The sequence below is a fragment of the Bubalus bubalis genome, chromosome 20, assembly GCF_019923935.1.
Source record: "Bubalus bubalis isolate 160015118507 breed Murrah chromosome 20, NDDB_SH_1, whole genome shotgun sequence".
NCBI classification, from domain to species: Eukaryota; Metazoa; Chordata; class Mammalia; order Artiodactyla; family Bovidae; genus Bubalus; species Bubalus bubalis.
In genome coordinates this window covers 56,837,360-56,909,448 of record NC_059176.1, presented here as the reverse complement: position 1 = coordinate 56,909,448, position 72,089 = coordinate 56,837,360, and the positions used below count along the sequence as shown (strand labels likewise).

Here is a 72,089-nt window from a genome sequence, read left to right as displayed (position 1 = left end):
ACCTCTTTTTTAGAGTCCACATCTAAGTTGTATCATATGATATTTTTCTTTTTTGGTCTGACTTGCTTCATTCGGTATGACAATCTCTGGGTCCATCCATGTTGCAAAATTCATCATTTTAAATGTACAATTCTATCATTTTAATATATTTCTGCTCTAGTTTTAGAATGTTTCCATCACCCCCAAACTATCCTTCATGCCCAACTGTAGTTGATCAACCCCTGTTCCCACCTCCAGCACCAGGTAACCACTAAAGCATTTCGTGCATCTATATACTTTATAAAGTTTGGACATTTCATATAAATGGAATCATGTTAGGGAGGAAGGCAACTAACGTGTATACAGTATGGCAGGTGAAGAAAAATCAAACTTATGAAAGAATTCTCCTCTCTTTTCTCCTAGAATTGCAACTGATTCTATTTTTTCATTTTTAAATATTTACCCATTAAAATTTTATCTAAATTTTCCACTTCTTTTTTTTTTTTTTGGTTGTGACTTGACAGCTTCAATACTTCCATTTTTTACACAGCTTGTATTTTTTTTTCCTGTGGTTTGAGATGCTACTGGAGTTGGACAGTAGATTCCTATGAGTCTTTTGCTTTCTGGTTTGTATTCTATTCTATTTTATTCTAGTCCATCTATCACTTCATGTGCCATCATGCAGTGCTCAGTCGCTCAGTCATGTCTGATTCTTTGCGAGTCCATGGACCTGCCAGGTTCCTCTATCCATGGGGATTCTCCTGGCAAGAATACTGAAGCAGGTTGCCATTTCCCACTCCAGGGGGTCTTCCCGACCCAGGGATCAAGCCCTTGTCTCTTGGGTCTCCTGCATTGGCAGGCAGATTCTTTACCACTGTACTACTTGGAAAGCCCTCATATACCATTGCCACTTCTTTAAAGTGTTTTTCACATCTAACAGTGCTCATCTCCACTGTTGACTCTTCTTTAAAAAAAGAAGACATTTTTATTTGCCTATTTTTCCCAACAAACTTTATGTTTCTCTTTCATGGGAAAGAAATTTGTCTTTCCAACTCAAAATGCAATAACTATTAAAAGATTGATATGTATATCTATATAATAGTACAGTCTTTTGAAAGACAAACTAAAAGAAACAAAAGTCTATAAAAGGAGTCAAAATATAAATGATAAACTGGGCAATAATATTTGTAACTCATTATAGATAATGGACTAATTTTCCCTAAAGTATAAAAGTTTCTAGAAATAAGAAGACCAACAGCTCAAGAGAAATGGGGAAGATATATGACCAACTCATAGAAAAGGATGCCTAATAACCCACTGTTGAATAGCCTCACACTCAGTCTTGCTCTGTTTTTTCTTTCTTATCTGAAAATGGACATAACAGTGAGAATAATAAGCAGATTTGACTCACTTTGGGGGAACACTTCTTTTCCTGAAAGTGAAACTGAGCCTGGAAGAATGATACTACAAAAGGGAAGGAAAAGAGGGCAATTTCTGCACTGGAGGGGCTCTTGGCAGTTTTTGCAGCCCACAGACAAAGACCACTAAAGAAACCCACTGATCATATAAAGTGTCGTAGTGGCTCACAATGGGGAATTAAGGAAAAGGAGTTACATACTGATTTGGGGACAGCCATTAATCAAGACCTGGGCAATGCCTGATCAAAATATATAAATAGGTGAATTGCTGAAACAGTCCAGTGGTCTTCTCTTTGGGACACGTGGGTCCAGGCAGAGTTACCAGTAAAGCAGTATTTTTATGGTCTAATCTCAGAACATGTTCATCTGGGAGAGCCGGGATTTGAACAATTTGAGTTTTGATAGTTTTGTTGCATTTCATTGTACATTTTACAGGTTGTAGAACAGGATTGCAAGTTGTGATTTTTCTGTTTTCATTTCTCATGGTTGATGTGGCATTTCAATATCCACCATAACTAATCCATTAGATGTGTACTATAATATTCATTTTATAGATGGGAAAATCGATGCACTATGACTTTAAGTATTTTGTCTAAATTCCCACAGTTATTAAGTGGCAGACTGAGTTTCAAAATCATGTCTGTCTAGCTCCCAAGCCTGGGCTTTGAGCATCCACTCCATATGTCTCTGAAGAAGGGATTCTTTACCTGGTGCACGTGAACTATCAGGAGGATTCACAACCCCTGCATGCTGCTAAGTCGCTTCAGTCGTGTCCGACTCTGTGTGACCCCATAGACGGCAGCCCACCAGGCTCCCCCGTCCCTGGGATTCTCCAGGCAAGAACACTGGAGTGGGTTGCCATTTCCTTCTCCAATGCATGAAAGTGAAAAGTGAAAGTGAAGTCGCTCAGTCATGTCTGACTCCCAGCGACTCCATGGACTGCAGCCCACCAGGCTCTTTCATGCATGGGATTTTCCAGGGAAGAGTACTGGAGTGGGGTGCCATTGCCTTCTCCACATCATTTGCTAAATATGTATTTTGGAGGCAGAGGGATGAGAATGCATACACTGATTCTCATTGGGTAGGTAAACCAACAAAAGAAGCTAAAAGTCTTTGCCCTACAGAAATTCTCTCCCTAAACCTAGGACAACTTAATCCCACAGTAGAATGGGGAAAGGACATCTATTTATTTTAAAAGCAAAATGGCCATTGTGACCGTTTTCAGAGACATTGCAAGGATTGGGTTTCTCATTTGTAGTTCCTCTGGAGTTAAAGAGCTAAAAGAGCTTAAAGAGCTAAAAGCAGACAAGCAATGATTTTGGGCTTGGAACCCATAAAAGAAGGAATCCATGGGCTCTATCTAGCCAATGCAATTGTCTTGGGAAAGTCATGCAGTGCATCTGAAAGTCATCCAGTGTCCTTGGCTCTCTATATCAAGTCCATTTATCCCAGACAGATCCAAGTGGAAAGTGATTTCAAAAGGAAATTCAAAAAAGGGGGGGATATACGTAAATGTATGGGCTTCCTGGGTGGAGCTGGTGATAAAGAATCTGCCTGCCAAAGCAGGATATATAAGAGATGCGGGTTCAATCCCTGGATTGAGAAGATCCCCTGGAAGAGGCCATGGCAACCCACTCCAGTATTTTTGCCTGGAGAATCCCATGAACAGAGGAGGCTGGTGGGCTACAGTCCATAGGGTCACAAAGAGTTGGACACAACTGAAGCGACTTAGCATATACATGCACATGTATGTATATAGTTGATTCACCTTGCTGTACAGCAGAAACTAACACAAATTGTAAAACAACTATATTCCAGTTACAAAAAGAGGATAACTCTATTCTCTATGTGGTTCATGTAAATTTGGAATAAGAATTAGAACAGCAACTTCTTCCCAACAAGGTCTCAACTCAGAAGCTTACCTTTAGAAATTGAAAAGATATATATATAATGCATAGCATAGTAGGTAAATTTGTTTTTCCAAGAACAAGAAAACATGCTTTAACTCATCTGCTCATATGACTGGTTTTTCAAGTACAAATAGTGAAGACGTTTGGAAATTAACAAAAGAAAAGATTATAGCTCATGGAGAAAAAAGTGCGTTTCTCCCTTACAGCTTGTTGCAAACTATATTCTCCAAAACAGAGTGAATCCAGTGTCCTGAGGAGGAAGATTATTGTAAGCTAACAGTAACAGGAAAAATCTCCCTATAGACATGAGGATTTAGCAACAGATTCTGAAAAGGCAAGGAGACAAAACAACCAGGCAGCTCACAAGACACAGCCAGAGTGAATTGTCTCCAGTTCACGGAGTCCGACAACTCCCTCTGCTTTGAACGCTTCACATTAGGCTGGTTTTTTACTTTTTATTTTTTTTGGTATGCTTATCACTATTGCAGCCAACCCGCAGCTGTTATGCACATTTCAGAATAAACGTTAATTTATAATAATGTATTGTTTGTCACAGAAGACAAGGGGGTAACTGAACTCTTTCCATCCATTTGGATTTGGTGAGCAGCTGGTTAAAATCAGGATTTTGACATATTTTGCTTTCTAAATATCTCACCACCCTAACCCACCAGCCCAGCCATAGCTGTTTCCCCAGAATGCATGTTGGTGTCTATCATCTAACCTCCTCTGTTATTATTCTTCAGCCATCTGGCTGGAGGTTTGTCCTTACTCTCGGAAGTTTTGTGAAACAAGTGTCTGAGAATTCATGAGAAGAGACTCTATGCAACAAAAGGGCAGAGAGTCTTCACTAATCAGACTCTGAAATTAACCATAACCAGACTGCATGCATGCCTGGAGTCAAATTATTCATATTACAGGAGAAACACAACAGCAATTTCGTGGCTCAAAAAGATTGTCTAGATCAGGCCTGTGGCAACCCATTAAAACTTACAGGAAACAAACAAAATGGCAAATACAAATGTACTTTATATCCCTCTGGATATCCGGCTGGTAAAGGATAACATCGAGATTATACGCCCCTGAGAAACACTGAATAGGACCTTCATTAGAAGCTCTCTCTGAGAATCAAAAATGACCCAGTAACTTCAGAAAAGTGCTGCTGTGAATCAAATGAGAACCTCCTAAATTTGTCAGAGGAAAATTCAATCAGACATCCATGTTGCCCCAAAACTTTGTCATATACAATTATTTATTTCATTGTAATGTCACACTCAGCTGCTTAATGAACATTTCCACTAGCCAAAAAGGAAAAAAAATAGTGAATCTGAGTATAAGAAGTAATGTCAGGTTGGTTCCTTACCATCAAAATTATTACACTGTTAATGCATATTCATGGTCATTATGGACTTCCAATGTTGTCTTGTTTGTTTGTTTGTTTGTATATGGCCCACAAAGTTAGAGAAATCTATAAATAATTATGAACCATAGACTCAGAGACCACAATCAACACAAGTAAAACCAGATTTTGTATTTCTAAGGAGAATTAGTAAACAATCTTTCTAATACTAGCTTATCAACTTCCACCAAGTCTGAAACAAAGTAAAAATGAAATCTCAGTGCATCACCCAAGACTTAAGGTCAAACCCGAAATAGACCAGGTCAAACAAGGCCTGAAGCTCAGCTTCAATTAGTTTATAATGGTCTAGTACTCGGACTGCCCCAAAAAAAGATATTAAATCCTCTATATAGAAAGATAACATCATCCGAGGCCTCTAAAATAGTTCATAAGCATTGGCCAACATTCAATCAAAAATTACTAAGCATGAACATGAACAAATGACCAAAACTAAACAACAGAAATAAACTCGCAAGTGATGTAGCTATTATAATATCAGACAAGCATATTTTTAAAAAATTTAATGAAAAAATAGAGAAATAGATGCATCTCTTACCAGAAAACTGGAATCTATTAAAAAGAATCAAAAGAAATTTCAGAATTGAGAAAATAATTTACTGAAATTAAGAGCTCAGAAGAAGGATTTAGCGGGAGAATAGAGAAATAATGAATTGGGAGATTTGTCAGTAGATAAATTATATTGGGACACAGAGAGAGAAAAGTTGGAAAATTCACAAAAGAATATTTTAAAATATATGGGACGCAGTGAAAAGTTCTAATGTGCATGGAAGTAAAGAATCAGAAGGATGAAAGATAATGAAACAGTATTTGAATAGATAACAGGCATGCTGTGATTCATGGGGTTGCAAAGAGTCGGACACAACTGAGCAACTGAACTGAACTGATATCAAGCCATAGGTTCATGAAATTGTAAAAAGCAAAGCAAGATGAATTCAAAGACAATCAAAGCTAAGAATCTATAGTAAAACCCCTTAAAACAGAGAAAAAAATAAAATTTCAAAAGCAGTTAAATTATGCATTCCTATCAAAAAAACCTACAGATATCATCAAACTCAAAGAGCAAGCTTTAGAATTATCTTTAATTCTGAGGAGCAAGAATAGGATATCCTCTTTTTTTTTCAAGTGTTCAATAATTTCTAGAGGCCTATTAAGGCCTTTAAGTTTGGGGTATTTTGTCTTTTCACATTTGGTACAAGATCCAGGAAATGAAAATATCTGAGTCTAAACTCAGAATCCATCATGAATACAAGTACAAACAGATATTTGTACTAGTTAATACAGTAAAATAAAACTTTACGAAGACTGATATTTACTCTCCTTATTTAGAGCTTATTGATTTTTTTATATATCTAATGGCAAAATAATAGAACCAATTCTAGTGAATAAAATTAATACAGAAAACTTGATAACCTTATTAAACACCACTAATCAAATAGCAAGAAAACTGCTATGAACTTGACAAGCTGACCCTAAAATTGACATGAAACAGCAAAGGCTAAATATAACTAAGATAATTTTATAGGAGAGATACAAAGTATTGGAATCAGATAAACTGATATTAATTCATACCACAAAGTATGATGGTTAAATATAAGGGATGGATAAATTAAATCAGGAAAAAATAGATATTATTAAAGTGAATTCATATATATATTAAAATTTGACATATGACTCAAAGTAAGACATGATCTTCCTGACAGAATGATAGCTTAGTCTAAAAAAAAACAAAAATTCATGATGGAAAAATAACCAAAAATGTGGAGACATACAAGTATATGTATATATTGTTGCTGTTGTTCAATCACTAAGTCATATCTGACTCCTTAGACCCCTTGGACTGTAGCCCGTCAGATTCCTCTGTACATGGAGTTTCCCAGATAAGAATACTGGAATTGGTTGCCATTTCCTTCTTCAGGGGATCTTCCCAACCCAGGGACTGAATCCGTTTCCTTCATTGGCAGGCAGATTTTTTTTACTGCAGAACCACCAGGGAAGCCATATATATATATATATATATATATATATATATATATATATGCCTAGTTGATGCTTTTGAACTGTGGTGTTGGAGAAGACTCTTGAGAGTCCCTTGGATTGCAAGGAGATCCAACCAGTCCATCCTAAAGGAGATCAGTCCTGGGTGTTCATTGGAAGGACTGATGTTGAGGCTGAAACTCCAACACTTTGGCCACCTGATGCGAATAGCTGACTCATTTGAAAAGACTCTGATGTTGGGAAAGATTGAGGGCAGGAGGAGAAGGGGATGACAGAAGATGAGATGGTTGGATGGCATCACCAACTCAATGGACATGGGTTTGGGTAGACTCCAGGAGTTGGTGAAGGACAGGGCGGCCTGGCGTGCTGCGGTTCATGGGGTCGCAAAGAGTCGGATGTGACTGAGCGACTGAACTGAAGGGAACTGAACTGAAGTGGCAGGCAGATTCTTTATCATCTAAGCCACCAGGAAAGTCCAGTTAGTGAAAGCAGGAATCTAAAAAGGCAAGGAATCTCTGAATTTAGTTTTTATCCTGCATTCATTCATCTTGATGAACCATAGTTTTTACTTCCATATTTATATGCAATATGGAGAACAGGGAAAGAAACCCAAGTTTATCCAAAAATTAACAATCAACTAAAAAGTGTCTGCCTAAAATTAGAACCCCAAAGGCCTGTTCTCTCAGTGTTTAGGTGAAGGAGAGAAAAAAGTCACAATGCAAAAAGGCAGAGCAAGAAATTTGCCAAACTCTGTTGGGCAGAGAGGGGATGAGTTCCCCTGTAAGCTGGGCTTTATGAGAATTTGAGAGCAGAGTCGCATCATATGTGTCCAGAACACCTCCAGCCAAGAGTATATATTAAAACTGTCTTGGCAGTTATTGTTTCACATATCTGCAAGAAAGAAAACACACTTCTCTAAAAAAAAAAAAAGAATGCCTTCTGAAAAATAAATAAGAGTACATAAAGGACAAAAATAACAGCATAAAGAATGACCTAAGGTATTATAATTATCATACACAGAAGATAAAATTTCTATACTTAATGTGTTTTAAGAAATAAAGAATTGAAAATATTTTTAGAAAATAAAAATAAACATGAGACTATAAAATATGACTCAGATGGTTTCTAAAAAGTTTAAACAAATCATGTAAGAAAGACAACATTAACTTAGCCTCAAATATAGAAAACCAAAATCAATGGATCTGCACAGAGAACTGATACATTCGTCAGCATACTAGAAAAATATAATCAAAACCGCCATAAGGGACTTGCCCTTGTGACCCAGTGGTTAAAACTCTGCTCTTTCACTGTAGGAGGTGTGGATTCAATCCCTGGTTGACAAATTAAGATCCTGGATGCTGTCCAGAGAGGCCAAATAAATAAATAGTCTTTAAAAAAAAAAACCCACAATGACATAACCTAATACTTGTCATGATGGCTATTATCAAAAGACAAAAACAAAAACACAATAATTACTGATGAGGATGTGGAGAAATTGGAACATTTGTATAATGTTTCTCTGTGCAGATCCATTGATTTTGGTTTTCTATATTTGAGGCTAAGTTAATGTTGTCTTTCTTAGATGATTTGTTTAAACTTTTTAGAAACCATCTGAGACATATTTTATAGTCTCATGTTTATTTTTATTTTCTAACTGTTGTTGAGAATGAAAAATGGTGTAGCCACTAGAGAAAATGGTCCGGAGATACCTCAAAAGTTGAAAATAAAGCTACCATATGATTCAGCAATCCTACTTCTGAGTATCTATCCAAAAGAAATCAGCACTCCCAGGATCATTGCAGCACTATCCACAATAAATGCAGAAGGAAATGGCAACCCACTCCAGAATTCTTGCCTGGGAAATCCCATGGACAGAGGAGTCCATCACAGGAGTCAGACGCAACTTAACAACTTAAACCACCACCGCCCCACAGGTGCGGACACAACCCAGCTATGCATGGACAGATGAGTGGATCACACACACACACACACACACACACACACACAGTGCGATACTGTTTACCTTTACAAAAGAAGGAAATTATGTAATATGTATAAACATGGACAAACTTTGAGGATACTTTGTTAAGTGAAATAAGCCAATCACAAAAGCACAAATACTGCATGATTCCATTGATATGAGGTTTCTAAAATGGTGAAGCTCATACAGACTGGAATGGGGTTTGTCCAGGCCTGGGAGTGAGGGGGGAAGAGAATGGGGAGATACTTATCAATGGGCACAAAGTTTCAGTTAAGCAAAAAGAATAAGCTCTAAAGACCAGGTTACAAAATTGTAACTTTAGTCAATAATGCTGTATTGTACGCTTAAAAATTTGTTAAAAGTGTATATTTCAAGTTAAGAATCCTCATTACACTATCACATATAAAATAGATAGCTAGTGGAAAGCTGCTATATAGCACAGGGAGCTCAGTTTGGTGCTCTGTGATGACCTAGTGGGGTGGGATGGGGGGAGGGTGGGATGAGGGGAGGGTGGGAGGGAGGGGATATATGTATACATACTGTTGATTCACTCTGTTGTATCACAGAAACTAACACAACATTGTAAAGCAATTATACTCCAATTAAAAATAAATAAAAGTGTATAAACAGTAAACTATTTGACTATTAAAAAAGTATTCTCATTACAATAAAATAAAATTTTAAAAAGAAGAATAGCATACATACATAAATAATCACTTGATTTATCAGACCCCAAAAATCAGTGAAGATGAAAGCAGCACAACTGATAGAAATATAAAGCACAAGGCGCCCAACCGTTGAAGAATAAATATTGTATTAAAGTATAAATTGATGGTTAATAAGAAATGACCATGTTTCAAACTATACCTCTCAAAAGATTTTCCTAAGATGCCATATAGACAAAATTCTCTAACTACAATTCAAGTAAGTTAAAATCAACAAAAAGAAGGTAACTAGACAAATACATCCATAAAAAATAAGGAATACAATTTCAAATAATTCATGGGTTAAGGAAGAAATGACAATGCAATGGGGAATATTTGATTAAATAGTAACAGAAAAACTACATTTCAAAACATAATATATAACTCAGGCAGTATAAAATAAGGAATCTATAGTCATTACTTCTTGAACAAGAATGAAAAGCAGATTGGAAATTAATGAACTAAGCATCCAACATAATAAATTCATCATTACAAAACCAAGGCAAAGAACTCATGTTTCATGTCTTTTGCCCAATTATCAGAAAAATGCATGTTTTAAGCATATAATTTGATGAATTTTCACAAACTGAATGCACACACAGCATTATCTAGCTCTAGAAGTAGAGTATTACCAGCATCCCATAATTCATTTTAATTAAAAAAAATTTATAGATCAGGGAAACATTTTGTTTATGCTTTTGGTGCCATTCAAATGTTTTCTGTAACCAGATTTATCAGTGATTACTTTATTGCTTTTGAACTTTGAGATCTGTTTAAAAATGCTCTCCTCACATCTCAGTTATAATATTTTTGTATGCAGTTCTCAGGTTCACTTGGGGTTTGGGGTCAAATTTTATCTTTTTCCTTAGCTTCTAGGTTGCCCAATGCCATTTATTGAAAAGTCAATGCTCTCCAGAGACCTGAGGTGCCACATTTACCAAATGCCAACTTTTCATATGTACTTGGACTATTTCTGGACTTCCTATAACATCTTATTCGTCTATCCATTTTGATGTCAAACCCACACAACATAATTAAAGAAGCTTTTTACTAAATGATAATATTTTATCAGGCTAACATCTCCCCAGCATTAGGCTGCTCTCTTAGTTTTTTTTTTCTGGCTATTTTTCCTTAATAATTTTCCCCTGTGAACTTTGTTATCATCTTTACCAACAACAACAGCAAAAAAGACATCTTGGCATTTTTATTAATTTTATATTAAATTTGCATATTAACATAGGGAGAAGTGTCATCTGTATGACATCTTTCTGTTTGTTCAAGTCAAATGTTATTACAAAATATTACCTGATGCCAATATTTTTCTTTTTCCTTCATAAGAAGCAGTTTTTATTTTGGTGCTCAGTCACTTCAGTCATGTCCAACTCTTTGTGACCCATGGACTGTGGCCCGCCAGGCTCCTCTGTGCATGGGATTCTCTAGGCAAGAATACTGGAGTGGGTTGCCATGCCCTCCTCCAAGGGATCTTCCCAGCCCAGGGATCAAACCCACATATCTTATGTCTCCTTTATTGGCAGATGGGCTCTTTACCAAATGATTTTATTGTGTCTCAAAACAGTAACTTTTTTTTACTAGGCTATGTCCTAGAATTGATCATTCTTGGCCAATTTCCCGTATATGATGCACAGTTTTTCTTTTATTTTTTAACAAGAAGATTCTATGGCAAAAAAATCTGGAATCAAACTCAGCTACAAGAATTAAAGTGAATTTACAAATGTCTGCAATCTCGCCTACCTTCATTTTGCTTTTCATTTCTCTATTTTAATGGAGATAGAACTTACCTTATATGAAATGTACAGACCAGAAGTGTGTAGCCTGAAAAATACATACATCCCAGTAACCTACAGACATATTAAGAAATAGGATATTTCTTTCACCCCAGAAAGTTTCCTTGTGCTTGTCTCAAACTCCCATAAGCAATTTCTGCTCTGATTTCTATGACAACAGACTACTATTGGTATTTCTAGTATTTATAAATGGAATCATACAGTATACATTCTTTTGTATCTTTCTTCTCTCATTCAGCATTATAGTTTCAGATTCATCCATGCTGTTGTATCATTAACTTGTTAAAGTGCTAAGAAGTACTCCAGGGAATATCTGACAATTATTTATCCATTATACTGTTGAAAATGATTTTATTTTTTTCCCATGTAAGAATATTATGAATAAAACTTCTATAATTACTCTAGCACATAGTCTTTGGAAATTATATATGGTTTTATTTCCCTTAGATAAGTACCTGGTGATGGAATTATTAGCTCATAAGTTTTAACTTTGTGGGAAACTATATTTCCCATAAAATTATATTAATATTAATATGAGATCAAAAATATTCAAAGTAATAGTACAAGTTTTTATGCTCTCCAGCACTATGTGAAAGTTATCTCTAAAACCTCATCAATAGTTCATATTTGAGTCATTATTCATTCTAGTGGTTCTATAAGAGTATGTTATTGTGGTTTAATTTGCATCTCCCTGATTACTATAGACATTAAGCGCTTTTTCACAAGCTTTTCAGTCTTTCATCATGTCCTCTTTTCAAGCCTTTTGTCCATTTTAAATTAGGTTATTTATATTTATTATTGAGTTGTAAGTTTATTTGCAAATAAGAGACAAACCCTTTGTCAATTATGCACTGTGAATAAGCTCTTCGAAACTGTGGCTCGCCAGTTCACTTTCTTGTGATGTCTTTTGATAAGCAAAAGGCTTTAATGTTGATAAAGTCCAATTTGTCAATTAAAATGATTATTGTTGGTGCTTTTGGTTTTGGACTTCCCTGGTGGCTCAGATGGTAAAGCATCTGCCTACAATGAGGGAGACCCGGGTTCAATCCCTGGGTCGGGAAGATCTCCTGGAGAAGGAAATGGCGACCCACTCCAGTATTCCAGCCTGGAAAATCCCATGGACAGAAGAGCCTGGTGGGCTGTAGTCCATGGGGTTGCAAAGAGTTGGACACGACTGAGCGACTTCACTTTCACTTCCTTTGGTTTCTCAGAAGATTTTGCTCGCTTGGAGGTGGTAAAGATGTTGTACTGTGTTTTCTCCCAGAAACTTTGTAGCATTAAATTTTAATCTTTCAGTCTATGATTCATCCCATATTAATATTTATCTATGCTATAAGAAAGGCTTCGCAGGTGGTTCAGTAGTAAAGAATCCATCTGCCAAGCAAGAGGCACAAGTTCAGTCTCTGGGTGGGGGAGATGCCCTGGAGGAGGGCTTGGCAACCCACTCCAGTATGCGTGCTTGGAGAATCCCATGGACAGAGGAGCCTGGTGGGCTACAGTCCATGGGGTTGCAAAGAGTCAGACATGACCAAAGCAACTTAGTGTACCCTCCTGTATCTAGTTGTTACAGCACCATTTGTTGAAAGGGTTTTCTTTTGCTGATTTTCATTAGCCACATTGCCATTATTGTCAAAAAAATTTTTGATTGTATGAATATATCTCTATTTCTGTTCCATTGATCTATTTGTCTATCCTTTTGTCAATACTACATAGCTTGATTAATATACATTTTTAAAGTTTTAAAAATTGATAGTGTAAACCCTCAACTTTCTTCTTTTGGAGATTATTTTGACTATTTGAGTCTCTTTTTATGTTCATAAATTTTTAAATTAACTTATCAATTCTACATAAAACTGGCTGAGATTTTGATTTGGATTGTGTGGAATCCATAGACACACGACTGGGGAAAGATGATTAAAATAGGTATGCAAAATGATGGGTTTGTCTGTTCCTCCCTTCAACGCTGTCACATTGCTTCTGGTATGTGAGGCTCTGTGACTGAATGTCTGTATGAATCAATTCCACCTCTTCTATTTGCTTTCAGCTTTGTTTTCATTTGTTTGTTTGGTGGTCACTCGGAGATTACAGTTGCATCGTTAACCTATCATGTTTTACCTTGGATTCATACTATCTCACTTCATGTAAAATCAAGACTCTTACACTTTATTTATCGCCTCTTGTTCTCTGTGCTGCTTTTGTCCTCAGTGTTTCTTGTCCATATGTTGTAAACACCATAACATATGGTGATTATTCTTATTTAAAATGGGAAATGCCTTAAGATAGTAAGAAACCAACAAAAATATTTTGAACATTTACCTACGTATTAGCTATCACATGGTTTTAGAAAGGGTGAGGGAGAGGGTATGTAGTTTGATAGTTGAGAAGTCACAACTGCCGTATTCTATTGTTACAGTTCCCTCTCAGTTAACCACCATATAGACAGGGTCCCCATGTAATAACTGTATTACGTCTATAAGAACTGCAAGCATGCATAGAAAAACCCCAAATCAAGGGGCTAACCAAAGCAAAAACACTAGAGAAATTTGAATGTATGGTACCTAAACCAAGAAGCAACATGAAACTCAACCCAACTCTAGTTAGATAAATATTAATATTAATTAGATTATAGTAGATTAATATAAACAAAGGCTTATATATATTTATATATAAATATATATATTTACTTATATATAAATATATATATTTACAGGCCTATATATATTTACAAAGGCTTATATATTTATATATATATATATTTATATAAGGCTTTATATATGTTATGACAAAGGCTTATATCCTCTTTTTTACTACCTGATACAAGAAAGAAAAAAAAAAGAGACGCCAGAGAAAGAAAAGAGATAATCTGAAGAGACAAAGCAAGCATCGGAACAAGATATATATATAACGGATACTGGAATTATCAGATAACTTAAAATAGCTATTATTAACATGTTAAGGGCACTAATGAAAAAAGTTATCTAAGCAGAGAAATTTAAACTTGGAAAAAACTTAAAGGAAATGCTATAAACGGTTGTCATTTTCAATTGCCATGGACGCATCATGGGCAAAAATATGTGTGAAATTGAACCATTCCAGCACAAGAAGATAGATTATAGACATATCCCAAGAGGAAAAAAAGGAGAAAAGTAGTTACTGCTGGCTGCTAGATAAGGAGCCATCAACACCACCCTCCCTGAAATCTGGTCAATTGCTTATAATTAGATAGAAAATAATTTTTTTTTATTTACATTTTCCCTTACTCTGAGCATGATCAATTCTGTAATTGATGAAATGACAATCTTGATTTAAATGTAATTACATAAAGAAAAGTCTTCTCAGGTGGCGCTAGTGGTGAAGAACCCGCCTGCCAATGCAGGTAGACATAAGAGACGCAGGTTCGATCCCTGGATTGGGAAGATTCCCTGGAGAAGGGAATGGCAACTCACTCCAGTATTCTTGCCTGGAGCCCATGGACAGAGGAGCCTGGTGGGCAACAGGCCATAGGGTTACAAAGGGTTGGACATGACTGAAGTGACTTACCACGCATTCACGCACTATAAATAAAAATGCCATTTAGAGGGGTTCTTTTATTTTTGAAAAATTATACAAATATAGTATGGCTTCATTTTCAGCTTCTATTGCCATTTTTGACATTTGAAGATATAAATGTTAAATAAAGCATGATGTATCATGATTCTCTCAGGTCTCCTTAATAACTGGAATCACACTAATAACAAGGGCTGGTGGACTCTGAAATGAGGCTCACCAGAACAGGAAAAGGGATCCCTGATTTGATTCCTCTGGAAACATTAGGCAGTACATCTTTGGTACCAATTAGAAGTGCCTTTACTGTTTGGGCTCGGACTGGGGCTATTCTCAGAGTGACATAACTCATATTGGAGCCCTTGTTGTAACAACCAGCAGGCAATGTTAATGTGAAAGGCAGTTAGCCTCTGTGCACCTATAGTAATTAAACTGCAAAATCAGAATAATAATTCAGACTTCACAAAGTTGTCATGAATGTTAAATGAGTATTTACACCAAAATGCTTGGTTGGATAACCATCAATCAGCTTATAAAATTAAAGCAACATTATTATTTTGCACAGGTTAATTTTATTACTTGGCATAAAGAGAATAGTATGCAAAGAAGCCCAATGCCCTACCTTCATTTCAATTTCCAGTTCAGAGGCTCATTTTATTGTTGATTGCAGAGACAGCTACACATATCTTATTAGAACTTTCTGGAAGTGAGTTCAGTGAATTTCACTTGAGTTTCAAATCTAGGTGGTGATATTGAGGATGTCACTTAAATCATTTAATTTATTCAAATGAAAAGGTGAGAACTGGGCCAGGTAAATTTGGGAGTCCTTCCCAGGACTGATTCTTACAGTCGCATGATCCCATAAAGCACCTTGACTGTAAAATGTCATCTCTCCATTTGCTTTATTTCAGTTCTGACCTTAGATAGCCCCATGCCAGCTGTTTCTATAAGCTCGAGGAAGGGAAGGAGAGGATCATGGGAAGAACAAGCCTTTCAGAGGAGGAGAATCCCACTGCTTCCAAGCTTTATTCCTTGTTGCTACCCTCAATCAGCTAAACTGGTCTCTCCTTTGTCTTGAACCTGAGAGAGTAAAGAATTTTAGTAACAATGTAAAAAGACAGTAGTGAGTTGGCAGGATTGTTCAGAAAGGGGCATCTGTTGAAAAGCAGGGAAGATATATGTCAAGGTATATTAATAGAAATAAAATGTAGACAAATGTGCAGGGCAAAGAAACAGAGGGTGCCTGCAACACAGTGGTACTTTGATCAAGAAGCCTTAAGGTTTCTCTGTGCCTCAGACATCATGACCTTCACCTTCTGACAAAATAATACAAAGGGAGACCTGCATGAGAATAAGAGAACCGGCCCTGAATAGCAGAGCCTCTTGTTATATGGCTGATCCAACATCGGAGGAGTCTGAAAATCATGTCAAAGGATGAGGTCACAAAGCAAAAAAAAAAATGTTTTTTATAGAATTTTATTTTCGATAATATAAAATTATTAACTTGAGCTTACACGTGGCCAGGGCTTCCCAGGTGGCGTGAGTAGTAAAGAACTCGTCTGCCAATGCAAGAGACTCAGCAGACGCTGGTTCAATCCCTGGGTATGGAAAATCCCCTGGAGAAAGAAATGGCAATCCACTCCAGTATTCTTGTCTGGGAAATCCCCTGGACAGAGGAGCTTGGCGGGCTACAGTCCGTGGCGTCGCAAAGAGTCAGGAAAAACTGAGCGACTTCACACATACACACGTGGCCGCGAGGAGACCTGCTCTTTCCTGCTCTAGCTTCACGGCCACAAATGTGCAGCGAATCACATCTCTGCAATCCCCGTGATCCTGCCCGCTGTGACCAGCAGCCTCCACCGGAGGAACCCTGGGCTGAGAATGTGAGAAGGCTCAGCGTCATGGTGAGCCAGTGTACGGTCTGGAAGGACCGAAGTGGTCCTGACATAGATTTCTTCCTAGCATTGCAGTCAGCCCTGGACAGGAGGTGCTGAGCATGCCGAAATATAACTTTATTTTTCTAAAACTAAACTCAACTAGCCCTAGAGCCCAAGTTTTGCAAAGGGCCAAACCCAAACCAAAATAAAAGTCTCCTTACTTGACAATTAATGTTAACTCAGCCCCTTTCCAATTTAAAACAATCTCTTTTCATCCTTAACAATTAGTTCTAATGACTAAGTCAAATTCAAGGTTGTAACTTGATTGGTTACAGATTTTCTCAGTTCCATCTTATAAAGTTGAACTCTTGGTATGGAAACTATATTATTATTATATATTATATATATTATAATATATATGAGTGAAGTCACTCAGTCGTGTCCGACTCTTTGCAACCCCATGGGCTGTAGCCTACCAGGCTCCTCTGTCCATGGGATTTTCCAGGCAATAGTCCTGGACTGGATTGCCATTTCCTTCTCCAACAATATATATATATTATTCTTGGGGAATTCAATCACTGCACCTGTATAATTACCCTGCCTTGGCTTTTACTAGTGATGGCCATTCCCTCAACCCGGTTCCCAGCTTAAAGCCTTTACATGCATAAATTAAAAATAAATTTGATTATATTTTTTAAATTGTTGATATTTACATACACAATGCTTATTGACCTATATTAGAATAAAGTCATACTTTTTCATGAGTATCCCAGGGATTAAGAGAGGAAGCATAAGGTAGAAAGAAATGAGAGAGAGCCTGAAGTGAAAAGAGGCAGGAAACCTCTTTCTGTCATTTCTATATGCACCTTAATGTATTACACCGTCATCCTACTCCTAACATTTTTCTTGGTACAAATTTTCCACCTCAGTGAGTAACCTTATACATATGTCTGTTCATACATGCAAGTATTTCTGTAGGATAAATTACTAGCAGGGAATCACTGGGGAAAAGGGCAAATACATTTAGCATCTAATAGACAAAGCCGACTTTCCATCCAAATAGGCTATACCAATTCAGATTCCCACAGCAGCACAAGAACACCCATCCTTCCCAGTGCTATATATCGTTTTAAAATATTATGCAAATAAAATGAGCTTTTATGCTAAGTTCCATTTGTTTCTTATCAAGGTTGAACATTTTTTCAGCCATTTATTGGCACTTTGTAGTCCATTAGCTGTGAATTGTCTGCCCGTGATATTCACATTTTTTATTCAGCTATTTGTCTTTTTCTTATTAATCTATAAAAATTCTTTATTCTGAGTATTAATATTTGTCTATGCTTTTTGTTGCTGGTAAAAAAAAAAAAATCCCGGTAATTTGCCTTTTATTTATGAGGTTTTTGTCATCTAAAAGTTTTGAGTTTCTGTGTGATAAAATCTTTCTGTCTTTTCTTTATGAAATTTGGTTTTTAAATTTTTCTTAAGAAGGCCTTTCTTAGTACTTAAAGCAAAAATATTCCTTCTAGAATTGTTAAAGCAAAAATATTCCTTCTAAAAGAATATTAGTTTCTAGAATTGCTATTGTTGTTTGCTTACTTATTTTTCAAAGGAATATCATGAAATCAATCTAGATTATTTTTGCCTGTGGTACAGGTAATTTTTTCAGGTAGATAACCAATTGTTCCCAAAATATTTATATCAATCCATTATTTTTCTTCTAAGACAAAATGCTATTCTTGACAACAAAATCCCAGAGACATATAGGTTTGTTTCAGGGTATCATTCAAGGAATTTTAGCAATTTGAAAGGGTCCAGAAATTCAGCGGAATAAAACTAAAGACATACATCAATTACATTATTTTATTTTTTATTGAAGTATAGTAGACCCTGACGTTGGGAAAAATTGAGGGCAAGAGCTAAAGGGGACAACAGATGAGATGGTTGGATGGCATCACCAACTCAACAGACAAGAGTTTGAACAAATTCCAGGAGATAGTTAAAGACAGGGAAACTTGGAATGCTGAAGTTCATAGGGTCTCAAAGAGTGAGACACGACTTAGCAACAGAAAAACAACAAGTTAATTTGCAATATTATACTGGTTTCAAGTGTACAACATTGTGAGTCACCTTTTTTTATAGAATCTCTTTTATTTAAAGTTATTACAAAATAATGGTGATACTTCCCTGTGCTATACAGTATATCCTTATCGCTTATTTAAGCAATTACTTTATTCCACAACAGTACTAAAAACCAAACATAAGTGCTTCATCTCCTGTAACTGTTTGTTTTTTATTTCCCTCTGACTAAATAAATTAAACATCTCTTGGATAACTTAGACCAGCCATAGAAGAGGCAGATTTCCTACAGACAATTCAGCTGAGGTGTCCCAGTGACATAAGATTCCCAGATTGAACCCGCAACAGAGGAACATGTAAACACATACTTGAAAGGCTGTTGAAATATTTGCATTGAGTTTAGTAGGATCAGAAAGCCTTTTCTCACTCAGGCAGGCTGGAGACCACATTTCATTGGCTGAAGAGGCATGCATGCATGCTCAGTCGCTCAGGTGTGTCTGACTCTTTGCGACCCCACGGGCTGTAGCCCACCAGGTACCTTTGCCATGAGATAATCCAGGCAAGAATACTGGAGAGTGTTGCCATTCCCTTCTCCAAGGGATCTTCCCAACCCCAGAATCAAACCCATGTCTCTTATTTTCCTGCATTGGAAGGCAGGTTCTTTATTACTAGTGCCACCTGGGAAGCCCCAAAGAAGCATATTTGAGAGTTTAATTTTCACCTCCTAGGTCTGCAGGCATGTGCTGAGACTGTCCTGCTGACACCACTTTTCAAAATGGAAACTTTCTAAGCCAATGTTTTCAGATACAGCTCCTCTAAACAGAGAACTGCGTTGACTGGGCTGGGACCTCCTGTGTCATCCAAGGCAAGGGGTTCTTTGACAAACACAAATCAACATACCATTGGAAATATACCCTTTGGAAAAGCAAAAGCCAACCTCCAGTCAAGACATGTGCAGTCAGCATGCGTTACTGGAAAAGAGAGGGTAAAATTCACTTCTTTATTTACCACCTACTGAGTCAGGCTTAAAGAGAGTCCTGGATTAACAAGCACTCAATGGCCAACAGAGGGTTTTTATGTTGCAAGATAAACATGCTCTTTTTCAGGTTATAGCATGTTCAGGATATCCGCTCAGTTCAAGGAACTTGCCCAGGGAGGATTTGCAGCTTCCTGGTGACTCAGGGGACCACACCAATACGTTTGGACGGGTGATGGCCTCCTTGCACCCGGAGGAAGGGAGGGCCAAGTGCAAGGGTGAATCGGGGATGAGCCGGGATGAGTAAACCCTGCTCAACTGCAGTAGGGTTTCAGTGCATGCCAGGGAGACATATGAGCCAATCTGGGAGCCTTCAAACCTCCTCTTCCTGCATCGGGCCAGCCCATCCAGTGGAGCACACAGGTGTGTGACTGTGTGTGGGTGCGTGTATATGTTGAGTGTGAGAAATGCAAAAACCTTACCTGTGATGACTTTGACTCGCTCTGCTTTACTCCCACATGCTTTCTTTTGATGTTGGTCTATCACACGCCCAACAGCCTCGTTCACAGTCAGTGGTGTCTGAGGTGGAAGCCACACAGGGTTCTCTAAACTTAAATGCAAGTGAATTCGAATTAAATGAAAATTTTTTCAATTTTTTTTTATTTTGGAACATAGTTGATTTATACCCTTGTGTTACTTTCAAGTGTGCAGCAAAGTTATTTAGTTATACATATTCTTATCCCCGGTGGCTCAGATGGCGAAGAATCGGCGTGCAATGGAAGAGACCTGGGTTTGATCCCTGGGTCAGGAAGATCCCCTGGAGAAGGGAATGGCTACCCATTCCAGTATTCTTGCCTGGAGAATCTCATGGACCGAGGAGCCTGGTGATCTACAGTCCATGGGGTCACAAAGAGTCGGACACAACTGAGCCACTAACACTTCAGCTCTTTCTTATACCTATTCTTTTACAGATTCTTTTTCCATTTAGGTAATTACAGAGTATTGAGTAGAGTTCCTTGGGCTATACAGTAGGTCCTTGTTGATTATCTATTTTATTTATAGTCATGTGTATATGCTAATCCCATAAAACTCTGTTCTTCAGTCACACTGGCCACATTCTCATTACACAATAGATGGCTGGTGGCTACCATAGTGAACAAGGCAGATACAGAACATTTTTATCATCACATAAGGCTCTCTGGGATAGAGCCTTAAGATTGCTGGGAGAAATATCAAGATTGCCGGGAGAAATATCAATAACCTCAGATATGCAGATGACACCACCCTTATGGCAGAAAGTGAAGAGGAACTAAAAAGCCTCTTGATGAAAGTGAAAGAGGAGAGTGAAAAAGTTGGCTTAAAGCTCAACATTCAGAAAATGAAGATCATGGCATCCGGTCCCATCACTTCATGGGAAATAGATGGGGAAACAGTGGAAACAGTGTCAGACTTTATTTTTCTGGGCTCCAAAATCACTGCAGATGGTGACTGCAGCCATGAAATTAAAAGACACTTACTCCTTGGAAGGAAAGCTATGACCAACTTATACAGCATATTCAAAAGCAGAGACATTACTTTGCCAACAAAGGTTCGTCTAGTCAAGGCTATGGTTTTTCCTGTGGTAATGTATGGATGTGAGAGTTGGACTGTGAAGAAGGCTGAGCACCGAAGCATTGATGCTTTTGAACTGTGGTGTTGGAGAAGACTCTTGAGAGTCCCTTGGACTGTAAGGAGATCCAACCAGTCCATTCTGAAGGAGATCAGCCCTGGGATTTCTTTGGAAGGAATGATGCTGAAGCTGAAACTCCAGTACTTTGGCCACCTCATGTGAAGAGTTGACTCATTGGAAAAGACTCTCATGCTGGGAAGGATTGAGGGCAAGAGGAGAAGGGGATGACAGAGGATGAGATGGCTGGATGGCATCACCGACTCGATGGACGTGAGTCTGAGTGAACTCCAGGAGTTGGTGATGGACAGGGAGGCCTGGCGTGCTGCGATTCATGGGGTCGCAAAGAGTCGGACACGACTGAGCGACTGAACTGAACTGAAGGCTTTCTGGTTCAGCACTGTCCTTACATGAGTCCTTATATGTTTTGTCCTGCGTGGTAGGTCCTGCCTTCAGAGGGCATCTAGCCCAGTTGCAAGACAGGCAGTAAGTATTCTCTTAAGTGAAAGAGCAGGAATAATTTGTGATAGCGCTTACAAAGGAAAGGTGCTAGGTGCTTGGAGAGGGTGCAGTGTGAGGTCTGACTTGTCTAGAACTTCCCAGATAGCTACTTTGGTGAAGTCTAGCAGGAGGCCTGAAGAAATATGTGGAAGAAAGATTTCCCACTAGAACACTTGCGTCTGTGGGATGATGCTGATTGGAGGGGTCAGGGTGACAAATGTACAGAAGGAAGAGGTGGGAGCAGCAGCGGGATAAGATTTCAAGATGTCTCCAGGAAGGAGTTCCCTGGTGGTCCCTTGGCTAAGAATCTGCCTGCCAACGCAAGGAACATAGGTTCAGTCCCTGGGCTGGGAAACGTCCACATGCCATGGGACAATGAGGCCCACCTGCCACAACTACTGGGCCTGCACCCTAGAGCCCATGCTCTGCAAGAAGAGAAGCCACTGCGATGAGAAACCTGCGTGCTGTAACCAGAGAGTAGCCCCCACTCACCGCAACTGGAGAAAGCTCGTGTGCAGCAGTGAAGACCCAGAGCAGCCAAAAAAAAGTCTCCAGGCTTCCCCACCTCCACTCTACGTTTTCAAGCCCACGTGAAATCTGCCTTCTGATTTATCTTGCTCCCTGCTCCACCCCCAGGTTCCCTTCAAAATCAGGTTTTACCTAAGATAATTCAGACTAGGAAAAATAAAGACTTCTAACTCCTAAAATTTGAATGAAATGAAAACTACCGTCCTTTGCGCAACTAATGGAAAAAGTCAGGCTCACTTTGCTAATTTTCCCCTGGCTGAAGAAGAAAGGCAAGGGCAGGGGGTACTTGGGCAAGGGGTACTTGAGCAGGTAAATCTTGGAGAATGCACATGGGGATCCATGGAGTCTGCATAGATACGGAGGAAGAAGGAAGAGTTAGGAAGGGTCTGGGAAGAGGAAAGTGACGGGAGAAAAGAAACCAAATGCAAGTGAAATTAATTAAACAGAATATTTATAATGTGGCCCTAAAGTTAGGCTGAGCAGGCAGAGTTTTCATCAGAACATTATTTATGAAATTATTTTATGACTCACATGCTTCCTCCCTAAACAGGTGTTTCAAGAGGAAAGTTGGAAGGGAAAGCCAGCATTTACAACACAACTTCCAAATAGTATGCTAGCTTACCTAATTGAAAGAATAAGTACAAGGGTGGAGTTGAATATCTAATTTTAATAAGCCAATAGCCTGAGTCAGAAAACTGCTACTACTCAAAGTTCCTTTCCAACGCAGTGGGATGAAATATAAACCTTACGTTAGCTGTTCTAACTATAGAGACAAAGAAATGATTAAGAAGGGATTTTTTAAAATAGTCTAAACTTTCTTTTAATCATTGATTTAAGAGAGATTTATGCAAGGAGTTACTGAGGGAGAAAAGTGAGAAGCAGAGAGGAATTTAAAAAAAAACACAGAGAACAATGTATAATGTGGCATTTCTGATAAAAGATGACAAAATATTTACATAAATATAGAGAAAAATTATCAAAAGTTGGTAGCATTTCAAGACAATTTACAATAATTTTACAATAAAATACAATATTATTGTGGAAAAACTAAACAAATGGAGTCCCACATATATGTTATCTATGTGTGTGTGTAACTGGCTTATCAGATATTTGTTTCTCTTTTCATGCACTTTCCAAAGGCTATCTTCATTATCCCTGTATAGTTGGTCTTTTCCATGAGACCCAGTCTCTCCCCTCATCTGTGTATTTCCAGTACCCAGCTACAATCTCTGGCGAGAACTAGACATGAGATGGATGGCTGTTGCCTAAGTGACAACTAGACCAGATGGCATGGTTGGGGAAGGATGGATGGGCAGAAGCAGGAACAGCTCAGGGTTGAGGTCAGAGAACTCTGACCAGGGTGTTGGCTGTATGCAGATGGAATCACAAATCATGTGGGCCAGGATGGCTCTTTCCTGGGCTTGGATTCTATACCAAAGATGGACCAGCTACATAAGTTTTTGAGCCCAGTATGAAATGAAATGTCAGGACTCTTGTTTTAAAATGATGAAGAAGTTCACTGTGGTGACCCCAGAGCATCAAACCAAACATATGGGTCAGGTACACTGTCCCACACTCGTGAAATTGACCCTGATGACAGGCAATCAAGCATCTTTGTTAGCTGTGAAGGATGAGCAAGCTGATCAGATTTAAGAAGGTCTTTAAGAAAGATCAGTGCAGGGACCTCAACGTATGCAGTGGTTAAGACTTTGTCTTCCAATGCAGGGAGTGTGGGTTCAATTCTTGGCTGGGGAGCTAGGAGCCCACATGCCTCGCGGCCAGAAAACTTAAACATGAAAGAGGTGCAATATTATACCAAATTCAATAAAGGCTTTCTTGAAAATTTTCTGCATTAAAAAAAAAATCAGTTCAGGTGTGTTGTAGACAATTGTTCTCAGGAGGCTTGGAGAAGAAAACTGAACGACCATGAAAAATTAGAAGGGCCTGAACAAACCTGCCAATAGCAGAAGGTTGGAGAGGTGCGGAAGGGTAAAGGAATTAGGAACCACTATCCTGACTGCACTGAGATTGAGGGTTGGGGAAGAGAGTTGAAGATTTCTTGTTTCTTGTTTTCTTTTTGTTCCTGCCTCTGGCGACCAGATAAATGATACTACAAGCAGAGCAGCACACAAGGACATCTAACATTCTCTCAAGAATGAAACAGAAAGTGAGAACATGGATTTTCGCTGAAAAAGTACAGGTAGCATGCTAATGAGCTCAGAGGAGACAGGCAGCATTTCCTTCAAAGAACCTGGGAGGACTAGTAATTGGCCCACGGCAAAGACGCTGGGTTTGTGCTGCATCTCAAAATATTGTTAATTTTTGTATGAAGAATGGCAGGGAAGAGAGTTCAGGAGTACAGGCAGGTGCCTAGGGAGGTTCAAGGTATGTATAAGGAACGGCTGGTGTTGTGGATCACAGCAATCAGATAAGCCCTCTTTACAGGTGATGGTGGAAGAGGTGCATAAGGAAATGAGGTGACTTTCCCAAGGCTACAGTAAAATAATGCTTAATTACAGAGACATCAATTTGCTGACAAAGGTCCATACAGTCAAAGCTATGGTTTTTCCAGTAGTCATGTATGGATGTGAGAGTTGGACCATAAAGAAGGTTAAGCACAAAAGAATTGAAGCTTTTGAACTATAGTGTTGGAGAAGAGTCTTGAGAGTCCCTTGGATACCTAAGAGATCAAACCAGTCAATCCTAAAGGAAATCAACTCTGAATATTCATTGGAATATTCAGATGCTGAAGCTGGAGCTCCAATACTTTGGCCAGCTGATGCGAAGAGCCCACTCACTGGGAAAGATTGAAGGCAAAAGGAACAGGGGGCAGCAGAGGATGAGATGGTTAGACAGCATCACCAGCTTAGTGGATGTGAATCTGTGCAGACTCCTGGAGACAGCGGAGGACAGAGGAGTCTGGCATGCTGCAGTCCATGGGGTTGAAAAGAATCAGGCACAACTAAGCAACAACAGAAAACTAGAAAATAATGTCACCAAATTCCCTACCCAGAGTTTTGTCCAATAGGCCAGTTTCTCCTCCAAACCCTCTGTTGTTTACATTAATTGAATTATCAACATGGCAAAATTCAACAGAAGTTGGGATGGATGCCAGATATTAAGACCACCAAAGATCTGAATGGTAAACAATTAAATGGTTGGAAATGAGGTAGGCTCCAAGGTTAACTTATCCAGAGTAATAAAATGCTTCTGGTGAAGACTGGCCTCATGATTTTTTTGATTAAGGCAAATCACTGAGCCAAATTGAGCGCACAAGTGCTCACAAATCCACAGAAGGATTTTTTTCAGGTTGTGCCTGAATGCCCAGTATTGTCATGAGAAAGTGCTTGTTGGAACATTTGCTTCTTTGTTATTGATGAGCAGCTGTGGATGACAGAAACATAAAACTCAGAAGTTTCTGTCCCTTAGCCCCTTTAGTCTGTTCTGGTTTAAAATGATTACATAGCTATTTTATATAACAAGAACCAGTCGCATGGAAGAGACAAATGGTTTTATTTCTCAAACCAGCTTCATCAAGGATTACTCAAAGCAGAGTCTCATCCGTCTTTGCACCATTCCACTCTCATTATAGCTTGGAAATGGGCAGTCATTTTTCACAAGGCTGATCTCCAGTTAGCGATGGAACGGTCAACATTGGTGCACCCTACAAAACCAGACATTCATTCTCTGCCCCTGCGGGCCTCAGCCATGGCATGAGTTCCCACCCATCACAGCAACTCCTTGGGTAGTTGGGCCCCACTGTCCCAGAGGTCTGTGCCAGGGAATCCCAGACCTTGAACAGGAAATGGTCAAGGAGACCATTTCCAGAACCTTTCAAAAAGAGCCACGAAACCACTGTTCTTGGGAGAACACCATGTAATAAATCATCCAAACACTTTTATCATCTCCTGGAACACTCTAAAGAGTAGAGAAAAGTTTTATTAATAATTTCATTGTCAATAGATATAAATCAAACCTAAATGAAAAAACCAGGGCATCTGTTCACTCCAACTCTTACCAATGGAATTTCAACCTTTCCTACCCAGACAAGCACCTGGCATCATAGATAGATATATATTCACTAAAGTTAGAAATAAAATATATTAGTCAATTGACAACTGAATCATTTGTTAGCTTTTTTTGCTTCCATATATTTGAATCAATTGACTCTCAAAGATAGTCCTGGATGTTCAGAAAATGCTGAACCTTTTTTTCTTAAAGTCAAGGGCACTTAAATCACAGAACTAAAGACATCACTATCAGAAATAAATTGGATTTACTTTGGCTCACTCCATTTATCATGTCTGGAATTAATAAATATTTATTGAATAAATAAATGAAGTGATAAATTTCATCAAAACTTATCTGTTTGCCTCTGATGTTCTCAAAATGTTGTTAAAAAATAAATTGGTAATGATAGTTATTATTAGAACCTCAAGGTAGTAAAGAGGAAAGAAAACAACCATCTCAGCAATTACTCCAAGCCAGGGAGTATTCAAGGACCTTTATATAAGCTATTTTAATCCTAAAAACAATCCCATTAGATAGATATTATAATTCTCATCTAATAATTGAGAATAAAAGGTTTAAGTTAGTGAAGTAACAGAGCAGTCACATTATGTCCCAAAACTATGACTTTCTTTTATTTGATTTTAAAGTTTTTTAATTTATTTATTTGGCTGCTTTGGGTCTTAGCTGAGGTGCACAGGCTCTCTAGTGTGGGGCACAAGTTCAGTAGTTGGAGCTTAGTTGCTCTGCAGCATCTGAGCTCTTAGTTCCCCTACCAGGGATCAAACCCACAGCCCCTGCATTGAAAGGTAGGTTCTTAACGACTGGACCACCAGGGAAGTGGTGTCTCCAAACTCACAACTTTCTGTATTCACGACACAACCCTTTTTTTTTCTATTATGGATAATAACAACTTTTAATGGATCACCTAAATGAAAACACTTAGCACTAACAGACACTTCCTAATATTACAAAATAGGTAATGAAATTGAAGTTTTTTGAAAGAAAATATAAACTATGTATGTAAATACATAAAGCAAAAAAGAGCATTCTCATTATGATCAGTTCAGTTCAGTCATTCAGTCATGTCCAAATCACTGCAACCCCATGGACAGCAGCATACCAGTCTTCCTTGTCCATCACCAATCCCAGAGCTTACACAAACACCTGTCCATTGAGTCGGTGATGGACTCAGTCTTTCCCAGCATCAGGGTCTTTTCAAATGAGTCAGTTCTTCGTATCAGGTGGCCAAAGTATTCGAGTTTCGGCTTTAGCATCAGTCCTTCCAATGAATATTCAGGATTGATTTCCTTTACGATGGACTGGTTGGATCTCCTTGCAGTCCAAGGGACTCTCAGGACTCTTCTCCAACAGTTCAAAAGCATCAATTCTTCAGCACTCAGTCTTCTTCACAGTCCAAGTCTCACATCCATACATGACCACAGGAAAAACCATAGCCTTGACTAGACGGACCTTTGTTGGCAAAGTAATATCTCTGCTTTTTTAATATGCTATCTAGGTTGGTCATAACTTTTCTTCCAAGGAACAAGTATCTTTGAATTTCATGGCTGCAGTCATCATCTGCAGTGATTTTGGAGCCCAAACACTGAAGTCTGTCACTGCTTCCACTGTTTCTCCATCTATTTGCCATGAAGTGATGGGATCAGATGCCATGATCTTAGCTTTTTGAATGTTGAGCTTTAAGCCAAGTTTTTCACTCTTCTCTTTCATGTTCATCAAGAGGCTCTTTAGTTCTTCTTTACTTTCTACCATAAGTGTGGTGTCATCTGCATATCTGAGGTTATTGACATTTCCCCTGGCAATCTTGATTCCAGCTTGTGCTTCCTCCAGCCCAGCGTTTCTCATGATGTACTCTGCATATAAGTTAAATAAACAGGGTGACAAAATACACCCTTGACATACTCCTTTCATGATTTGGAACCAGTCTATTGTTTCATGTCCACTTATAACTCTTGCTTCTTGACCTGCATACAGATTTCTCAAGAGGCAGGTCAAGTGGTCTGGTATTCCCATCTCTTTCAGAATTTCCCACAGTTTATTGTGATCCACACAGTCAAAGGCTTTGGCATAGTCAATAAAGCAGAAATAGATGTTTTTCTGAAACTCTCTTGCTTTATCAATGATCCAGCAGATGTTGGCAATTTGATCTCTGGTTCCCTGCCTTTTCTAAATCCAGCTTGAACATCTAGAAGTTCATGGTTCACATACTGTTGAAGCCTGGCTTGGAGAATTTTGAGCATTACTTTACTAACGTGTGGGATGACTGCAATTGTGTGGTAGTTTGAGCATTCTTTGGGATTGTCTTTCTTTGGGATTGGAATGAAAACTGACCTTTCCCAGTCCTGTGGCCACTGCTGACTTTTCCAAATATGTTGGCATATGGAGGACAGCACTTTCACAGCATCATCTTAGGATTTGAAATAGCTCAATTGGAATTCTATCACCTCCACTAGCTTTGTTCATAGTGATGCTTCCTAAGGCCCACTTGACTTCACATTCCAGGATGTCTGGCTCTAGGTGAGTGATCAAACCATCATGGTTATCTGGCTCATGAAGATCTTTTTTGTATAGTTCTTCTGTGTATTCTTGCCACCTCTTCTTTGTATCTTCTGCTTCCATTAGGTTCATATCATTTCTGTCCTTTATTGTGCCCATCTTTACATGAAATATTCTGTTGGTATCTCTAGTTCTCTTGAAGAGATCTCTAGTCTTTCCCATTCTGTTGTTTTCCTCTGTTTCTTTGGACTAATCACTGAGGAAGGCTTTCTTATCTCTCCTTGCTATTCTTTGGAACTCTGCATTCAAATGGGTATATCTTTCCTTTTCTCCTTTGCCATTCACTTCTCTTCTTTTCTCAGCTATTTGTAAGGCCTCCTCAGACAACCATTTTACCGTTTCGCATTTCTTTTTCTTGGGGATGGTCTTGATTCCTGTCTCCTGTACAATGTCTCAAACCTCCATCCATAGTTCTTCAGGCACTCTGTCTATCAGATCTAATCCCTTGAATCTATTTCTCACTTCCACTGTAAAATCATAAGGGATTTAGGTCATACCAAATTGATCTAGTGGTTTTCCCCCACTTTCTTCAACTCAAGTCTGAATTTGGCAATAAGGAGTTCATGATCTGAGCCATAGTCAGCTCCCGGTCTTGTTTTTGCTGACAGTATAAAACTTCTCCATCTTTGGCTGCAAAGAATATAATCAATCTGATTTTGGTATTGACCACCTGGTGTTGTCCATGTGTAGAGTGTTTTCTTCTGTTGTTGAAGGAGGGCGTTTGCTATGACCAGTGCGTTCTCTTGGCAAAAGTCTATTAGCCTTTGCCCTGCTTCATTCCGTACTCCAAGGCCAAATTTTCCTATTATTCCAGGTACCTCTTAACTTCCTTCTTTTGCATTCTAGTTCCCTGTAATGAAAAGGATATCTTTTTGGGGTGTTAATTTTAGAAGGTCTTGTAAGTCTTCATAGAACCATTCAGCTTTGGCTTCTTCAGTATTACGGGTTGAGGCATAGACTTGGATTATCGTGATATCGAATGGTTTGCCTTGGAAACTAACAGAGATCATTCTCTCGTTTTTGAGATTGCATCCAAGTACTGCATTTTAGACTCTTGTTGACCATGATGGCTACTCCATTTCTTCTAAGGGATTCCTGCACACAGTAGTAAATATAATAGTCATCTGAGTTAAATTCACCCATTCCAGTCCATTTTAGTTCACTGATTCCTAAAATGTTGTTGTTCACTCTTTCATCTTCTGTTTGGCCACTTCCAATTTGCCCTGATTCATGGACCTAACATTCCAGGTTCCTATGCAATATTGCTCTTTACAGCACTGGACTTTGCTTCCATCACTAATCACACCCACAACTGGGTGTTGTTTTTGCTTTGGCTCCATCTCTTCATTCTTTGAGGAGTTATTTCTCCACTGATCCCCTGTAGTATATTGGGCATCTACTGACCTGGGGAGTTCTTTCAGTGTCTTATCTTTTTGCCTTTTCACACTATTCATGGGGTTCTCAAGGCAAGAATACTGAAGTGGTTTGCCATTCCCTTCTCCAGTGGACCACATTTTGTCAGAACTCTCCACTAAGACCACATCTTGGGTGGCCCTACACGGCATGGCTCATAGTTTCACTGAGTTAGACAAGGCTGTCTGTGGTCCATGTGATCAGATTGGTTAGTTTTCTGTGACTGTGGTTTTCATTCTGTTATGATAGGCTTATTATGATAGGCTCTTTCAAACATACGTGTCTCTATATTACCAGTCATCTTCACTGAAAAGCATTGTTTAAGGGTGAGGGGCCAGATGCTTCGCTGAGTCACCCTGAAAAAGATCTATACATCCCTTGCTCAATCTTTCTGAGACTGCCCTCTCCTAGGTATCAGATCAATGAGAAGAAATCACTGCCCCAGCTCAAGAGATCAGCTAACATGTGAACGATTGAGATGAGAGGCCCTTTTCGAGGAGACCCAAAATGAAAATGGTCTCAACAGTGTCCCTGTGGATTTCTACAAAATCTTTTCATAAAAGCAGCTGGAATTTCATCCTGACTCACAAGCTCTCACTATGGGTTCCAAGTACTTCAATCTTTCTTTCTTTTTCTTTTTTCTTTTCTTCTTTTACTGCTTAGAGCCAAATATCAGAGTCCTGAAAATACTGGAAAGATTGTTTGCTTTTCATTTTGCTCCTTTCTAAGGTTCCTTTTTGCAAATGTCTTGTGGGTTCCACATTCCTTAGACATTGCTTGGCAGTTAGTTATCGAAAGGAGCATATCCCTGTGACCGTGCTTAGCCAGGAATGCCACTAGTGTGTTGAGATTTAAGGCCTGTTGCTGACTTGCAAGATCCCCTGAGCATCTCTGCCCTCTCCTTATGTTGCAGATTCAGGGAAAGGAGGCAGGAAACCAGCACTGTCAGAAGCAGCTGAGGATCTGATCTCATCGTTCCTCCTATTGAAGCCCGTCCCTGGGGACTTCCCTGGCTGTCCAGTGGTTAAGACTTGTCTTCCACTGGCAGAGATGAAGATTTGATCTCTAATGGGGGAGCTAAGATCCCACCTGCCTCATGGCCAAAAAACTCAACATAAAACAAACAATATTGTAACAAATTCAACGGAGACTTTAATAATGGTCTACATAAAAAAAAACAAATCCTTAAAAAAAAATCCCATCCCAAGGTTCCCAAAGTGTCCATCTGCCAAGGGCAGGGCTTTATCAGCAACTCACATTGCTCATGAAATCTATTAAGCACAATCCTAGGATACCAGCTGGCCCAAAGCTGCTGTATTTCTACAGACCATGCAACAAATGGAAAAAGAATGGGACTTCGAGCTCACAGCCCTGAACTTCAATTCCAGCTCTATCTTTTAGCAGTAATTACTATCATAATTCACTGGGAAGTTTATTTAACTTCACTGAGTTTCTGCTTTCTTGTTTTCTAAAATAGACTTTATATATAACTGTAGAAAAACACTCAAAAAGGACATTGCTTTTAAGAAAAAGAAAAAACCTAACTGCAGACATTTCTACTTTGTGTGGCTGGCAGAACAGCTTTCCGAGATGCTTAGAAAAATGCTTCAGTTTGGTCTTGATGAGTCATGTGGAGCTGAAAAATATGGTATCACTTGAGCAGAGCCTAAATGGAAGTAGAATTTGGAAGAAGCAGATTTCTATGCCCCAAAATATATGTGGAATGATAAGATTCTAAGATTCCTCTGGAGGAGGAAATGGCAACCCACTCCAGTATTCTTTCTTGGATAATCCCATGGACAGAGGAGGCTGTCTGGCTACAGTCCATGGGGTCCCAAAGAGTTGGACATGATTGAGCACACACACACACACACATACACACACACACAAGATTCTACAGCTAACCCTAGATCAGGGAGAAGGGTTTCCAAAACAGAGAGAAAACAGAGATAGAGAGTGGTCAGTAAGGAGAACTCCAAAGTTGTATGGGAGGCTGGGGCAGGCTTCCCACTACAGAAGCTTGAGCACACGCGTCCTGCACAAGGAGAGCCAGCGAGGAGAGGTGCAGCCCTCGGGGCTGGAATTCTGTGCAAGTCAGGCCAGTCTTACACCCAGGATTAAGGTATATTTTCCTTTAGGGAAGGTACTTAAGGTTTCCAAAGCACTGAACAGAGACCGACAAAGAGACACAGCCCAAATGATGCTTCCATAGCAAATCAAATGTTAAGTTTGAAGGTATTTCTTACCCTGTACTGCCCTCCTCACACACAACATGTCCCTAAGTATGCCTCATCCTTCCAGTAAATCCTTTGTTAACAGTGGGGTTATGGGAGTTACGAGAAGGTAGATGATAACTGAGTTTTCCTGATGGCCCAGCAGTAAAGAATCCACCTGCCAATGCAGGAGATGTGGGTTCCATGACTGGGTCAGGACGATCCCTTGGAGGAGGAAATAACAACACACCCTGGTATTCTTGCCTGGGAAATCCCATGGACAGAGGAGTGTGATGGGCTACAGTCCATGGAGTTGCAAAGAGTCTGACACAACTGAGCACACACACACACACACACACCAATTATATATAGAAGGGATCTACAACAAGGTCCTACTTTATAGCACAGGGAGCTCCATTCAATACCGTATGATAAATCTTAATGGAAAAGAACTTTAAAAGCAAATGTCTCTATATGTATCACTGAACCACTTTGCTGTACAGCAGAAATTAACACAACATTGTAAATCAATGATATTTCCATTTTTAAACAAAAACTTTAATAAAAGAAAATCATGTTCATTTTATAAAACTTCCAGAAAAAAGTCTGTATTTTTACTTACAATTTTTACTTAAAAGCTTTTTTCTTAAAAAAGCTATTAAGAAATTTGGAATAACTAGCAGTCACGTGACTCCTTACAATTTGCAATGAGTTGTCACACTCATTTTTGTCTTACCCAACCTTATTTAATTCTTATCACAAACCCAGTGTTGTCAGAAACACTGTTAATGGGGCTCAAACACAGGTCCTTGCAGTAGCTTTATTCCCCTACTGTTGAGGTGGCATCATTGACCAGATGCGCCCACTTCTCCATTAACCTCTCCAATTTAATGGGAAAACTGAAATAATGGTACAAAACGAGAAAGAAAACAAAATGGGAAGCAGAAGGCTACACACTTGAAGTTGGTCCCTTTGCCTTCACAGTCATACTTGTAGCCTGCCCACCCTTCTGTCTCCTTCCACCTCCCTCGCCCTTGTGTGTCTGGCAACCCTGGGGCCGTCACAAAGGGGAGTGTGCTTGGCCCTATGTTCCTGATGTGAAATAGCAAGGACACGATCCTGAGAAAGTGTTCCTCCTTGTAAAATACCCTAGGGAAATAAACCAGAGCTTCACTGTTTCAGTAAAAGGCTTTATTTCCAAGTCTTTTCTGTCTTCTAAATCTGAGTTCACAGTCATCGTGGGAAATCCACAGTGATTCCAAGGGCATCCACATCAATCAGTACACGCCTAAGCTCTTCATTGTTAAATCTACATGAAGTAGGAGATTCTTTTCAATTCTCAGAGTCCTTCAGATTGGTTGGCATAAGAAGACAAGCTACTCAACATTTCACGTCTGTGCAAAAACCAAAGAACTCTAATAGATGACAGAAGGGAAGCCACAAGATTTTCACATGTCATCTCACTTGGCTGAGCTGCTAGAGAGAAATTGCAAAATGTAAGTGCCTTATGCCACTTCAGGAGACAATAGTCATTGTCTGAACCAACTGTTTCTTCAGCTAAGGGATCATGAGCAGTGTGCAGCTATGGACTTCTTCCTGACCATGGCCCATTAGTTTCAGCATGCTTGGGCCTGGCTTTGCCTTTCCATCTAAGAGAGGAAAGTTCCAAGGAAAAAGCTGATGGGCAGGTTACAGGACACTACTTGCTAGAGTCATTCCATCCTCCACCTGAATATCCAAAGAAATCCTCTTGTGGCTCAGGGCTTCCCCTGTGGCTCAGCTGATAAAGAATCAGCCTGTAATGCGGGAGACCTGAGTTCAATCCTGTGGTTGGGAAGCTCCCTAGAGAAGGGAACGGCTACACACTCCAGTATTCTGGCCTGGAGAATTCCATGAATTGTACAGTCCATGGGGTCACAAAGAGTCAGACACAACTGAGTAACTTTCACTTTCACTAATCTCATCTGAATGGATTTGAAAATTATAGGATTCATGAATGATATGGTAATGAACACAGCTTGATAAACACAAAAATATTCCCAAATCAAGTTTTCTTTAAGAACTATTTTCTTCATATGAATTCATCAAAGGGTAGATAGATAAAAGGTAATCTGGATAATATGCCTCCATTTTAAGCAAAGCAAATGATGCATATGACAATTGAAAATAATCATTCTATGATGAACACTGGGGTACACAAGTCTCTTTCAATTTTGGTTTCCTCAGTGTGTATGCCCAGCATTGGGATTGCTGGATCATATGGCAGTTCTATTTCCAGGTTTTTAAGGACTCTGCACACTGTTCTCCATAGTGGCTGTACTAGTTTGCATTCCCACCAACAGTGTAAGAGGGTTCCCTTTTCTCCACACCTTTTCCAACATTTATTGTTTGTAGACTTTTGGATAGCAGCCATTCTGACCAGCATGAGATGGTACCTCATTATGGTTTTGATTTGCATTTCTCTGATAATGAGTGATGTTGAGCATCTTTTCACATGTTTCTTAGCCATCTGCATGTCTTCTTTGGAGAAATGTCAGTTTAGTTCTTTGGCCCATTTTTTGATTGGGTCACTTATTTTTTCTGGTATTGAGCTGCATGAGCTGCTTGTATATTTTTGAGATTAATTATTTGTCAGTTGCTTCATTTGCTATTATTTTCTCCCATTCTGAAGGCTGTTTTTCACCTTGCTTATAGTTCCCTTTATTGTGCAAAAACTTTTAAGTTTAATTAGGTCCCATTTGTTTATTTTTGCTTTTATTTCCATTACTCTGGGAGGTGGTCATAGAGAATCCTGCTGTGATTTATATCAGAGAGTGTTTTGCCTATGTTTTCCTCCAGGAGTTTTATAGTTTCTGGTCTTACATTTAGATCTTTAATCCATTTTGAGTTTATTTTTGTGTATGGTGTTAGAAAGTGTTCTAGTTTCATTCTTTTACAAGTGGTTGACCAGTTTTCCCAGCACCACTTGTTAAAGAGATTGTCTTTTCTCAATTGTATATTCTTGCCTCCTTTGTTAAAGATATGGTGTCCATAGACACATGGATTTATCTCTGGGCTTTCTATTTTGTTCCAATGATCTTTATTTCTGTCTTTGTGCCAGTACCATACTGTCTTGATGACTGTAGCTTTGTAGTATAGTCTGAAGTCAGGCAGGTTGATTCCTCCAGTTCCATTCTTCTTTCTCAAGATAGCTTTGGCTATTCGAGGTTTTTTGTATTTCCATACAAATTGTGAAATTGTGTACCCCAATGTTCATCACAACACTGTTTACAATAGCTAGGACATGGAAGCAACCTAGATGTCCATCGGCAGACGAATGGGTAAGAAAGCTGTGGTACACATACACAATGGGATATTACTCAGCTATTAAAAAGAATGCATTTGAATCAGTTCTAATGAGGTAGATGAAACTGGAGCCTGTTATACAAAGTAAGTCAGAAAGAAAAACACCAATACAGTATATTAATTCATATATATGAAATTTAGAAAGATGGCAACAATGACCCTATATGAGAGACAGCAAAAGAGACACAGAGATAAAGAACAGATATTTGGACTCTGTGGGAGAAGGTGAGGGTGGGATGATTTGAGAGAATAGCATTGAAACATGTATATTATCATATGTGAAATAGATCGCCAGTCCAGGTTAAATGCATGAGACAGGCTGCTTGGGGCTGGTGCACTGGGATGACCCTGAGGGATGGGATGGGGAGGGAGGTAGGAGAGGGGTTCAGGATGGGGGACACATGTACATCCATGGCTGATTTATGTCAATGTATGGCAAAACCACTACAACATTGTAAAGTAATTAGCCTCCAATTAAAATAAATTAATTAATTTTAAAAAAAAGAAAATAATCATTCTATAAAGAATAGTTAGGGAAGAAGGTGGGGTGGGGAGCATAAAGTAGGGGAAGAGAAAGACATATTAAGTGTAATAAATGTAACAAGATTAATTTGTTCCCTAACAATTCCCTGTCCCCCTTTCAACCCCAAATACACTGTGTGCCCATCAAGATGTGTGGGTGACTAGGAAAATGAGTGTGTTTGGTGTGTCTATATGAGTCTCTGTGTATGTGGTATGAGGGGAGGGAAAATTGAGAGTGAACAGGTAGAGAGGTTTCAGTCTGTATGGGTATGCAGGGTGTGTATCTATAAAGGACGTACATAAGGGGATTTGAATAAAAGGGTGTGGGACTGTGAGTGTGGATTGAGGTTATAAAAGAGTGTTATGAGCTTATGTAGGTGATATTTATAGACTATGGAGTGGGTTCTATTTGTTAGGGTGGTAAGTGTGAGTATGAGTCTTTGAGGTGGGAAGTGTGTGCCTGAAACTGTGTATATATGTCTGGGGTACATGTACAAGCTGAGGGTGTGCACCTAGGAAATACAAGTGGGTCTTGCGTGAAAAAGCAGATTAGCATGTCTTTGCAATCAACATGATGCATGAAATCCTCTGAAAGGCAAACCAAGCCTTTCTTTTGCCTCCGCTGCCCTGCCCTGAGCACCCATGCCCAGAGATGGTCTTGCTGTCAGTATTCAGTCCCCCGTAGCTGCTTCTGAACCAACCCACACCTCTGTCTCCTCTGCTGGGACTCAGGGGATTCATTTACCATGATCTATGTTACAATAGACTTTTATTTACAACTTATTATCTTGTAATTTATTACTTTATAAAAAGTTATGATTTACTTCACTGTAGCTATGGTTTCTCCCATAGTCATGTGAGAGTTGGACCATAAAGAAGGCTGAGTGCCAAAGAACTGATACTTTCAAATTGTGGTGCTGGAGAAGACTCTTGCGAGTCCCTTGGACTGCAAGGAGAGCAAACCAGTCAATCCTAAAGGAAATCAATCCTGAATATTCATTGGAAGGACTGATGCTGAAGTTGGAGCTCCAATACTTTGGCCCCCTGATGCAAAGAGCCGACTCATTGGAAAAGACCCTGATGCTGGGAAAGATTGAAGGCAAAAAGAGTAGGGGGTGGCAGAGGATGAGATGGTGAGATAGCATCACTGACTCAATGGACATGAATCCGAGCAAATTGCAGGAGATAGTGAAAGACAGAGGTGCCTGACGTGCTCTAGTCCAAGAGCTCACAAAGAGTCAGGCTTAGCGATAAAAAACAACAGATTTTTAATTGCCCACTGAGCTTATTTGGGAAGAATACCTCTGGGCCATAATTTCTGTTGATAAATCATCGTTGTCATCATCCCACCACCATCCCCATCATCCCATCACCATCACCACCATCCCCATGTGCTGAATGGCATTCAGCATTTACCATGCATCATCATCTCAGCTAATGCACATTATGCTTTTTGAAAAGTTAATTCTACAGCACAAAATACAGCTGAATTGGCTCACAAATCCATGCTAATCAAGAAAAAGCTGTCTGAAAGGCTAAGCTGAGGAGTACTAGAGACCTTCAAATTAACATACAGCCTCTGTTTCCTGTCCAAAGCCCCAGTCCATCCTGAGATCTTGTTTGTTACATGAAAATTCATTTAATTCAGCTTCAGTTTATTCATCCCTTCTACCACCTACCTTAAATACAAAATCAGTCATCTATAATATTTCCCTGGATGGTCAAAGAATCTACCTGCAATGCAGGAGCCTCAGGAGACACAAGTTCAATCCTTGGGTTGGGAAGATCCTGTAGAGGAGGAAATGGCAACCCACTCCCGTATTCTTGCCTGGAGAATCCTATGGACAGAGGATCCTGGCAGGCTACAGTCCATGGGGTCGCAAAGAGCCGGACACGACTGTAGCAACTTAGCATGCGAGCACAGATGGTTATAGAGATACCTAATGCTATGTTGTTGGTGTCAGTATGTAAACAGGCTTATTGCAACTCTGCCCGTGGAGATAAAATTGCTGTGTATCATTTTCCCGGAATGGAGCCCCTCAGAGAACAGTTTGTTACGGCATTTGCACCAAGGACTTCTTCACAGGGCTCCACATTTCCACTTCATAAACATCCATTCCCAGGAAAGCAAAATAGGAAATTCTCAAGGACGACGAAACAGCTGCAATAGGGTGATTTGCCAGCAAAGATATTGCAAGTGCGCCAAACCTTTCATATTGGAGGCAGAGTTCAGCCTGTTTAGAGCAGGAGAGCCAACGTCATCTTCCAGCTTCACCTGGTGTTTTCTCCAAGGCAGGAATAAAGCGAAAAATAGTGAGGGAGTGTTCACAGCCTCTATCTGTGTGGTGAAACTTTCTCTAACTGTAATGGAGTGAAAAGTTGGGAGGTTATTCAAATACAAAGAGAACTCAGTGATGGCTTTTATGGCCCCGTGAGTTCCGTATCTTTGACCTGATGAACTAGAGCGACAAATGTCCTCAGAACTTGCATCTCCATCCATTCAAGTCTCAAATGGAAAGGAGACTCTAGCTCCAATGCCCTGAGGCAAAGAAATGCAGCCCTCCTTGTGGCTTCTAGCCTAAGTCTTTCTAAAAAGCAGAGGGCTACATAGATATTCCAGAGACCCAGATGGTGGACCATGCCACAGCTGTCTGCTGGCGTTGTCCTCAGGCCATGTCTAGGGAGAGACAGATGCCACACCATTATTAAAGCTGGGCTCATCCTCACTGTGCAGCTAAGAACAGTATGATCAAGCAGAAAAGATAAGATCACTTAATTATAATGCCAGCCAATCTGTTGACAGGCTGGAATATTTTTCCTTTTGTGAAATTGTTTCAAAGACTGATTTAGACCTCACAGAATGACAAGAATCAGCTCATTCATGAATGTGGATACAAACAAAATGTGGGCACAAAATATAGCAGAGTCCATGCTTTGACGCCATCCATTCATTCATCCATCCACTGAGCATGCCTTTGTTGAAAGCCTGCAGTAGCCAGGTGTGGGTCTTAGAATTGAACACCCAAAGGTGACCATACCAGGCTTCACACACTCAAGAAGTTCAAAATCTACAGACAATTCAGTGAAACCATTAATAGACAGGGAGGTCAGTGCTTTAAAGGCAGCTAAAGGAATAGAATGGGTGTATAGTGGGCAAAGCCTGGGAGGAGGCAAGGAGGGCCAGAGAGGCGAAGCTTCCTTGAAGTCATGACACTTGAGCTGAGGCTTGAAAGACGAGCAGGAAGTGTCCAGGCAGATGGGGGCAATTCTCCGTCCACAGAATAAGTGGCTCAGAAGATCCTCTTACAGGATCACCAGAGAGAGCTGGAGCTGGGGAATGTTGAGCCCAACAGTTCACACACGAATCAGTGAGAATCCCCAGGAAAAATCAACCTCCGAAAGCCGCTCTGTAGAGCTCTTAGTAAATGCTGCCTCACACACGCTCAGACATATTTCCCTCTTCCTAGAAAGTACGGAGAACACTGTGGGAAAAATGAGGTGAGATTACAGTGTGGTCTTTGGTCTGTGGATGCCAAGCCTGAGGGAGTACAGCTGCATAATTTGTGTTCGATTTTCCTGAGAAACAGACTCACCTAAAGACTGTGAAATCTTGGTTCTCATTGCCTTCCAGGGGATTAAGCGCCATCCTGTTTACAAGGGCGTCGACCCCTCCCGGCCCACACCTTACATCTGTTGCAGTAGTGACCCCACGCCAGCTGCAGTCCTAAGGACACGTGGACCTACCTCGATTTACACTGGGTGGTAGTACACGCAGCCGCAAACTGGGGCGCAGAGTACAGAAACCCAGAAACGCAAGGGAATCCAAGCCTGTCCTGCAACAGGATTAATTAGTTATCAAAACTATTGCTAATAGTGACCATATCACATGAATATGTATCAGTTCTTTAGGACCTGTCAATCTTCCCTGCTTTTGCACCAATGGCAGCCCACTCCAGTCCTCTTGCCTGGAAAATCCCAGGGACGGAGGAGCCTGGTGGGCTGCAGTCCATGGGGCCGCGAAGAGGCGGACACGACTGAGCGACTTCACTTTCACTTTTCACTTTCATGCACTGGAGAAGGAAATGGCAACCCACTCCAGTGTTCTTGCCTGGAGAATCCCAGGGACGGGGCAGCCTGGTGGGCTGCCGTCTATGGGGTCACACAGAGTCGGACATGACTGAGGTGACTTAGCAGCAGCAGCAGCAAACACTTCCCACCCATCAAGAGCCAACTCCTTAAAAAAATAAACATATTTTTTAAAAAAAGAGCCAACTCAAGTCCTCCATGTCCCTTTAATTCTCTTTTCCTCTAAATTCTTGCAACAAAGAAAGCGTGCCATGCACAACTTAGCCCTAAGTTACGTTCTTGTATTTTTGTTGTTTATAAAGTGTTATCTTGATCTCCCAAGTAGATCTTAAGTCCTCTGAGAAAAAACTATACCTTGTAAGGTATCAGCATCCTTGACACTATTATCCAGCATCCTTCACACTATTAGATGTTATTTCTCTCCCCTAATAGCTAATACTCTATTTCTCTCTGCCTATTGGATGTCCCCAGGTGGACGGTCTACAGGAAACAAAACCTCAATAAGTTTAAAAATGAGATCATCTTTCTACCAAAATAAAGTCCTGTTGTTGACTGCCTCTAATGCTCTGAGGCTCTGACTTTTCCTTGTGTTAACCTGCCCTCTCCATTCCTGTCTCTTACATTCATGCACTCTTTTGATGATTAATGCCATTGCTCTGGTTCTGATCTCTATCATTTCTCATCAGGACAACTGTTAGAACCTCCTGTCTCATTGACTTTTAACCCTTCTCTTTGAAATCCTGTCACCCCTATAAGTCAGTCACATTAAACTCTTGTTTGGGCTTCCCTGGTGGCAGAGATGATAAAGAATCTGCCTGCAATGCAGGAGACCTGGGTTCGATCCCTGGGTCAGGAAGATACTCTGGGGGAGAAAGAAATGGTTACCCATTCCAGTATCCTTACCTGGAGAATTCCGTGGACAGAGGAACCTGGCGGGCTACAGTCCACGGGGTCGCAAAGAGTCAGATACGACTGAAACAGCAGTTTCAGATATGACTGAAACACACGCAACGTCACATGAGTGCCCCGCCTTGGCGTCTCAGTGTTCACTTGGTAAAGCTCATACTTTTCTTTATCTGCTGTTCTAAACCCTCTACATTCTGGCACTCACTTTTTCACCTTCCTCCTACCTACTTTTCATATCCTTTATTCTAGCAAAGCTATTTCTGCTCCTTAAACCTCTCTCATGCCTCTCTAGCTCCACACCTTAACTGAAGCCATTATTTTCACATTAAATATTTTTTCCAATTAACATATTATAATTTGGCTCTGCTTCCAGGATACATGTAATGTGCTGTGAACTCTTCATAAATAAACCCATCAGGAATTAGGTATTATGTTCTTTGCTGAGGCCATTTTTTATTTAAATGGTTTTGTGAAAAGTGAAAGGGAAGTCGCTCAGTCGTGTCCGACTCTTCGCGACCCCATGGACTGCAGCCTACCAGGCTCCTCCGCCCTTGGGATTTTCCAGGCAAGAGTACTGGAGTGGGTTGCCATTGCCTTCTCCGCAAAATACATCTATACTTTGAAGGTAATATGTTAAATATTGTAAGATTAATCTAGAAGCACAAATCAATTTAGTAAGCTGCCATAAAGGAAGCCTAAATTAATTCAAATGAATAGACATCACACATGCTGTTCTCTGATCTTATTCAATAAACAATAAACAAGAACTAAAAAAGATCCTATATGTATAGCAATGTAGTAACAAAATAATTCATGTTTAACAAGAAAATTAAGAAAAATTTAGAGCTGAATGCTAATCTAGATTCTCACAGAGCTAAATTACAGGAAATTTTATAGTTACAGATAATACAAATTCACTTTTATACCTAAATGAGAACCAAAAAAACTACAGAGACTGTTTCTAAAGACCTAATTTAAAATTAAAAAAAATCAATTCTCCATATATAAATATATAGATTTAAAGCAACCTCAATCATTATTGTCAGAGGATTATTTTTATGTAATTTGAGAAAATGATTCTAATTTGTATCAATATCAAGTATTTCCCCAACATTTTAAAATGATGAAAAGTGCCTTGCTTCATTAGGTGCTTGAGAGTACTGAAAAGTCCTAGAAACTGAAACAATGTTGGATGTATTTAAGAAAGATGAATCTATAAATGGAGAAAGGAGAGCTGCCATTTCAAGCATTAAAGTCCATACAGTAGTCATCAGCGCTACCTAACAGATACTGTATAGGGTATCAGTGCATTACACCATACCCCGCCCCGCCCCAGTTGAAGTTAGGTGTGGTTATGGGACATGTTTTGTACATTTTGAAATGTCCAAAGTACATTTCAACCAGTGTAATTATCAGGTAAAAGACTTAAAACTTACCCACTCTTTCCTTCTGATATCATGACTGTTAGCAGCAGCTCTGACGCTCCAGGTGCCTGAGCAAGCATGGAGCAGAACCCTCAGCCCACCCACAATGGACATGTAGCATAAAGGAGAAGTGGATCTTTGATTTGAATACCACTGAGACTTGGGTTGGGAATTCCCTGGCGGTCCAATGGTTAGAACTCTGTGCCTTCACTCCCATGGTCCCAGGTTCAATCACTGGTTGGGGAAATAAGATCCCATATAAAAAAAAATGAATTAATTAAAAAATTAGAAGATTGAAAAAAAGACCTGAGTTGTACTATGACATAAGCTAGCCTCGGGGCTTCCCTAGTAGCTCAATTGGTAAAGAATCTATCTGCAATGTAGGAGACCCCGGTTTGATTCCTGGGTCAGCAAGTTCCCCTGCAGAAGGGCTAGGCTACCCACAGCACAGCACAAGCTAGCCTAGACTGAAAGAGAAAGAGGTCTTTTACCAGTTACCTTTGTGACTTCTTATAGTACTCCATATTTCAGAAAAATGTACCCAGATATTCCTTCTAAAATGTAAATAAAAAAACTTACTAAAAGTTGCTTAATGGGAACAAAAAGAAGATATTGGGAGGAAGCTGTTTGCATGTTACTGTAATAATTCATTCCTCTGAGTTTAATTTCTCACAAGGTAGTTCCCAATAAAACAATGCTTTACAGAAATTAGGACTTTAACCATCTGAGAGATTGAAAGAATAACTTCGTAAGAATCTCTTATTTTAAAATAAAACAGGCAATAATCCTACTTCCCTTCCAAACATCTTAGTTTCTAGGTATTTTAGTTGTTGTTGTTGCTCATTCACTAAGTTTTGTCTGACTCTTTGAATTTTGATTGAGAGATATTAACTGCTCTGCATTGATGGGAAAGAATATAAAATACATATAACTGCTGCTTCATCTATAGTGACTCAAAATGTAACAGGAATAATTATGAACAACTTTTTCTTTGCTAAGCTAAATTTAAAGGCAATGGGTTGTTAATAACGGCCAATTATCCATGGAAACCCCCAAAGAAAAAATGGCTTATGATAGATCTGAGCTCTGACAATTGCTGAGACTTTGATTAGCAGAATCCTGTAGATATGTAACAGAAATCAGAGTTCACTTCTTCAACATTAATCATATTATGAAACTATAAACAAATCATGGCCTGTTATTTGCTCAGTGGGTCCTACTATTTTAGACCAAAATCTCTCTTTCTAATGTCTCCTATTAGGTTGTTATTTAGCTTTTCAATTTTAATATCTCAAAGCTACTGATCTCAATTTGCTTAAAATCCAGACAGATGGTCTTTGCAATATAAGTGAACTAACCATAGCACATTGATAGGGAATTTTATGATGTTCAAATATTGCTACAACACATAGATCAACTGGAAGTAAACTCTATTCAACTGATAAAATTGGCAAAGAAATGTGATATATTTACTCATGGCCCATTTATTTAGGTAAAAAATGACAAAGACACTAGAAATTCTAGCTCTCAGTACATGCCAATGTGCCATAATGATTGGAAGGCAGTTTGGAGATGTCTAACCAACATGAAATTAAAAGACATCTGCTCCTTGGAAGAAAAGTTATAACCAACCCAGACAGCATATTAAAAAGCAAAGACATTACTTTGTCATCAAAGGTCCATCTAGTCAAAGCTATGGTTTTTTCAACAGTCATGTATGGATGTGAGTATTGGACTCTAAAGAAAGCTGAGCACCAAAGAATTGATGCTTTTGAACTGTGGTGTTGGGGAAGGCTCTTGTGAGTCCCTCAGACTGCAAGGAGATCCAACCAGTCCATCCTAAAGGAGATCAGTCCTGAATATTCATTGGAAGGACTGATGCTAAAGTTGGAGCTCCAATACTTTGGCCACCTGATGCGAAGAGCTGACTCATTGGAAAAGCCTCTGCTGCTGGGAAAGATTGAAGGTAGGAGGAGAAGGGGACGACAGAGGATGAGATGGTTGGATGGCATCACCGACTGGATGGACATGAGTTTGAGCAAGCTCTGGGAGTTGGTGAAGGACAAGGAGGCCTGGCGTGCTGCAGTCCATGGTGTCGCAAAGAATCAGACACAACTGAGCGACTGACTGAACTGAACCAACATTCAGATGCTGACTCAAGCACCTTTGACTTAGAAATGTAGTTATTACTATTACTGAACAAAAATAATCTGGAATCTCAACTGTGAGAATTGGAAAACTAGGCTAGAATATTTCCTTAATACAATTCTCTGTTGCTGTTGTTTAGTCATGTCAACTGAAAAATATAGGCATCACCGGAAAGTAGAGTTCTTTTATTATTTGGTGGGAATGTTTGGGCCTCTGAACCCAGTAAACAGCATTTCAGCAGCTCTGAGAAAACTGCTCCCAGGAGACAGGAGGGGAAGTCAGGCTACACACAAGTTTGCAACAAAGGAAGAAGGCAATCTGAACATCAAAGATCAGATAGCAGATAAAGGAATTTCTCATTCTATGTATGGGAGGATGCAAGCCTCCGGGCTGACTGAATTCACTCCTTCCACATGCACCTCAGCCGTCTGGGGCCAAATTCTCTTCCTAGTTCACCTCAAGGAGTGGCAGATGGCTGCTTCCCGCATTCCCCCTGCTCCTCAGCAAAAGTGCTCGTGGCTGGGCACTGAACAAGATTAGAGAAATGAGCATTTGAAACGGCCATTTCATCTTGAAGTGGTAGGGGTAGTAGCATCTTGGGAGTGGTAGCTACTGGGGGGTGGTAGCATCCGCTGGATCACAGTCTGGGGAGCCCTCCTTCACATTTGGAGGCTAGAAATCACTGAGACTTTGACATTTCTTGTTTACTAATATGGCAGAGATATTTTCATTTCACAATTGCTAAGTCATGTTCGACTCTTTGTGACACTATGGACTATAGCCCACCAGGCTTCTCTGTCCATGGAATTCCCCAGGCAAGAATACTGGGGTGGATATTTCCTTCTCCAGGGGGTCTTCCCGACCTAGGGTTCGAACCTGCATCTCCTGCCTTGGCAGGCAAATTCTTTACCACTGAGCCACAGGGAATCCCCCAATATAATTCTCTAGAGATTCTCTAAACAAAACTGTGATACTATCTGCAAGACCATTCCAGAAAAGTCCATTCCATCTTTTTATTTGTCTGAATTGATTCTAAAACAGGCACCATTTCTCTTTGCCGGGTCACTCTGGTTCTTTCTCAGCTAATTAAGATTAGTTACAGAAAAAGTGTAGAGAGGAGCAAAAGTGCTCGTGGCTGGGCACTGAACAAGATTAGAGAAATGAGCATTTGAAACAGCCATTTCATCTGAAGTTATACTAGAAGGAAAATGTCTTTGATTTGCAAGTGATATTGCGCAGATGTCTATGTGGAATAACAGATGGGGTAAAGAATGCAGAAATGACTGAAATTAATGGGGTAGTTATCACAGAGAGCCAGCCCTCTGACTTGGGATCTGATTTGTCTTTCACCATAGCATATAAGACAAAGGCAAGTGGAGAAGCCTGGAAAGAAAAGAATACTTAGAATCAGTCATGTGAATCGTGGAGACTCTGAGCTGGAGAGTTTACAGTTTACACACTTGTGCCCTGGTCCTCACTTCTGAGGTACAGACAGTGACATTCACATTGGCAGTTGCTGTGCGGGATTAAATGAGACAATATGCAAAATCCTTTATCAATTGCAAAGCGCTCTTCAAGTGATCAATTTTATGATCCAGTTTCACAAACGGTATTGAAAGTTTCAACAATAATCTAGTGGAATCTGAGATAGGAACATGGATACCAAGGTCTGCTCCATGCTATAGATGGAGCTAACATTAGTCATTCATGGAGAAAGAACAGACAAGCAAGAAAAAGACAAGCTTAGAATTCACTGAAAGTGTGTGCAGGCTCTCCAGCAGCAGTCAGTGTGGGAAGAAGCAAGCTGGTCAGGCCACTGGATTTTACCTCTTAAAATCAGAAGGCCAGAGTTTGTTTCTGTTTTGTAAAGAAGTTCATTTGTACCATTTTTTTTTTTTTTAGATTCCACTTATAAGTGGTATCATATGATATCTGTCTCTTTGTCTGACTTATTTAGTACAACAATCTCTACATCCATCCATGTTACTGCAAAAGGCATTATTTCATTTCTCTCTCTCCTTTTTTATTTTTATTTTTTTGCTTCTTAACTCACAGACTTAGAGGACAAACTTATGGTTACCAGGGGCAGGGATGGATTGGGAGTTTGGGATTGACGTGAACACACTGCTATATTTAAAATAGATATCCAAAAAGGACCTACTGTATAGCACAGGGAAATATTCTCAATATTCTGTAATACCCTAAATGGGAAACAAAGGAAAAAGAATAGGTACATGTGTATGTATAACTGAATCATCTTGCTGCGCACCTAAAACTAACACGTTGTTAATTAACCATGTACTGCATGTGTGCTAAGTTACTTCATTCTTGTTCGACTCTGTGACCCTGTGGGCTGTAGCCCACCAGGCTTCTCTGTCCATGGGATTCTCCAGGCAAGAATACTGGAGTCAGTTGTCATGCCCTACTCCTGGGGATGTTCCCGACCCAGGGATGGAACCCATGTCTTCTGCACCAGCAGGCGGGTACTTTACCATTATACTCTGATATAAAATTTTTAAAAATTTTAAAGAAGTAAGATCTGCAGAGACCTGTATTCCTTCAATATGCCTAGTAGGCAATATTCAGCCTTGCTGGATCTTACTGATCCTTCCTGGTCCAAATTCATGTCTCCCTTGTTTTCACATTTCACTGGTTTGCTGAATGATTTGATTGGTAAATTATTCAGTAAAGCAACCATAAATTATTCTATTTCATCAATTTTACAACCTCTGAAGGAAGCTGTTCAAAGCATTTTCTTGGCTTCTGCTTGTTGTGTACTTGGAGCCCTCTACCACAAAGCACAACTTTCCTATAAGCTGTACATGCAGAAAGACTCTGATATCCGTTCAGCTTCAGCCAGTCACCAATGTGACATGAACGTCTATTAATAATCAAAAGGCCATGTTCACTGTGTTTGCCTTGGATGATAAATATATACCAGCTGCGTGACCTTGGCAACTTATTTAACCTTTCTTTGCCTCAGTTTTCTTATCTGTAAGAATGTTGTTGCTTAGTTGCTAAGTCATGTCCGACTCTTTGTCACCCCATGGACTGTAGCCCACCAGGCTCCTCTGTCCATGGGATTCTCCGAGCAAGAATAATGGAGTGGGTTGGCATTTCCTCATCCAGGGGATCTTCCTGACCCAGGGATTGAACCCATGTTATCTGCATCTCCTGCATTGGGAGGTGAATTCTTTATCACTGAGCCACCTGCGAAGCCTCTATCTATAATATAAGAATAATAATGGCAGCTATCTCATAGGAATGTTAAGAAGATTAAATGAATAAATACTTACAAAGTACTTAAAATAGTGTCTGGGACGTGGTAAAAGTTATATATGGGATTGATAAATTGAAAAAATACATTGTTTTTTATAGGGGAAATCATATATGAATCTAGAATAACAAATTTTTAAGTGACAATGAACACATACTAAATTTTTATTGTAAAACAGTATTCCAAGGGTGGTTGTCTCTGAAAGGGACAATAGACATTGGTCAAAATTCATAGAGCTTTACAGTGCAAACAATAAACCACAATATACATAAAGTTGAAAAATAATAGGAGGTCAGGGGATGCTCAGAATAAATGCAGATTGGGACAAATGAATTCAACCATATTACAAATGTATGGGACAACCTCACTGAATAGGGTAGGAGGAAAAAGTGATGACCTAAGAAACTTTGGAAATGAATAAAATATGTAAGATTAAAGGCAAAGGAAACTATAACCAAGCAGGTATTCTAGTTGATAGGATGGTTTTCTGTGGGGTCAGATGTTAATAATTCCGATCCTGCTATACACGTATACTGGATTAGGACAGGTAAATAAATGGAACAGGATGGAGGGCTGTTTCTCACTGTTGAATGAGAAGTGACACATAAGCAAGGGAGTGGAGGTATGAATGATCCATGTGATAATATAGCTGGAGATATCAATATAAAATCATATATAGCGTCATAGAGACAGAGATGTTTACATATAGCTGTGTGTATATACACACATATATTTCCTTGTTCTGACAACCGAGAGGGCCTGAACAGTATCCAGCAACAGCAAGCACATTCAGTGCCAAGATCTTGGTTTTTAATGATATTCTCAGTAATGGCTCAGATGGTAAAAAATCTGCTGGCAATGTGGGAGACCTGGGTTTGATCCCTGGGTTGAGAATATTCCTCTGGAGTAGGGCATAGCTAGTCAGACTCCAGTATTCTTCCCTGGAGAATTTCATGAACAGAGAAGCTTGGTGGGCTACAGTCCATGGGGTCCCAATGAGTCGGACATGACTGAGGGACTAACATTTTCACTTTCTTTCTTCAGGAAAAGAGCCAAGATCCTTAGAGAAGTGGCTGATTCTAGGACTAGAGCAGGAAACTCTCAAGAAATATCTGGAGCATCTTATAGTACCCAAAAGGAAGAATATGGCTTTGAAAAGAGGAGCGGTATGGTATGTCAAAAGGAGACAGAAGCCAGGGGAGCATTCTCAGAGGCCTGAGCTGAAACTTCATTTGAGCCACAAGATGAATGAAGTAGTATTGGATTATAGCCCAAAGCACAAAATAAATATTCATAAGTTTATAAACAGATGACTGAATAAGTAAATAAAGTTAAGGAAAAGAGATAATCTTCCCCCCAAAAAATTTCAAATAGTCTATAGAGATAGAAAGTAAAATATAACTTCCCAGTCAGTGACATCTTGCCAAAGATGACAGTTTTCTTGAAAGAAGGAAAAAGAATAACTTCACAGGGAGAAGTCTATCAAGTGTGACCTCAGCCAGGCAATCCAAGTCAGTATCAAGAGTGACAAGCCATGTCGACACTGAGCACCTGTGAGATCATGTGATGAAAATGCCTCTGTGGTCTTCCCCCCAAAAACTCATAACCCAAGTCTAATCATGAGAAAAATATCAGACAAATCCCATCTGAGAGACATTCTACAAAATATCTGACTAGTCATTTTCAACACTGAAAAGATCTTTAATAACAAGGAAAGTCAGAGAAACAACCACAGCCCGGAGGACACAAAGGAGACATGATGACTAAATGTAATACAATACCCCAAATGGGATCTATGAACAGAAAAAGAACATCAGGTAAAAACTAAGGAAACAGGAAGAAAATGGTAGGAAGGGAAGAGGGATGGATCCATTAACTGCAATAACAGCGTACTGTGAATTGAGAATGGCTGACTCAACCCTCTGCCCCCAAGGCAATGAATCAAACAAATTAACTGGCATTTGTACAACTGAAAGGTAGACCCTGAAGAAGTCAGAGCTATCCTGAGAAGAGAAGGGAAAGAAGTAACAGGGGAATGACCGACTTCCCTAGAAAGACAGCTCCCGTGGGGCCGCTGAGCAAGCATTGGCCACCCCGGCTGAGACCAGCACATGCCATCAGCCCTGGACGGAGTGGCACACGTCACGCTGAGTTAACAAGGATGTGGTGGGACCTGGCATCGGTGTGTCAGGGAAGATTTCCAGGGGACCCTGAAATCCAGCCTTGGTTGAAAGAGCACCGCTGAACTATTTCCGAGGTGGCGGTGGAGATTCGTGACACCGTATAGCTTTCAGCACTTGAAGCACCGTGGGGACTTGTGGCCGTCCATCCTGCCATCCTGCCATCGCAGACAAGTGTCCGACAATATTGAAGTGGACAAAAGAGAATATGGAGGACCTCCCTGGTGGTCCAGTGGATGGGAATCTGCCTGCCAGTGCAGGGGACATGGCTTCAATCCCTGGTCCAGGAAGATCCCACAGGCCACGGGGCATCTAAGCCCATGCTCCACAGCTATTGAGCCTGCACCCGAGAGCCCATGCTCGGCAACAAGAGAAGCCCTTGCAACCCAACTAGAGAGTAGCCCTGGTCACTGCAACTAGAGAAAGCCTGTGTGCAGCAACGAAGACCCAGCCCAGACAAAAAAAGATAAGGGAGAGAGGGAATACAGAGGGTTACATACCAGGGAAAAAGAGAAGAGAAAAAAGAAAAAGAACCCAAACTCATTTGCTGTGTTTTAATACTTGCAGCAAACCATTCTACAAAATGACATGGAGCCCAATTTGGAAAATCATGCCAGTTGGAGCAGATCACTGGGGTAAAGTTTACAGCAAAGGCAAGAAATTCCCTCAATTCTTTCTTCTCTCTCAGCTAATTTCTAGGAGTGGAGAAAGAAAGAACACCAACACTGGCTGCCTTCCAGGGACCCAAACTGGACTAGAACCCATATCACAAGGCAAGGATCTGCCAACTCTGAGGTGGACCCTGGTCCATAGTTTTCTCAAAAGGCGTTCCTAACTCTAGCTGGAGTTGAAAACTACAAATTTATTTTCTTAATATGGAAGTCCTGATGAGAAGCTGGACCTAGGAATATGCACCCAAACATCACTGACCCTTCTATATCAAAGGTTACTTGGTATGAGAAAAAAATCTTTTACCAAGATGCAGACTGTCCAAGATTTTTTTTTCCTTTTCAAGGAAAAGTGCTATAAATAAATAAGGACATCTATTAATATAACACTTGGTAGTAGATTGAAGAAGACAAATATGATCTAAGGATACATAATATTTAGTGTAAGTAGATTAAAGAAGAAAGAAATGCTCAAAAATGATTATGTCTCTTGATAAAGTACTAAAATACAGGAGTGGAAGAAAACAGCTTTACCATAATAAAGGCCATCTGCTTCTATCTAAAAGCCTATTCAGGATAAAATAAATGTGTCAGTTTCACTGTTAATATTCTAGAAATTCTATTCATTCAAAGCAGAAATGGGATAGAAGCAAGGGTTAGACATATTGAAAACCAAGTGATAAAAATTTCTGGCAGTATGATTTCATAGTTAGATAAGAGAATAAGCTAAGAAACTATTTTAATTAATAAATGTTTGATAGATAGCCTGGTAGATGATTAAGTATACACACACATAAACACACACACACCAATTCTCATAGTGTGGTTGAAGATATAATGAAAAAAATCTCCTTTCACAATGCCCATGGAAATATGCAATTATAAGAAATAGCTTTAATGAGAAATCTCTATGAATAACTCAGTAATATTTTACTGAAAGACACAAATAAAGACCTGAATAAATCAAAGAGAGCATCGTGATCTGAGATGGGAGACAAAATGTTTTAAAAGCAACAATTTTTCCAAATCAACTTACATTTCATATAAGTGCAATCAAAACCCCAACCTGTTTTTTTCACTTGGAAAGATTGCTGTAAATATCACCAGAAAAAAATGTTTGGAGTAAATATAATTTTTAAAATACATGATGAAGGAGGAGCAATCTTATCTTTAATCTACTTACACTAAATATTATGTATCCTTAGATCATATTTTTCTTCTTCAATCTACTATCAAATGTTATATTAATAGATGTCCTTATTTATTTATAGCACTTTTCCTTAAAAAGGAAAAAAAAAATCTTGGACAATCTTCAGTTCAGTTCAGTTCAGTTCAGTCGCTCAGTCGTGTCTGACTCTTTGTGACCCCATGAATCGCAGCACACCAGGCCTCCCTGTCCATCACCATCTTCCGGAGTTCACTCAAACTCATGCCCATCGAGTTGGTGATGCCATCCAGCCATCTCATCCTCTGTCGTCCCCTTCTCCTCCTGCCCCCAATCCCTCCCAGCATCAGTCTTTTCCAATGAGTCAACTCTTCACATCAGGTGGCCAAAGTACTGGAGTTTCAGCTTTAACATCATTCCTTCCAAAAAACACCCAGGGCTGATCTCCTTTAGAATGGACTGGTTGGATCTCCTTGCAGTCCAAGGGACTCTCAAGAGTCTTCTCCAACACCGCAGTTCAAAAGCATCAATTCAAAAAAAAAAAGCATCGATTCACTCTTATAGCAATGTATATTACAGAAGAACAATCTTGCTACAATTTAATAGCAATGTATATTACAGAGGAACAGTACAAACGAGATTTGATACTGACACCAGCTAGACATATGGAGAAACTGAACAAAAGAGTCATTTAGTAACATAGAGAAGTGGCTAACAACTCATACACACACACACACACAATTATTCAATATGAGCTTTAGAGGCCAATAATAATTTGGACAAACAGACTTTTAGAACATACTTCTAACCAATAAAAATACAGCACTCTACCAAGCACATGGGCTTCCCAGGTGGTGCTAGTGGTAAAGAACCCATCTGTCAATGCAGGATGTAAGAGATGTGGGTTTGATCCCTGGGTCGAGAAGATCCCCTGAAGGAGGACACGGCAACCCACTCCAGGATTCTTGCCTGGAGAATCCCATGGACAGAGGAGCCTGGCAGGCTTCAGTCCATAGTGTCAAAAAGAGTTGGACACAACTGAAGCAACTTAGTATGCACGTATATATAATCAAATACATATGATTATATCTGAGCCACTTTGTTGTATGCCGCCAGAAACGAATACAACTTTGTAAATTAGCTACACTTCAATAAAGTACATTTAAAAAAAATTTTTCCAAGAATTTCTCCCATTTAGGATAGCTGGGTGGAGAGAGACAGGGTCTGGTGGAAAGAGCTAGATTTAGAAGATAAATCAGGCTCTGCAGCAAGAAAGAATCACTTTTTAAATCTAGCCTACACTGAACATTGGTGTCCTTTGAATCTAGTTGAATGCAATTTATAACCTGACAAATATACTGGAACAAAGGGGTTTTGTTCATTCAAGATAAATGGCCAGAGAGAAGGGCTAACAGAATCTCATAGAAGTACTGGATTTGTTAGAGAAAGATACTAAGAATTCATTAAAGATTTATCAGTTAATTTAGTATCTGTTAGAAAGGACCTATCTGACCAAATGAATCTTACCTCACAGTCTGACCCTCTCAGTCAAATATCAAATGGGGAAGAAGTAAAAATAAAATCAATGTCCCTTTTGAATTTTAACCTAAATATTTTAGATTTTGTTTAATTCTCCTTGTTCTAATTCTTTGCTTGATATTGCGGCAGATATTATATGTCATCCACTTAAGACATATCCAAATTCCCCAATTCTAGAAATTATAGAGCAAAATATTTAAATTCCAGCCTCTTTGGCAGTAAGGATGATCAGGTAACCTGGATATTGCCAACAAAATTCAAGGAGACATTCCTTGGCAGCAGGGAAGAGGAAGGAGGGGTTTGCTATTTTCTTTTCTGTTTGTATAAACTTTTTATTTTGTATTGGAGTATAGCCAATTAACAACAATGTGATATTAATAGTTTCAGTGATATTGAAAGATTCTTTACCACCAACCACCAGGGAAGCCCTTTCTCATCTATAAGATAGGAAAAATACCTACCCCACTGAACTACCTGGAAGCTGGAGAGAATTCTCCACATGATAATGACCATATTTACGTTAATATATGGTATTTTTTTCTGTTTTCTTAACTCTGATTTTTGAAGTACTATTGGCCTTATTTTTCAAGTCACCTAAGGAAATATGTAAGAAATGTTTTAACAGGTAAATATCATTTTTTATAAATGCAGTTTGTTAGTGACCAAGAATTCAGCAAAGTCCTCTCAATTACTCTTTTCATTTTATTTGGCACAAGAAAAAAATATTAGCATTGCTCAGAATGTCCCATTTGTATGACTTAGGACTCCTGGTCAATATGAAAATATGTTTATGATGATAAACATATTTATGTGATAAACTTCCCATGTCTTCAATTCTTTATCTTTTCACTGAACTGAAACCCCAAGTCTTTCCTCCGGTGCTACAAAGACAGAAGTGATATATCCAAAAGCCCAAATGTACCCCCATGTAATTTTCTTCTAGAAATTTCTAAGCCATTCTGGAGGGAAAAAAAATTTTTTTGAAGCAGCATAGAGTTCTCAATACTGCTCTCAATAGTCATTTCCTAACAAAGGTATCAGGAAGTCAAATGAAGTTGCCAGAGAGTGTATTGGGAATGTGAACGGCACGAGAGAACACAGACAGGTGGACTAAAATGTAATCCTAATGATCTAACTCAAGGGCTGTATTTGGGTGAGCTTTTAAATTATCACCAGTTATGAGAAAAGCAGAACCCAAAGCAGTTGATCTATGTTTGTGTGTGTGTGTGCTAAAGTAATACACCTGGGGATTTTCTTTTTGATTGCAGAGAGATCAAACTTAGTTCAAGTCGTGGGTAATTCTAGCATTTTCCAATACGCAGGATATTTTCCTGCCTCCCACACGGTGTCTGCAGGCGATACACCACAGGTAGAAATGGCCCTAGCACGCAGTAGTATCATTAGTGTTGGAAAGTACCGGCTACCCCTCTGAATGCAGAATTTCAAAGGCACAACTTCAAACCATGCAATCTAAAGTTTCCAGCGCTGCTTTGAAGTTACTTTCTATTTGTGGTTATCGCTGAAGCAGAAAGCCTGCAATAAATCATTTTTGCTATTTATCTGACTTCTGTTCAGGAGAGAAAATATGTACAATCAATGACTTTGAACACCACAGTGTTGGTATTCCAGGTGAAGTCTCTTTGATACACCTCAAGCGAGTGAGGAAGAGAATGCAATAAAGAGTACAAATAAACCCGAGTCTTCACTGACCGGCTTGTTCAGACAGCGCGGGGCATGGCCCGCCTCCCTGGGGATGATGGCCCACGGCTCAGGGCTCCTGTCCTCTGAGGGTTCTCTAACCTCCTAAAGAACCACCGTACTGAGCAGTGTTTTCTCTGGACTAAAAACGTTTTCCTGCGCCTTAAGTCACAAAAGCCTTAGAGAAAAAGACACAGACCCCAAAACTGAATTCCCTTGCAATTCTTCACTCACAAGAAAAGGCTCTCTTCATGAAGGCATTTTGAAGAAGGGAGACAATGGGGTCATCAACACCCCCTGCCCGCCCTTATAGGACACGGTAGCCCTGCTCATCCCACGTGAGGAGGGAAAATGATGGCTGGGGGTCCAAAGCCATAGATTCAGTACTGACTCTGCCACTTGTTTCCTTTGGGTTTTTCCTCAAGTTACTTCCTGTCTCTGAGGCGTGGTGTCATTCTAATCAAATTCAAACTAATCATAAAAGGGATCATAATAGCAATAATGCACTGTGTCATCGTATGTGTCAGTCAATGCCCAAGGCGCTTTTGGGAAGCATCTCCTCCAATTTCCAAAGCAATGTTGGGAAGGAAGTGTTACTGTTGCTACTAACAGATGTGGAAATTGAGGCTCAAAAGGACAGAACAATTTGTCCATGTCGTATAAGCAGTATGTCCGGGAAAAGGGTTCAAATCCCCTATGTGTCTCTCGAATTTATAGTCTCTCCAAGAATAACATTCCCCTTCCAGAAAATTTATTCCTCTGCCTTCTCCCACCTCTGCCTTCTCCCAGGGAATCATGAGAATCACAGCAGAGAAAGTACTAAAAGTACCTTAAATGCACAATGTGAGTGTAACACAGCAGTGTAGGATGTCTTTCACATCACAGGTTAATCGTAGGGAAGAGGAAGAAGGGAGAGAAGCAGAGAGGGAGGGAGGGAATGAGACATTCCTTTAGATAAAGAGATTGTGTGTGTGTGTGTGTGTGTGTGTGTGTGTGTGCATGCTAAGTTGCTTTAATCATGTCTGATTCTTTTCAACCCCCTGGACTGTAACCTGCCAGAGTCCTCTGTCCATGGGATTCTCGAATACTGGCCTGGGTTGCCATGCCCTCCTCCTGGATCTTTCCGACGCAGGGATTACACCCGTGTCTCTTACGTTTCCTGCATTAGCAGGTGGGTTCTTTACCGCTAGTGCCACCTGGGAAGCCTGGATAAAGAGAGATACAAATAAGCAAAGGTAACTCAGATCAGATTGTCGTTGATTCCAAGGATGAGTAAATAATCACAGCCATGGATTTACTGAGGGATGATTTCTGAGTCTAGAATCAAAAATCTCAGAGGAGGAGAAAAATTCAAAGAGACAGTCGTGCAGAGGAGCTGCAGGGTGCTGCCATGGCAATAAGTTCCCAGTGCAGTGTCCCATGGGTAACCTCAGAGGATCCCCCAGGGGCTTACTGGAGAATACTGCTTTCTGTAGCCCCATGATATGATTCCATAATTGTAGTGAGCCAGTGCCAGAAGGGAAACCCTTCTTTCATGCAAAATTGGCCGTGACTCACGCCCAAAAGGAAAACTTACCAACCGCGATAATTGACCTGTGGCTTCTGTTCCAAGGAAGAATGTGGTCTTCAGGAGCCAAATTACAGGGTAATAGTCTTTCCCAGCCATAAACATCCAGTCAACGGCTCGTTATGAGGGCTTTTCCCATTTCTGGAAGAGAGCTGTTACAAGTCTTTAGTATTTAACTTGTTATCCAAGCCACTATTTCTACTGTGTTAGTTGTTCAGTCATGTCCGACTCTTTGCAATCCCATGGACTATAGCCTGTCAGGCTCCGCTGTCCATGGAATTCTCCAGGCAGGAATACTGGAGTGGATTGCCATTTCCTTCTCCAGGGAATCTTCCCAGGTCTGAAGCTTCCCAGGTCTGGAGCCCAGGTCTGAAGCTTTGAAGGCGGATTCTTTACCTTCTGAGCCACTCAGTTCAGTTCAGTTAAGTTTGGTCGCTCAGTTGTGTCCAGCTCTTTGTGACCCCATGAATCACAGCACGCCAGGCCTCCCTGTCCATCACCAATTCCCAGAGTTTACCCAAGCTCATGTCCATAGAATCGGTGATGCCATCCAGCCTTCTAATCCTCTGAGCCACTAGGGGCTCTTTAAAAATCTACACGATGGGGCAGTGCAGGAGGTTGGGTACAGAGGCACTCTATGCATGGTTTGCCTTTTGTTGACTTGATCTCATGACTTTCCAGGAGGACTGACTGTGAAAAAATTCCTTTGTCATTACTGACATCACTGCCCTGTTCCTGCTCCAGCTTTGGAATTCTGGTTTGCATGGAATTGGCTACCAGTTTCTCATTTGTAGTTAAAACTTATAATCACCTAGTCACCCAAAAGAAGAGTTTTGTCTTGGAATTTGAGGTTAGCCACAGAAGTTAAATAGACATACTCACATATGTACACACACAACACATACATACACTTTGATTTTATTTGAAAGAGGTTTAAGAAGACACAAATTTCTTCAGGTTTTAAGAATTACTCATACTTTTTTGGCTGTGTTTTTTTTTTATGAGAGTGTGCGTGTGTTTCTGTGCACACTTGTGTGTACTCTTTTGTAGAAAGAGTAGCCAGCGCCACTTGGCCATGGTGGCCTCATCTGAACGACATGTGAGAAATGAAAATATTTCCTGCCATACCGGTGGGCAAGAAACATCACAGTGGTTTCTGGCATCCAAAGGTGAATGAGGGCTCCCCAAAACGGAGTATAATGCCCGAGATCCAGCAGAGGCCACCAGCCCCGCAAGGTGACTGCTGAGGAGCTGGGGAAATACAAGCAGCAGCCATCTGCCACTCCCTAAGGTAAACGAGGAAGAGAATTTGGCCCCAAATAGCTGAGGTGCATATGAAAGAAATGAATTCAGTGAGCCCAGAGGCTTGCATCTTCCCATATACAGAATGCTAAATTTTTTAGCTTAATAGCTGATTTTTCTTTCCTCACAATAATCTTTGATGTTCAGACTGCCTGTTTATTCACTTTGTTGCAAACTTGTATATAATCTGACTCCCTCTCCCACCTCCTTGGAGCAGTTTTCTCAGAGCTGCTGAGATGCTGTCTTCTGGGCTTGAGTCCTACACATTCCCACCACATAAAATAACTCTCCACTTTCAGGTGGTGACTGTATTTTTTAGTCAACACACGGAACCAGAGAGGCTGCCTCAGTTCAGTTCAGTCGCTCAGTCATGTCCGACTCTTTGCGACCCCATGAATTGCAGCATGCCAGGCCTCCCTGTCCATCACCAACTCCCGCAGTTCATTCAGACTCATGTCCATCGAGTCAGTGATGCCACCCAGCCATCTCATCCTCTGTCGTCCCCTTCTCCTCCTGCCCCTAATCCCTCCCAACATCAGAGTCTTTTCCAGTAAGTCAACTCTTCGCATGAGGTGGCCAAAGTACTGGAGTTTCAGCTTTAGCATCATTCCTTCCAAAGAACACCCAGGACTGATCTCCTTCAGAATGGACTGGTTGGATCTCCTTGCAGTCCAAGGGACTCTAAAGAGTCTTCTCCAACACCACAGTTCAAAAGCATCAATTCTTCAGCACTCAGCTTTCTTCACAGTCCAACTCTCACATCCATACATGACCACTGGAAAAACCACAGCCTTGACTAGACGAACCTTTGTTGGCAAAGTAATGTCTCTGCTTTTGAATATGCTATCTAGGTTGGTCATAACTTTCCTTCCAAGGAGTAAGAGTCTTTTAATTTCATGGCTGCAATCACCATCTGCAGTGATTTTGGAGCCCAAAAAAATAAAGTCTGACACTGTTTCCACTGTTTCCCCATCTATTTCCCATGAAGTGATGGGACTGGATGCCATGATCTTCGTTTTCTGAATGTTGAGCCTTAAGCCAACTTTTTCACTCTTCTCTTTCACTTTCATCAAGAGGCTTTTTAGTTCCTCTTCACTTTCTGCCATAAGGGTGGTGTCATCTGCATATCTGAGGTTATTGATATTTCTCCCAGCAATCTTGATTCCAGCTTGTGCTTCCTCCAGCCCAGCATTTTTCATGATGTACTCTCCATATAGGTTAAATAAGCAGGGTGACAATATACAACCTTGACGTACTCCTTTTCCTATTTGGAACCAGTCTGTTGTTCCATGTCCAGTTCTAACTGTTGCTTCCTGACCTGCATATAGGTTTCTCAAGAGGCAGGTCAGGTGGTCTGGTATTCCCATCTCTTTCAGAATTTACCACAGTTTATTGTGATCCACACTGTCAAAGGCTTTGGCATAGTCAATAAAACAGAAATAGATGTTTTTCTGGAACTCTCTTGCTTTTTCCATCATCCAGCAGATGTTGGCAATTTGAACTCTGGTTCCTCTGCCTTTTCTAAATCCAGCTTGAACATCTGGAATTTCATGGTTCACATACTGCTGAAGCCTGGCTTGGAGAATTTTGAGCATAATTTACTAGCGTGTGAGATAAGTGCAATTGTGCAGTAGTTTGAGCATTCTTTGGCATTGCCTTTCTTTGGGTTTGGAATGAAAACTGACCTTTTCCAGTCCTGTGGCCACTGCTGAGTTTTCCAAATTTGCTGGCATATTGAGTGCAGCGCTTTCACAGTATCATCTTTCAGGATTTGAAATAGCTCAACTGGAATTCCATCACCTCCACTAGCTTTGTTCATAATGATGCTTTCTAAGCCCCACTTGACTTCACATGCCAGGATGTCTGGCTTTAGGTGAGTGATCGCACCATCATGATTATCTGGGTCATGAAGATCTTTTTTGTAGAGTTCTTCTGTGTATTCTTGCCACCTCTTCTTAATATCTTCTGCTTCTGTTAGAGGCTGCCTGAACACCCACCAATGTCCAAGCCCAAGGCAGTTCTGAGAATTCCAGGAGCCAGAGATGTCAGCAACACTATCATTCTGTCATTGTAGTGTAGGAGCAGATAGAGGGGAATAAAACCAAGACAATACAGGGCTGAAGTCCAAAATGTGAACTTCCTCAAATTAGAAAAAAAAATACTGAGCCTCCTTGTCAAAAACTCAGCTAGCCCTGGCATGGAGCATCATGTGAGAGCAAAGGTGAAGGTGAGTGAGGGGATCCGACATGGAGATCGGCTCCTATCCCTTGTTTCATTGTATCATTGAAATCATGTTTTTGTTTGGGAACTGATGTTTCTCTGAAGACATGAGCCAAGTCTATGCCAAGCCTACACTCTAAGATTTATTACCCTTTGTGCAAACTTAAGCAAGTAGGCATGCAATAGGAACTCCAAAAGGTCAGAGTAGAGAGAAGGGAGAGAAAAACAATATTTGCAAAGAAAACTTCTGAGAGTTTTTCTCAATGGGAGAAAGGCGTGAATCCTTACATTGAAAAGCATTTCTTTCTTCATAATGTAGCTTTTCTGTTTTAGAATTTCATAAATGGAATCTAATCATATGAATTGTTTTGTGTCTGGCTTCTTTTATTGGCATATCGTTCATGAGATTTCTCTGTGTTGGTTTGCATATCACAAAGCAGTTTTCATTTAATGATTATGCCACAGTTTTTTGCCCATTCTCCTGTGGATAGTATTTTGATTGTTTCCGTTTGAGCACTATTATAAAGGATGCTTCTCTGAATATTCTTGTACAAGGCTTTTTATGGACATCCATCTTTATTTATCTTGGGAAAATAACTTGATTATAGTGTAGGTATACATTAAATTTGATAATAAATTACCAAACAGTATTACAAAGTGTATTTTGTCCCATTTTGAAGTCCCACTGGCAGTACACGAGAGTTCTAGTGGCTCCACATCCTCGTTGACAACTTGATATTATCAGCCGTTTTAATTTTAACCTTCCTAGTGGGTATGCAGTGCTATATCACAGTGTGGAGGGGTGAGATAGGATTGGCATAATAACATATTCATTTCAAGTGTACAACATAAATGATTAGGTATTGACAAGTGGTTACCACAATAAGGGCTTCCCACAATAGCTCAGTTGGTAAATAATCCGCCTGCAATGCAGAAGACCCCAGTTCAATTCCTGGATTGGGAAGATTCCCTGGAGAAAGGATAGGCTACCCACTCCAATATTCTTTGACTTCCGTAGTGGCTCTGCTGGTAAAGAATACGCCTGCAATGTGGGAGACCTGGGTTTGATCCCTGGGTTGGGAAGATCTCCTAGAGAAAGGAAAGACTACCCACTCCAGTATTCTGGCCTGGAGAATTCCATGAACTATATAGTTCATGGGGTTGCAAAGAGTTGGACATGACTGAGTGACTTTCACTTTCGCTTCACCACAATAAACCTAGTTAACATTCATCACCACATATAGTAACAAACTTGTGTGTGCATGTGTGTGTGTGTTTGATGAGAACAATTAAGACGTACTTTCTTAGCTTTCAAATATACAATATGGTATTATTAACTACTGTGACCATGCTAACTCTATTTATATTATATTCCAATATATTTACTTTATAACTTGAAGCTTGTACTTTATGACACCCTTTTCCCATTTTGCATCCTCCCACACAACCCCAACCTTGCCCCTATAAACGTTAAAGTGTTTTAAATTGCAGTTGCCTGAGGATTACGGCTTCCCAGGTAGTTCAGTGGTAAAGAATTGGCCTGCCAATGCAGGAGACGCAAGTTTCATCCCTGGGCTGGGAAAACCCCCTCAAGAAGGAAATGGCAACCCACTCCCGTATTCTTGCCTAGCAAATCCCATGGACAGAGGAGCCTGGCGGGTTATAGTCCATAGGATTGCAAATAATCAGGCACGACTGAGCGACTAACACATATGGTGTGAAGTAGAATCCAAACCTTTTTTCTTTTCCACGTGGAGATCCAGCTATTCCTGCATCATGTCTTAAAAAAGAATTTCTGTTTCCTCAGTAAATAGCTCTGATATCATGCCTTTGTCAAAAATCGACTGACCGTATAAGTTTGGGTCTATTTCTGGGCTTTCTATTCTTCCATAGATATGTCAGTTCTACAATCTTGATGTCTGGTGCTTATAATAAGTCTTAAAGCAAGGTAGTGTAAATCCTTCAACATTGTTCTCTTTCAAGATTGTTTTGGTTATTACAGGTTCTTTGACTTTCATATACATTTTAGAATCAGGTTGTAAATTTCTACACAATTTTTTCATGAAATGTGTGAAATCCTATAATAAGCTTAGAAAGAATTGGTATTTTTATAGCATTGAATATTCTTTTTTTCTTAGTACATTCTAAAAATAAATAAATAAAGAATAAATAAAACACCCGGACTCTAAAACATGAAATAGGAAGGAGATGTGGGTGCAACATTTCCCAGTTTTTAGTGGGAATTTTATTACCTGTTCAAAAACACTTCTTGAAAGCAAGGGTTTTGCGTTAAAGTGAACCAGTTAGAACTCATTGCCAAGAAACTTTAAAATAAATATCTTAGGATTTTTTCTCTGGACTCATGCCTTAACCTGTCCTTTCCATTTAAGAAATATTTGTTGAGTGCTTGCTATGTATCAAGCATTACTCTGGGCCCAGAAAATATCACTGTGACCAAAACAAGCAAAAATCCCTGCCTTCATGGAGCTCACATTTTTTAGTGAGTACCGTCCAACATCTTCATGCTTAAGTTTCTTGTATTAGTACAAGTTCATGTGCCCAATGAACAATGAGGCCAAAGAAACTGAAACATCTGAGTTTGGAGCAGAGAAAGGTTTATTGCAGGGCCATGCAAGGAGATAGGTGGCTCATTCACTTAAAAAGCCCCAGGCTTGTTTTTTAATTGAAGGATAATTGCTTTACAGAATTTTGTTGTTTTCTGTCAAACCTCAACATGAATCAGCCATAGGTAGAATCTAAAAAATACCAATGAATCTATATACAAAACAGAATCAGACTCACAGATATAGTAAGTAAACATGGTTATGTCAAGGGGATGTGTAATTTCCTCGGTTCTGTCTCGCCACAGCAAAAATTTGAAGTGATGGACAAACCATGTTACAGCTCAGTTTTATTTGGCAAGCAAAGGAAAATACATCCTGGAGGTGTGAGGGCAGGCTGACCCAAAAGACGTGAAGAGAAGAGAGCCCCCAGCTCAATTTTGGCATCTCTTTTTATAGGGTTTTTCTACCCTGCTGAGCTTGCCCTGTGTAAACTGGGCTAGCCAGGAGGGTGTTTGTTTTACCTGAGGCTCTCACTCTGGCTCTGGACCTTCCGTTGTTCTATTTTCGCAGGCTTTTCCCTTCTTTGTCTTTAGCCATCACCATTCTGGACTCCTTTTTCCTTATTTTAACTACCTAATAGTTACAACAGGGAAAAGGAAGTGGGGTCAGGATAAATTAGGAGTACAAGATTAACAGATACAAACTACTACACATAAAATAGACAAGAAACAAGGATTTACTGTATAACACAGGGAACTATATTCAATATCTTATAAGCTATAATGGAAATTATTCTGAAAAAAAAAATCTATACGTAACTGAATCACGTTGCTGTACACTTGAAACTAACACAATATTGCAAATCAACCATACTTCAATAAAATGTTTTAGTGTGGTGGGGAAAAAGCCTCAGGCTTTTGCAAAGCACTGTTAAAAGCCTGCGGGGGGGAGCAAGAGGTGGTCCACAGGATCTGTGATCAGCTTGTGCAGGATTCTCTGATGGGCTGATGGTGAGGTAACAGGATGGTGTCACAGGGGTTAGCATTATCAGTCTTTAGGCTCCAAGAGGCCTGGGGCAATGTGTTCATGGTCATCAAGTAGTTAACATCTTCCATTTGGTGAGAGATTATCACATCTGCAAAACAACTCAGAAAATGTGCATCAAACACTGTTATCTAGGTACTTCAGAGAGAAACTAAGGCAGAGAATATAGGGGAAGGCCTGTCCACCCCCCACCCCAAGACCCCATGGGGTCCTGCTAGGTTATATTTGGCAAAGGTCTCAAACAAGTCTTTATTATTCCAAATACTGCCCAAACTTAAATATTGTATTTGTGAACAGGTAGCAATGGCACCCCACTCCAGTACTCTTGCCTGGAAAGTCTCATGGACAGAGGAGCATGGTGGGCTGCAGTCCAAGGGGTCGCTGGGACTTGGACGCGACTGAGAGACTTCACTTTCACTTTTCACTTTCATGCATTGGAGAAGGAAATGGCAACCCACTCCAGTGTTCTTGCCTGGAGAATCCCAGGGATGGGGGAGCCTGGTAGGCTGCCGTCTCTGGGGTCGCACAGAGTCGGACATGACTGAAGCGACTTAGCAGCAGCAGCAGCAAAATGTAAGGTTGAAAATAAACCCTGTGTATTTATATATAAGATTCTCAAAGACACTCCCTTAAGATTTTAGAATAGGAAAGATTTTGACCTTGATCCTTGTAGAAGAGCAAAGCTCTAGTTCAAGAAAGGATGGAAGTAATTTCCAGAAACCATTGACATTGGCTCTTTTGCTGTTTTCATGTCAAAAAGACATATTTACTGCAGTTATTTGCATATAAACACTGCTTTTTGCTACCAGACAATTCCTGTTCTGACAACTGTGTTTGGTATTCTATACAGATTAAAAGGAATGTAAAAGAGAAAGGAGCTCTTCACCAGAGTACTAATCAAAAGAGAAACTAGGCAAGGGTCGGGGGATAAACAGAGAAGGATGGATGCAAGGCCAAGAGAATAAATTATCAGTAAGAATCAGAACTATTCTGACTCCAGATATTTTTCAGATACAAGTCTTCTGACCGAATCACATATATAGTTCTCAAACCCTCATATACCAATTTGTCTTCCTTCTTTTCCTCAGAGAATGGTGGCCAAGTATTGGGTTGGCCATAATATTTATTCAGATTTTTCCATAAGATGTTACAGAAAAAACCCAAACAAACTTTTTGGCCAACCCAATAAAAAAAATAACTATTTAGTCATTGTTTATTCATTTCATTTATTTATTATTTATTCATATTCATCTGATCTTCAAACCTTTGAAGAAAGACATGTTTTCCTTACAAATATGTTTATTCTTTTCTGACAGAGAGAGGGTAGCAGGGAAAATGGAATACAAAGGAAAGACCATTTGGGGCAAAACAACCACATATGCTTGTGTATCCCTCCATCTAATAGATTGACTATCCAGGCAATCTATTCTATGCTTTTGGAAATGAAGAGAACAGGTACAGCTATGCATATATGTAAATTTTCCATAAAAAAATCTACTGATGGCCAGATATTTATCACCTAGAGAGGATATGATTGTTCAAATCTTAATTTTAGAGCAAGAAATAGATATGCTTTAAATGGTAAATAGCAATCCATGTCTAATAAATTGACTTTAAACTCACTAATTTTAATGAAACTGTTCAAGCTGATTGATTTAGAAATATAATGTACTTGGGCTCCAGTTTTTAATAATTAATTGCTCATTGCAAGGAATTGCTTTTGGGTCATCCCATCCCATCTTGGCCATCACCTCATTACTGCTGGGCTCCTCACATCAATTCCTCATTCATTCCACATGCAGAAATTAATGAACAACTCAGAACATCTTTTATTTTCTTTGGGGGAAATAGTTACTTTGGCAGGAAATGGGTGTGAGCAAATGGAACACCAGTCTAGAGCAAAGTAGTCCTTTTCTGTGTGGGATAAAAGACAGAGATGAATCATGACATGTCTCGGACTGGAACGTCCAGAGTAAGGCAGCCTCCCAAGGGCCCAGAGGGAGGAAACTGGTGACCCTTCCCCTATTTCCAAAATGTAGCGGTTGGAGAAGATGATGAGACCAGAAGTAGAATCTGGAGCATCTTGTGAGCTTGATGGGAGCTTTCAGTACTGCTTGGACGTACACCAGTATTTAACTCTGTGACACAATGATACAGGATCTATTTTGGTATAATGACGAAGGCAGAACACAGTTACATAAAACCCCTTGAGTGCCAGGGGTGACAAAGCACATGGCGAGGCAAGCCAAACACATTTTTATGACAAAATGTCTGTCTCTATCTCTAGCTCACTTCAGAGATCCACCAGAAAACCAAGGCAGAAGGTAGAAACACATCCAGAACACTGTGAGCTACAAAATTGGCAGTGAGGATTCTTGGAAAAGAAAACAAAAGCTCGTGATCTAGTCCAACCTTCCCATTCTGCAAGTTTGTTGAACAAAGAAGGCATAAAAGAGGGAAGAGACCTGCTTAGTATCAAACTGCTGCTGCTGCTGCTAAGTCACTTCAGTCGTGTCCGACTCTGTGCGACCCCATAGACAGCAGCTCACCAGACTCCCCGTCCCTGGGATTCTCCAGGCAAAAACACTGGAGTGGGTTGCCATTTCCTTCTCCAAAGCATGAAAGTGAAAAGTGAAAGTGAAGTCGCTCAGTCGTGTCCGACTCTTAGCGACCCCATGGACTGCCGCCTACCAGGCTCCTCCGTCCACGGGATTTTCCAGGCAAGAGTGCTGGAGTGGGGTGTCATTGCCTTCTCCGAAGTATCAAACTAAGTCCATGCAAAATTATGTTTAGAACAATGCTTTACCTGAGGTGTGATGCTCTTTTCCAATATCCTATGTATTTATGAAAAGCTCATAAATACATACATAAAAGTGTACATAAAGTTATTGAGACTGAATCTGCATTTTGTGAAATGTACATATTGAAAGTGCACAAGTGAATGATTTTCAGTATATTCATATATTTACAGAATTGTGCAACTACTACAATACATTTTAGAATATGATTATCACCTCAAAAGGAAGTCCCATACCCATTTGTAGTCACTTCCAAGAACCACCCCCCCCGACCCAACAGCTGGGCAACTATAATAGGCTACTATTAATCTACTTTCCTGCTTTATAGATTTACCTAGTCTTGTCGTTGTCGTTCAGTCGCTCAGTTGTGTCCGACTCTGTGCCACCCCATAGACTGCAACACAGCAGGCTTCCCTGTCCTTCACCAACTCCTGGAGCTTGCTCAAACTCATGCCCATTGAGTCAGTGATGCCATCCAATCATCTCACCCTCTGTCATCCCCTTCTCCTCCTGCCTTCAATCTTTTCAACATCAGGGTCTTTTCTAATGTGTTGGCTCTTCGCATCAGGTGGCCAAAGTATTGGAGTTTCAACTTCAGCATCAGTCCTTCCAATAAATATTCAGGGTTGATTTCCTTTAGGATTGACTGATTTGATCCACTTGCAGTCCAAGGGACTCTCAAGAGTCTTCTCCAACAGCACAGTTCAAAAGCATCAATTCTGCACTTCGGCCTTCTTTATGGTCCAACTCTCACATTCATACACAACTACTGCAAAAACCATAGCTTTGACTAGACAGACCTTTGTTGGTAAAGTAATGTCTCTGTTTTTTAATATGCTATCTAAGTTTGTCATAACTTTTCTTCCAAATACAAAGCATCTTTTACTTTCATGGCCGCAGTCACTATATGCAGTGATTTTGGAGCCCAAGAAAATAAAGTCTGTCACTGTTTCCATTGTTTCCCCACCTATTTGCCATAAAGTGATGGGACCGGATGCCATGATCTAAGTTTTTTGAATGTTGAGTTTTAAGCCAGCTTTTTCACTCTCCTCTTTCACCTTGATCAGGAGACTCTTTCATATACATGAAATCACAGAATAGTTGATTTTTGTGACTGGCTTTTTTCACTTAACATGTTATCAAGGCTCATCCATGTTGTGGCATGTACTTCGTTTCTTCTTACAGCTGAATAATATTCCATTGTATGGATATAGTATACTTTGATTTTCCATTCATCATTTGATAAACATTTTAGGTGCTTCTTCTTTTTTGTTCTTACGAATAATACTTCTAAGAACATTGTGTTAAAGTTTTTACATCTTTCTGTTTCTCTTGACTGTAATACTTAAAAATTAAATTCTGAGTTGAATGTTGTTTAACCAGACTTTCCTTAGCCAGTCTTCCTCTCAAAGAGGCTGCATCATTTTACATTCCCACTCAGAAAGTATGAGGGTACCAATTTCTTCCCTCTCTTCCAAATCTTGTTAATGTCTGTTTTACTATTACTATCAGAGTGGCTGTGAGGTGATGTTTCAGGGTGGTTTTGACTTTTATTTCCCTAGTGGATAATGACATTAGCTTATTTTTATGTACTTATTGGCCATTTTAATATTTTGAGGGGATAAATATCTATTCAGATCCTTTGCCTATTTTTAATTGGGTTATTTGTTTGTTTGTTTGTTTTTATTTCTGAGTTGTAAATTTTCTTTATATATTCTGGATACTAGACCCTTATCAGATATATTATTTGCAAATATTTTCTCCCAATCTATAGATTATCTTTCCACTTTCTTGATAGTGCCCTTTGATGCCTAAAAGTTTAAATTTAAATCAAGTACAATTTATCTATTTTTTGATGTTTTTCTTATTGTTTATACTTTGAGGATCATATCTAAGAAACTGTTGCCTCAGTCAAGGTCATAAAGATTAACTCCTATGCTTTTTCTAAGATTTTAATAAAATTAGTTCATACATTTAGGTCTTTGATTCATTTTGAGTTAATATCTGTAAATTGTGGGAAGTAAGAGTCCAACTTCATTCTTTAACATGTGTATACCCAATTGTCTAAGTATCAGTTGTTGAAAAGTGTATCTATTCTTTCCCGTTAGATGGTATTGGCATCCTGGTAAAAAACCAATTGGTCACAGATGCATGCGCTTATCTTTGGAATTTCAATTCTATTTCATTGATCTATATGTCTATTTTATTGCCAGAACTGGCCTGTCTGATTACTGAAAATTTTGTACTAAGTTTTAAAAAAGGCTCAGGTATGAGCGAGCTCTCCATGTTTTTCTTTTTCAAGATTTTCTTGGTTATTCTGGGTCTTCTGAGTTTCCAAATAAACTTCCAGATCAACTTGTCAATTTCTGCAAAGAATCCAGCTGAGATTTTGCTACAGATTGTGTTAAATTTGTAAACCATTAGCATTGGAAAAAATATAATTAAGATAAAATAAAATCAGCAATCCATATTTTTTTAAGTCATTATCATCCCTTTCTTATTTTACTGGGAAAGAATCTCAGGAATTTAACCAAATGAAAAGGGAAATGGACTTAACAGTCATGGAACTCCCACTCTCTTCTTGGTCCCATGGTAGGTATTTTGAAGTAAGCTTTCCCTCATTGAATTCTCATGATAATCCTATGAGAGACTAGTGGTATTACCTCCAGTTTACCTACCAGGCATCAATATTAAAACAAGTTAGGAAAGCTATGCAAATCTCCAGTCAACAAAAGGAGAAATCATAATTTCAACCCAGACTAACACTATACTGATATGCTGAAGTGCTTGAAGAGCCTTATGTTGCTTCTAAGAAAAGCTGTGTCATTCCTGAAAGTACTCTCATGACTTTCTATGACTGGGCTATGGAATTACCTTCCTTTTGCAAAAGAATACAAATCAACTTCTGAATTTTCTCAAGATATTTTCTGTTAAAAGGTTGATGGATCTGGTCTCTACAGTACATTTTCAGTTCAATTCAGTTCAGTCACTCAGTCGTGTCCGAGTCTTTGCAATCCCATGAACTGCAGCACGCCAGGCCTCCCTGTCCATCACCAACTCCCAGAGCTTACCCAAACTCATGTCCATTGAGTAGGCAATGCCATTCAACCATCTCATCCTCTGTTGCCCCTTTCCCCTCCTCCCCTCAATCTTTCCCAGCATCAGGGTCTTTTCAAATGAGTCAGCTCTTCACATCAGGTAGACAAAGTATTGGAGTTTCAGCTTCAACATCAGGCCTTCCAATGAACACCCAGGACCAATCTCCTTTAGGGTGGACTGGTTGGATCTTCTTGCAATCCAAGGGACTCTCAAGAGTCTTCTGCAACACCACAATTCAAAAGCATCAATTCTACGGTGCTCAGCTTTCTTTATAGTCCAACTCTCACAACCATACATGACTACTGAAAAAACCATAGCCTTGACTAGACGAACTTTGTTGACAAAGTAATGTCTCTGTTTTTTAATATGCTATTTAGGTTGGTCATAACTTTCCTTCCAAGGAGTAAGTGTCTTTTAATTTCATGGCTGCAGTCACCATCTGCAGTGATTTTGGAGTCCCCAAAAATAAAGTCAGCCACTGTTTCCACTATTTCTCCATCTATTTGGCACGAAGTGATGGGACCAGATGCCATGATCTTCGTTTTCTGAATGTTGAGCTTTAAGCCAACTTTTTCACTCTCCTCTTTCACTTTCATCAAGAAGCTCTTTAGCTCTTCTTCACTTTCTGCCATAAGGGTGGTATCATCTGCATATCTGAGATTATTGATGTATCTCCTGGCAATCTTGATTCCAACTTGTGCTTCATCCATCCCAGCACTTCTCATGATGTACTCTGCATAGAAGTTAAATAAGCAGGGTGACAATATACAGCCTTGACATACTCCTTTACCTATTTGGAACCAGTCTGTTTTTCCATGTTTAGTTCTAACTGTTGCTTCCTGACCTGCATACAAATTTCTCAAGAGGCAGGTCAGGTGGTCTGGTATTCCCATCTCTTTCAGAATTTACCACATTTGATGGTGATCCACACAGTCAAAGGCTTTGGCATAGTCAATAAAACAGAAATAGATGTTTTTCTTGGAACTCTCTTGCTTTTTTGATGATCCATCAGATGTTGGCAATTTGATCTCTGGTTCCTCTGCCTTTTCTAAAACCAGCTTGAACATCTGGAAGTTCACGGTTCACGTACTGCTGAAGCCTGGCTTGGAGAATTTTGAGCATTACTTTGCTAGCGTGTGAGATGAGTGCAATTGTGCGGTAGGTTGAGCATTCTTTGGCATGGCCTTTCTTTGGGATTGGAATGAGAACTGACCTTTTCCAGTCCTGTGGCCACTGCTGAGTTTTCCAAATTTGCTGGCATATTGAGTGCAGCACTTTCACAGCATCATCTTTTAGAATTTGGAATAGCTCAACTGGAATTCCATCACCTCCACTAGCTTTGTTCACATTCCAGGATGTCTGGCTCTAGGTCAGTGATCACACCATCGTGATTATCTGGGTCGTGAAGCTCTTTTTTGTACAGTTCTTCTGTGTAGTGTTGCCACCTCTTCCTAATATCTTCTGCTTCTGTTAGGTCCATACCATTTCTGTCCCTTATTGAGGGATCTTTGCATGAAATGTTCCTTTGGTATCTCTAATTTTCTTGAAGAGATTTCTAGTCTTTCCCATTCTATTGTTTTCCTCTATTTCTTTGCATTGATCACTGAGGAAGGCTTTCTTATCTCTCCTTGCTATTCTTTGGAACTCTACATTCAAATGGGAATATCTTTCCTTTTCTCCTTTGCTTTTTGCTTCTCTTCTTTTCATAGCTATTTGTAAGGCCTCCTCAGAGAGCCATTTTGCTTTTTTGCATTTCTTTTTCTTGGGGATGGTCTTTATCCCTGTCTTCTGTACAATGTCACGAACCTCTGTCCATAGTTCATCAGGCACTCTCTGTCAGATCTAGTCCCTTAAATCTATTTCTCACTTCCACTGTATAATCATAAGGGATTTGATTTAGGTCATACCTGAATGGTCTAGTGGTTTTCCCTACTTTCTTCAATTTAAGTC

General features: G+C 39.8%; 1 long non-coding RNA gene across 1 annotated transcript; it reads right to left on the bottom strand.

Moving 5' to 3' along the window:
* Positions 1 to 19,602: 19,602 nt before the first annotated feature.
* Positions 19,603 to 38,256, bottom strand: LOC102392630. Its single transcript, XR_329330.3, has 3 exons — positions 38,189 to 38,256; positions 20,164 to 20,291; positions 19,603 to 19,676 (listed from the first exon to the last, which is right to left on the bottom strand). It is a non-coding gene; the product is annotated as an uncharacterized LOC102392630 (long non-coding RNA).
* Between the last annotated feature and the right edge of the window lie 33,833 nt (positions 38,257 to 72,089).